The sequence below is a fragment of the Gigantopelta aegis genome, chromosome 13 (assembly GCF_016097555.1).
Source record: "Gigantopelta aegis isolate Gae_Host chromosome 13, Gae_host_genome, whole genome shotgun sequence".
Taxonomy (NCBI): Eukaryota; Metazoa; Mollusca; class Gastropoda; order Neomphalida; family Peltospiridae; genus Gigantopelta; species Gigantopelta aegis.
Window position 1 is genome coordinate 34,240,397 of NC_054711.1, and position 60,948 is coordinate 34,301,344.

Consider the following 60,948-nt stretch of genomic DNA (forward strand, 5'->3'; position numbering starts at 1 on the left):
TCTTCAAAAGAAGATACGATAGCTGATACTGACCTACATGACTTATTTTTAAGTCAAGATATAAATAAACTTAACAGACAACAAGCAGACACTTTAGAGGGTTTATTGACATATGAAGAATTTTCAAATGCTTTAAAACGTACAAAGAACAATAAAAGTCCAGGGTCTGACGGTTTCTCTGCCGAATTTTTATCTTTTTTGTGTGTGAAAAATATTGGTTATTTTGTTCTTAGATCTGTGAATTATGCTTTTATTAATGGTGAATTATCTATAACACAGAAACTTGGAATAATTACCTGCATACCCAAAGGCGATAAACCCAAACGTTTTCTAACTAACTGGCGTCCCATTTCACTCTTAAATATTGTTTATAAATTAGCATCAGCCTGCATATCAGAAAGACTAAAAGGGGTACTCCATAGTGAAGATCAAACTGGGTTTATGTCAAATAGATACATCGGTGACAATATAAGGATCCTGTATGATATTTTGTATTGTACTGAATCCCAAAATATTCCAGGAATGCTTCTAAGAGTAGATTTTGAAAAGGCATTTGATACAATCTCTTGGTCATTTTTACATAAAACTCTTGATTTCTTTGGATTTGGAGAAGATATTAAACGATGGATTTTTGTGTTCTATAAAAATATTAAATCCAGTGTTATAGTCAACGGAAATGTATCATCTTTTAACATTTACAGAGGATGCTGGCAAGGAGACCCATTATCTCCGTATATATTCCTCCTCTGTGTAGAAATTCTTGCAGAGCTTATTCGTAAAAATAAGAATATTAAACAGCAAAGAATATCTTATTTCACAATACGCTGAAGATACAGAATTTATACTTAATGGTAGCAGAACATCTTTTGAAGAAACTATAGCAACTTTAAATAGATTTGCGGATTTATCAGGACTAAAAATAAATTATGATAAATCTGAAGTTATTTGGATTGGTTCCCAAAAGAATAGTTCAGTAAGATATTTACAACATTTAAATCTAAAATGGAATCCTCCAACTTTTTAAAGCACTTGGAATTATCTTTAGTACTGATATTTCTGAAATAACTAAACTTAATTACAACTCTAAACTGTTTGAAATTAAACAGATTATAAATAGATGGATGAGAAGATTTGTAACACCACTTGGCAGAATAGCTATAATAAAAGCCTTATTAATATCTAAACTCAACTATTTACTCTTAACTTTACCAAACCCCACTAAGTCGTTTCAGGGTGAATTAAACAAAATATTATTCAGGTTTGTATGGAACCAAAAACCAGATAGGGTAAAAAGAATAACTGTATGTAAACCTGTTAAAGAAGGAGGCCTCGGTATGATAGATATATTTAATTATATTAAGGCTTTAAAGATTACCTGGATTCGAAAATTGGAAACGAAAGATTCAAAATGGAAACCTATTTTATTTGCTTGTTTTCCTCAATTTCGTAATATTTCTGTAATTGGTAACGACTTCCCCTCAAAATGTTTCAAAAATGTAAATAACCTGTTTTGGAAGGACTGTATTAAGGCTTTTTACGACTTCTCGACAGCAATAAAAGTAACATCCTTTGAAGATTTCTTATCTGAACCAATTTTTTTATAATTCCCAAATAAAAATTGATAGGAAAACCTTTTTGAAAAAGAAATGACTTGAGAAAGGCATTTATCAGATTTGCGATCTTGTTAATGAGCGAGGAGATTTTTTGACTTTAAATGAATTTAATGATATATACGAGTTAGATGTTTCTTTTCTAGAATACCATGGCGTTGTTAATTCCGTTAAGTCATATTTTAGGAAAACAAATATTAAAAAAGTTGAAACAAATATCTCCTTGGACGATTCTCCGGTTCAACGAACACTTTGCTCTATTAGAAAAGGCTCAAAATTATATTATTATACATTAACGTTGTCGTAAGTTCCAAATATTGCCATACTAAAATGGCAACTTCACTTCACTTCCAACCTAAACTGGTCTGTTATCTATTTAAAGCCATTTATAACCACTCAAGAAATAAAATTAAGATGGTTCCAATATAGAATTTTACATAGGATACTGACTACCAACACGTTTGCTTATAAACTAAAACTTATTGACAGTGAAATGTGTACTCTTTTGTCATGAAATGCGAGAATCTATAGAACATCTATTTTGGGAATGTAAAGTTGTTCAGCTTTTTTGGAAAAAAATTTTGAATTGGTTATTAAAATCTTATAATCATATATTTAACCTAAATTTATCATTTGAACTTGTTATATTTGGATGTAAAAGTAATACTAAAACAGATAATATTTTTGATTTATTATTATTGTTAGCTAAGTATTTTATATATAAATGCAAAGTGCAAAATGTACAGTTAAACATTACTCATTTCCAAAACGAAGTTAAACAAAGATACCTGAATGAGAAACATATTCACTACAGTAAAAACTGCTTTAATAAATTCGTTACCAAGTGGGCAATGCACCATTCTCTATTTGATATATAATCTTAAAATTATATTTGTTCATTCATTTGTTTTCATCAGCCCGAACAGGTCACGTAAAATTGATGTAAAGTAAAACACCTTCATATCTGTATGCCTATTGTATATCCTACTTCTTTTTACAGACCACTGAAATGTTGTTATAAATAATGATAAATATGTACATAATCAAAACACGTGCGTGTGTGTGTATGTGTGTGCATATTTGTTCGCCCCCCCCCCCCCCCCCTCTCTCTCTCTCTCTCTCTCTCTCTCATTTTCACATATCATTATATACTTTCATTTACTCTAGATACTTGTTAAAATCCAGGTCCTTATGAATATATTATTTTAATTAAATCTGCCTATAAAGTAGTAACTACATTATGTGTGTATAAATTATATATAAAATTACTGTAACACCCCATGTCTTCTCCCTTTGCATGGGTTGATATTTGTCAACAAGGAAATGGTCAAGAAAAAATAAACAGTTATTAATATGGAAAAAAAACAAAAAAAACAACAACTGGGCACGGGATGAACGTGCCTGAATCTACACCCTTCTGTCCCACGCCCTGTGATTGGCCTTGCTATAAACTGGGCACGGGATGAACGTGCCTGAATCTACACCCTTCTGTCCCACGCCCAGTCATTGGCCTTGCTATAAACTGGGCACGGGATGAACGTGCCTGAATCTACACCCTTCTGTCCCACGCCCTGTGATTGGCCTTGCTATAAACTGGGCACGGGATGAACGTGCCTGAATCTACACCCTTCTGTCCCACGCCCTGTGATTGGCCTTGCTATAAACTGGGCACGGGATGAACGTGCCTGAATCTACACCCTTCTGTCCCACGCCCTGTGATTGGCCTTGCCATAAACTGGGCACGGGATGAACGTGCCTGAACCTTCACCCTTCTTTCCCACGCCCTGTGATTGGCCTTGCCATAAACTGGGCACGGGATGAACGTGCCTGAATCTACACCCTTCTGTCCCACGCCCTGTGATTGGCCTTGCCATAAACTGGGCACGGGATGAACGTGCCTGAATCTACACCCTTCTGTCCCACGCCCTGTGATTGGCCTTGCCATAAACTGGGCACGGGATGAACGTGCCTGAACCTTCACCCTTCTTTCCCACGCCCTGTGATTGGCCTTGCCATAAACTGGGCACGGGATGAACGTGCCTGAATCTACACCCTTCTGTCCCACGCCCTGTGATTGGCCTTGCCATAAACTGGGCACGGGATGAACGTGCCTGAATCTACACCCTTCTGTCCCACGCCCTGTGATTGGCCTTGCCATAAACTGGGCACGGAATGAACGTGCCTGAACCTACAGTTGATACAGGAACTTTAATAAAGTTACTCAGACTCGTTGTATAATATGTGGTTATTATTTCCGACCGGGACCGGTAACAGGCGGAGGGTGTTAATGATAAAGTAGCAAGGGATCTTTTATATGCACCTTCCCATTTGCAAGGCAGTATATATCACGTCCTTTGATGTACCAGTCTGCTATTTCCCGTTCCAGTCAGTTCACCACGACTGGTATATCAAAGCCCGTGCTATGTGTTATCCTGTCTGTGACATGATGCATATAAAAGATCCCTTGCAACTAATTGAAAAAATAAATGTAGCGGGTTTCCTTTCTAAGAATATGTCATAATTACTAAATGTTTGACATCCAATGGCGATGTGGTGACGTAACAGACACTTAATAGTCAGTACGAGCGGCTACTCGCTGCCACCACATTGCTACTAGTACTGTTACCATTAGCAACGTGCGTTTTGTAATTATACACTTTCTACATATTATATGCTGTGATAGCAGTCTGTGATTTTCAAGACATTAATATCTTAACAAGGCCAGGTTTTGGGAAACGGGTTGCTAAAAGACTTGGAGAATACATAACGAGCTACGAGGCAATACCGTTTATGGTGGCGCATTTGTGCCATGTCGTGTGTTCGCTTTGTTGCGCTTATAATAGAGGGCGACAAAGTTGGAACGACAACGCGACAAAGCGAAAATGCGACAAAATAAAAGCGAAAACGCGACAAAAATAACTACGTAAATGCGACAAAATGTTGTCTCACATTGTCGTTTTGATGTGTTGTGACACGCACAAGTTATTTGGAATCCAAATGGCATTTCGTGTTCAATCACCACATATTAAACTATTACCACTTCACCGTCGTTGTGGTGATCAACTTTTATTAAACAACTAACTTACAGCACAGACAACGTTTATTCATGCGTTGTTGGCAGCTCTTACATTGATTACAATATTTACATACTAATAATTAGACATGGTGGGATGGGGAGACTAAGACCATTTTATTGCATTTATTAATCACTGTGGTTTTGTAATGTGCGAGGCATTGTATCTTAATACGCATGTATATATGGTATATGCTCAAATGCCATTAGGACTAATGCAATAAACGTATCCCCAAGATAAACAAGTATTTGATCTACGAGTGTACCATTCTCTGTCGCTTTGGTGATTGTCGGGCACTTGTCGTATTGTCGTATGGGACAGACGACCCTATGACCTGATCGAAAACTTTTGTTTCGGGCTTTTCGATAGATAGAATCACATAACAAAGAAGTCTGACCTGGATATGTAAATTAGGTGTATCCAGTTTCGATACAGTCTATTGTATCGTAGGTTTTGATAATAGGCCTATATTGTCCAATATAATATATTTTTGGTAGAAGAATACAACTATTTATTTCAATTCATCCATTTGCGTTAACACATATCATTTGTGTCCACGTCCAAATATATCCTCCAGTCCCCCACCAAGTGACATCCCTAATCATCGGCTATAATATTGGATTGGGAAAAAAGAAGAAGAAAGAAATGTTTTATTTAACGACGCACTCAACACATTTTATTTACGGTTATATGGCGTCAGACATATGGTTAAGGACCACACAGATTTCGAGAGGAAACCCGGTGTCGCCACTTCATGGGCTACTCTTTCCGATTAACAGCAAGGGATCTTTTAATTGCGCTTCCCACAGGCAGGATAGTACAAACCATGGCCTTTGTTGAACCAGTTATGGATCACTGGTCGGTGCAAGTGGTTTACACCTACTCATTGAGCCTTGCGGAGCACTCACTCAGGGTTTGGAGTTGGTATCTGGATTAAAAATCACATGCCTCGACTGGGATCCGAACCCAGTATCTACCAGCCTGTTGGCCGATGGCCTAACCACGACGCCACCGAGGCCGGTGGATTGGGAATGAATAATAGTATTTGCACAAATAATTAATGTCACGTATCACTACAAAACAGGACCCATATTCACAAAACATCGTAAATCGTAAATCTACGGCAGACGTAAGTGCTGGTCGTAGACGTAAATTTACACCTTTTTGTGAATATGGGTCCAGAGAACGTTTTTCTTTGGTACAACTCAACCTAAAACTAGCAGCCATGTGGTAATTGTTTTTGCCACCCCAGGTATCAACAAGCAGCACATATCATTGGTGTAATAATTCGTCAGGTAACAAAAGCCAAATAACCGGATATATTATAGTATTTGCACAAACGATATATATATTCACGAATCACATAGTAACATTTACTTCCTATGGTACATATCGACCTCTGATCTGGAAACAATGTGATTTGGTACAATAATACCGGTACCTGTAGATCTCTGGACATTGTATTTTTCACAGAATATAATTATTCTGACAGACATTGTCCAGAAATGCATTGAATAAATTAATGGTGGTGTGCAAGCTTAAGGAAATTAAATTCAGGATGAAGGCACTTACTTCTATTGTTTTAAAATACGGATACATGTGGAATATAACTGGAATAGATGTTAGATTTAATATTTAAACTTGATAATTACTGATCAGAATTGTTGTAATTTGGATGAATGAAAGAAGACTAAGGTTGATTGTAGTAAACAAGTCGATTTTACATTCGTCGGGGGCAGTAGGTGTTTGTGTGTGTGTGTGTGTGTGTGTGTGTGTGTGTGTGTGTGTGTGTGACAGTTCCCTCTCTATTCGAGGGGAGGTAAAACCCCACGACTTTCATATATTTCGTGTAAACATTCTGTTACAATATAAGATATACTGGCTACTAGCATACTATCAATTGTGAATTAACATGAATACATAATAGCGTGTGGGTAATTTTTTGGCATGCTTCCACCAGAGAACTGTTCAAGCACGCCTGTCGTGGGTACAACCTCGGACTTCGCCAGAGAGTTCTGCCCATGACAGGGAAGGGTGTGTGTGTGTGTGTGTGTGTGTGTGTGTGTGTGTGTGTGTGTGGTGATTTCGAGCTATGGCTTTAAGTTTTGTTTAGTATAAATGGGGAAAAGAAAAGAAAAAAAAAAAAAACTAAATAATAGTTGTTAATAACTTAGATGGGCAAGCCGAAAAGGATAAAAGTAAATTGTGCCATTTTGTGTGGGTGTCCAAATACAAAATGAAAGCTTGGATAACCAATAAAGATTCGAAACCAATTCTAAAAGTGTTATCCAACAAGGAATGCAGCCAGGTCAACCTGTCTTAATTCCTAACTTGCCAACTTACGTTTACCGGCCCATTTAACCCGTCTTCAGTGCTTCATTCCTATCTCTTAACAGTCTCTCCCCCCCCCCCCCCCCCCCCCCCCGCGGCAGGCAGCGGATCACGGCAAAAATTTAAGTCTCTTTATATTTAAAATAATAATAATAATAATTTACTGTTTTCTAAAAATAATAATAATAATAACTTATTAATTAATTAGTTAATTAAAACAATCAAAATTAATTATTAATCATTAATTCGATTTAAATTTTAAAAAAACAACAAACAAAAACAAACAAACAAACAAAACCCCCTCAAATAATAATACTAACAGCAACACTAAAAACAATATAAACACCAATAATCAATGACAAATAAATTAATTAATTTAATAAAAACTAAAAAAACCTAAATAACCTTAATAAACTTTATTTAACTTATTAAAAAAAAGAATTAAAAAAAAAGAAAAAAGATAATTAAATTAAAGAACTAAAACAAAAAAGCGTAGGGGAAGGATAGAACCAGATCGCAGATGGAAACCTTTACCACACCAGTTTGCTCTGCCCCCCCCCCCCCACCCCACCCCACCGCGTCCCTCCGAACATGGCACAAATCATGACGATTTGAGGCACCGAGGGGGGGGGGGGGGGATGCCACCACGGTTCAATAAATTATAGTTAAAATTCATTTAATGGTTAGCTAAAACAAAGGTAAATCAACCCATAATATACACAATGTATGTACATGTATATATATATATATATATATATATATATATATATATATATATACTGAACAAAAAAAGAAACTTCCGATTTGTACATATAGTATTTGTTGTGTTAAAGAATTCATTGTGTAATGAAATTATATAGGTAGTATTAGCCTTGAGCTGTATTGTCAGGATTCATGAATTTTATCGATTATGGTTCGACATGTCTCGTGTAGTATTCGGTCAATTTGTTTTACTTGTCTTACTGACATTGTTGTCAAATGAACGAAAACTCTTCAAAATTTGTAAAAAAATTAACGTTTTTTACATTGTAGCATTTTTAGTATGCCAAGAATACCCAATAATTTACGCGAACGGGCGATTGACATGCTTGATGCTGGCATGTCGACAGAAGACGTTGCAAGGCATGTTGGGAGTTCTAATCGAGCGATACGAAATCTTCGCGTAAGATTTCGAACGACAGGAAGCACCAACGACTTGCCACGTCGTGGACGTCCGCGTGTTACAACGCGTGGTCAAGACCGCTATATCATGAACACGCATTTGCGCAATCGATTCCAAACTGCCACTGCTACTGCTGCTAACACACCTGGGCTTCACAATAACCGAATCAGTGGGCAAACTGTTCGTAATCGTCTGCGGGAAAACGGTTTACAGGCACGACGTCCTTACTTCGGATTCTTTTTAACGCAACGTCATCGTCTAAATCGTCTTAATTAAGCACGTGTACACATTCGTTGGATACGGCGACGCTGGAATACCGTTCTTTTTTTGGATGAATCCAGATTTTCTTTACAACGTGGTGATGGCAGGGTGCACGTCTACAGTAGGAGAAATGAACGCTATGCTGACTGTTGTCTTCTTGAACGAGATCGTTTCGGGGGTGGGGGTTGTGTCATGGTCATTGCCCATGGTTATCGTTCACCACTAGTCGTCATTGATAGCAATTTAAATGCTCAAGGTTACCGCGATGACATTCTCGCTCATCAAGTCATTCCTATGTTCCATAACAACGCCAACATCTCGATTTTTCAGCATGATAATGCCACCTCTCATACAGCTAGAGACACTGTAAATTTTCTTAGGACAAATAACATTGATTTCATTGATGACTGGCCTGCTAAAAGTCCTGATCTCAACCCCATCGAGCATATCTGGGATAGTCTGGACAGACGATTGAGGCGTCGTTCCAACCCACCCGCTAACGTCAACGAACTTCGTCAAGCGCTCATTAAAGGGACACACCCTAGTTACGGCTAGTTGTTAACCATTACGGAATTGTTTTTCGCTATTAAACAATTTTTTCACAAATAAAATTGCACTTTACTTACCGTTTATTATTTAGAATATACATTTCCATTCACCTGAAGTGTTTTTTGGTAATCCTAGTAATCCTGGTGTTTGTAATACCACAAAATGCATTTTTCGTATTTCTGAAAAACTAACGCACGTTTGAGAAAAAAACCGTTGAGCAGACAAGGTCTAATCTATTTTTAGACGGGATATTTCCATTTCAATGTCACAGACGTTGGTATACCACGTGTTTTCTCGTGCACGGTTCGCGCAATCAACATCCGATTTGTGTTGTTCATTTGTGAGATTTTGCTTCACAGTTCGTGAACATTTTCAGTAACAATAAAGTTCAGACAAATAAGTATCTCAATACAAAACGTTACAAACCCTTAAAACCAATAATTTTGCTAAGTCCTACGATATCTGGAGAGGGGATACAACCAGGACAGAACAGTTGGAACATGTCCAGGAGAGGTGAAAAGAACGCACCCAAAGTCTGTGAAATTTGTCGTGACGTAGGCATTGTTGTGCTTCGAGCGACATCTACCGGTGACATCAGAATACAAACTTTCAAAATTATTTAAAGCAATTGGGACATGGGGATTTCCATGGTATTTATCGATATAAAACCTGCTTTTTCACTCTATTTGATAAAAACGTGATCTAAGTGTGTTACAGGTTTGTAGATTAACCAAATTATAATTTATTTTCGCTGGATGGAACTAGGGTGTGCGGAATGGAACAATATTCCACAGGCAGAAATCAACACTTTAGTCAATTCTATGCGCCTGCGATGCACTGCAGTGGTCAATTAAAAATGTGGTCATACCCGTTATTAAGTGGATGGGTTTTTTTTTAACCCCTACCACACTTGGTCAAAATTTCTCCCAGTTTCTGTTAACCTATGGCCATGATTTTTGCACCAAACGATGCATCATGGAACACTCTTTAAACGCATATATAACAATTATCCCCCGGTTTGTTTTCATCAAGTTATGTTCAAGCAAAGTTAGCGGAAATTTCTTATTTTGTTCAGTATATATATATATATATATATATATATATATATATATATATATATATATATATATATATATATATATATATATATATATGATATTTGCAATGAGTAGAGCTGAAACAGAAAATAGAAAAATATAATGAGATAAAACGCCCACCCATCTCAGCGTTAAAATATACAAATCTCAATAACACATTGCTAACACAAGACATTCTTTGGTCGCCTGAAAAATAAAAATATAGTTAGAAAAGGGAAAGGTTATCTTAAAAAAAAGATGAGGAAACAACAGCAACAGCCCCCCCCCCCCCCAAAAAAACCCAAATCCCCCCCCCCCCCAAAAAAAAAGAAGAAAGAAAAACAAGCAAAAAACCATCCCAAAAACCCCCAACAACAAAACAAACAAACAAACAAACCAAACAACAACAACAAAACAAACAAACAAACGAACACCGATTAATGGGTTGGTCTGAAAACAATACGATGAACTGGAAGGATGGAATACTGAACCAAGCCGTCGACTTGGGGTAAACTTCTTCGTGGATAATTTCGTAAACGACTCCGAACAGCAGACCCCTCCCAAGAGCTATGCTATAGAGGGGAGCCGAGATCCTCACTCCTGTCGCTTCCACGTACTGCAGCACTGGTTCAAAAACCCTGCCCCTGACGTCCTTGCCAGGATTGAGAACTGACCCAGGTTCAAACTGTAAACCTAAACATGTAATGCCAAAGCCGCTGGTCAAAAATAACCCCAAAAATAAAAAACATAATAGCAGGTCAGGTCAAGTCAGAGTGTTTAACGTGCACATTCAGAACAAGCTGTTATAGCGCACGCCTATCTTGGGCACAGGTGCCGGCCTCGGCCAGCTCTTCTGCCCAGGACAGGAAAGGGTGGGGATGGGTGGAAAGGGGGACCACCTACACTGGCAGGTGCAAGGGAGCACCAGCAGCCCGACCGGGTCAGTATCAGGCGGAGGGTGGTTATGGGTGCTATGGAATTTGGAATGCCCCGTAGAATTAAAGCCAAATGGAAAGGGTGCGCAGCTTGTATTACGGAAATTAGGCGCAATTTTGAACGGTCCGCCGAAAAATACATAATATCAGGCCTCAAACCACAATTAATTACACTATGTTTTCTCATATAGCCCCAGAGGCTGTAGCACTTTTATTAATTTCACCAGGCCATTGGCATTTCACAAGAAACCTTACCTGCCTGGGGCCAATGAACACTCAAAAGGACGACCCCTGTCGTCCACCTCATTTTTACGTTATATCAATGTAAACAAACACACGTGGGCTAAGGGACCGAATCACACCCATTTCTGTGCATTTTACACAAATGTTGCACGACTTCAAGGTGCTGTGGGGGACATTATGCAGTATCCAGTGTAAACCAAGTACACATATTCACTAACTGCATCCTCTTCCCTGTCAAACCCAGTGTAACAATTCAGCATACAAAGCAGCTACCCAGCTATTAATCACATAACAAGAAAACTATATTTTCTCACGTTCGTTTCCGTATTTTGGGCAACCAAATGGGTGGATAACTTTAGTCTGATGCCTATCAGACCAAAATTGTTTTCACCATGACACTCAAACTGACATATGGCATTTAAATACATATGTCAAGTTGAATACAGGCAATAAAAAGAATATTCAATACCAAATATGGCTGTTGGAGCCGGTGAAATAGGGGACTGCAGGGTGGATAACTCTAGTCTGATTCCATAACAACGTATATTGACTGCCTTATATTAAGATTCGGTGATTGACAATTAAATTGTAGTGGCTCAGTCCAAAACACAACAGCCAATCCAAATCAAGGTGGTTGAAACTACGAGGACACTTCAGCATTGTATAGGAACGACGACACGTCCTCAAAACGCCTCTAAACTTCCGCATTCTCAGTTATTACGCCGTTGCGAACAGATGTGTGTGACTGCACTCTGCAATTACACCCCCCCCCCCACACACACACCTGGGGGGGGGGGATTAATTACGACATACGGATCTCTACTGGAGTACAAAGTCAGGTACACCGAGTCACGGGCGACCGTGACCTTGGTGTATGGGGACAGGATACAGAAGAAGGGAAGATGGAGGAAGAGGAGACGTGCGCCAGGGGCGGTTCAGGGGGGCCAACACCGGTGGCTAAACTGCCGGCAGCGGCCCCTTCTGCTTCACCGCCCAACGCCGCCACCACAAGGACGAAGAAGAGGACCGAAGAGGCAGCTGCCCCAACGGATCCTGCTTCAACGACCACGACGGAACCGGACGACCTGGACACAGCTATCTGTGACACATCGTATCGGCGACCCACTCCACCGGCCCATACTTCAGCGTTTCCGGCTGTGTCGCCGATTTTACAGGCGACACCCGTTGAGACGCCGGCCCGGAAAGCTGCCGTACCCAAAAGGAAGGCGACCGCTCCACCGAGCGGGCAACAAGCCAGGCCAAGCCAACCGTCGCTGTCGTCAAAACCCCGACATGAGACAAGCTGAACAATGGTCACAGCCGACCGGCCGACTACAACAGCGCTACGTTCAGCCTGTGAAGACCAACCTGGAGGATGTACGCCGTCTCATCAGTACACCGAAGCACGAGGCCTTCCAGCAGTTACAAGCGAGCCGTGCAGAGGGGGAGTTCGCCTTCCACAAGACCAACCTGGAGGATGTTCGCCGTCTCATCAGTACACCGAAGCACGAGGCCTTCCAGCAGTTACCAGCGAGCCGTGCAGAGGGGGAGTTCGCCTTCCACAAGATCAAGCTGCGAGAGTGCGAGCGCGAATAATTTTTACATGCTCATATACCACTAGAGTTTCGAGCATGTCCGTCCCGGGGCCTGTCTCTGGATAGCCAGGGGCTTGTCCCGGAACAGAAAACAATTAAGCGGACAATTTTGAAATTTACATCCAAAAATTAAATAGTGGGCCTTTAAAATTTTGATGCGCATTGTAATTAATAAAGAAAATTCTACTCATTAAATTTCGTCGCTAGATTAGATCGGGTGGTCAAAAAGAAATTAGATAAAATCGGTGGCCTGACTCGGGATGGAGGGGGGGGGGGGGGGGGGGGGGGGGGGTGTAGAGTTGAAAATTAGCAGAATTTTGAAAATAGCAATTGGTACAAAAGTTAATAGAATCTAAAAAAAAGAAAAGAAAAAAGTTACAAGCCAAAAATAAAAAGAACTGACTGCTCGGTCGAATATTTATATAATTTGGAGCATTTTAGAAGGACAGTCCAAAAATAAATAAGAGAAAGAAGAGAGGATCGGACTATTTAATAATATTTCGACAATTTCGATAATTTCGACATAAACTTTGAACGAAGGTCTAAAAGTTTAAAGTCCGATCTATATGTCTACGTGAGTGGCCTGGTTAAGGCCGTTATGGTGCACAGCTTGTAGGGACGAGATGGGTTGCATCCCGTCAAGAAAACCCCTAGATTGACAGTCAATAGACGTTGAAGGTGTAGTGCTGTGCTGAAATACAGATCTTGAGAAGCCGGATCCGTCTGAACGAGAGAGAGAATCAGACTAGGGTATAGTCCAGTCGTCATGGGTTGGTATAGTGGTGCGGACGGGCCCGACTCCGGAGGATACGAGATGGTATCACAATAAAACAAAGTAAAGTCTAGAAAGTAGTAGGGGCCGACCCCGCTTCCTATTTCTTCTTAGAGTGGGGCGGTCAATCTTCCAGTGCTGCTAGGACAGGCTCGGACATGTAGAGACTAAACGCGAACAACCGTGGCGTTCTGCAGAATGGCCGTCATACGAGTCGCGGAAAAAAAAGCAAGTCAACATAGACAGACGGAGAAATGACGTGGATGCAAGGAATCTCGCTAAAAAAGAATCCAACCTGGTGGTGCAGACTGTCGAAACGAGAAGCGTTCCAGCGTTCAATCAGTTCCAATGGCCGCATACATCCAAGTAGAAAACTTGACTTCGCTGACAAAAACAAGGAAGTGATGGATTCCCAAGTCGAGCCGCGAAAGCACGTGCAGTGTGCACAAGCGAAACAAACACGTCTTACCGCGTGGAGCTCCAGACTGGGAATGAAGCTGCGAGAGAGACAGGACGCGATCGTCATCAGCGTCCGCCGGGCGGGACGTTATCATCAAGGACTGCTACTGAAGGAGATGGACAACCCGACCTTACACCGCATCATGAAGACAGTCACGGGGAAGGACTACCGTCCTCTCACCAGCCTGCTAGCGGCCGACCCGTACCGGCAATTCCTCCCGCAGCTTGACACGACAAACCTCATCGGGACCCCCTAGACGACATCCTCCCTACCAACCTCCTTTGCCTCTGTGAGTATGGACTTAGTCAGACTATAAAAATTTTGGCCGCCATTTCAAAAACTTTGTTTATTTTCTTGTAAGTAGTCTGTCATCCTTTACCTTTGGCACTGCGTCTAAATTGCTCTAGTCACCTTCAACTTTTTTCCAAATTCCGCCCACCTCAAAATTACCCTCCCCTTCCTGTCCCGGAATTAGTCACTGGCGAAGTCAAAGGCTAAGTCCGGGGTGGACGTGCCTGAACCTTCATTAGATATGGGCACGTTAATGCAGTTCCCATTCCCATTCTAAACTGCCCTTAAACTGCCTCTAAAGGAGGAACGGATGGAGTTAATTTATGGACCAGTCCATAACCTTCACGATAGAGTCCAATATACATACAAATTAAACCCAGTCAGACCCAAGTAGACTTGCCCCGACTGTTGCAAACATACCTGTTAGTGGTACTAGCAGATACAAAACTTGAGTGAGATGTGCTTATACTGCATGTGCAGTCTGAGAACCTGGACTTAGAAATACTACAACGTAGCAGGACAATACAGGGTTGTAGAGAGATATCTGAACTAAGAGAACACGTTATATTTGTTCGAGGGGTGGTGTGTGTGTGTGTGGTCGGGGGGGGGGGGGGTTGGTGCGTAGACACAATAAAATAATTATACATATAGTAACATAAAGTGTAATTACTGTGGACCTAAAGTGTGTGTTGGGGGGGGGGGGGGGGGGGTCACAAGCCCCCTGCCTTTCCCTGTCCGATTGTTTAGCTACGCAGTAACATGTACACAACACGGTCTTTAATGTACCAGTCGTGGCGTACTGGCTGGAACCGGAAGAGAATCCGAGTCGATTGATTTCAATTCATCCTAGGACATATGTGCGATATACTCCAAATTTCAAATAGAGTTAATAGTTTACAATAAAAGTGATACGAGGAGAGTATAATCACAATCAGATACTACTGGAAAAAATAGATAAATAAATATATAAATAATAATAACTTGGGGTAAAAAAATGGAAAGTTATATATACATATATATATGGTCAAATCCATTGTTACGGGTGTTACATTTTGAGGGGGTAAATGTTTTAAAGTGAAGTTGCAGAGAATATTATTTGTATCACTCTCCCCATTATTTGAGTTTTATACAGTTAACATGTTTCTCTCCCAACTTCCATAAAATATTTAAGATTTAAAATTCTATGTACTAATTAAAAGACCTACCAACTTCCGTTACGGGTGTTACACTAAATGGACAAATCGTTTTTCAAGAAGTACATTTTATCAAAATCCTGTGATGTGTATGGGTAATTTTAATAAAACTTGTATCATATGGGTAGGTGGCCTTAGGTAATTACTGGAATAGAACCTGGTTTCATTGCTTGCTAGATATTAAGTCAATGATGCACAATGATAACAGTGATAACTGTTACGGGTGTTACGTTACGGGAGTTACATTTTTGTCCGCCATATTAAAAGCAACATGCCATCTATTTCAGCTCTCATATTTCGAATACTGTCAAGTTTAAACCTAATAAAAAAAAGTTTTATTCAATCAAAGAAAAAGAAAAATTTAAAATAATGTATAAACTTTATTGAAACATATTTATATACATACATAAACAAAACAACGATGATAGGTTTATTAATATAATCACCAACAAAACTGACTTGTTTATACTGAGAGTAGAGGACATTATTTTATTCACCATGGAATTTATGAGCTTTCTGAAGTATAGCCGTAGACGTTTGTCGGCAAACAGTGGTTGACTTATCTCAATTCAATTCAATTCTTTATTCCGTTTTTAGGCCATAGCCCATTTACAGACAACAAAAGGTGACATTTGAAGGACCCGTTGTTCAACAATTCATATAGCAAACTAAATATTATTTAATTGCAATTAGTTTGTATATAGATTTTAGGAAGAATAACAATATTTGTATTTTCTAACAATTATTTTTGGTGTACATTATCTCATATAAGTCTACAAATTAACTTATATCCCACTATTATAGTTTTGATTCATATAATTTATTCTCATATTTATTATTTTCCTTTATTACCATACCCCACCCTCACCCACATACACACTCTTTATCAACGTGTAGTTGGCTTATGATTGTTGAACAACTGGACCTTTGTGCAGGTGACATTATTCCAAAGTACCACTATATGAACATCATAGTTATAATCTTCTATACATTTACTTTACACACCAGATCTGTAACTTACACCACTTCTTTCTGTTCTTAACTGTAATGCATTAGCTAAATAAATACCTAAATATTTGAGTGTATTTTCATTTCTTGTAGACATCAATTCATTAAAAGTATACAAGGATCTATTTGTCAAAAACTTTCTAGGTATATACATTTCTCTTAAAGTTTCATATAATGGACAATTTATAATAAAATGGAATTCGTTTTCTACTTCTCTTTTATTACATAATTTACAAATCCTATCCCTTTTATTTAAACCTATATTTCTACCCTCGTCCACCGCTAAACCCACTCCTCCCATTCTAATCAGTGCTATATCCTTTTTATACATGTCAAGTGCAGAAGATGTAAGATATAATTCAGGTTCTAGATTTAATTTATATTTACAATATATATCATACCTACTACTAGAATTAATTTTCGTAATCCAATGTTGTGTTTGAATATCTTTTACTCTTTGTTTGAATGTGGCTAAAAATAATGACTTATCCCCAACATCTTGAGATATCCACACATATCCAAAACCTAAAGAAAACATAATTTTCTTGATAGCAGTAGCCCACGTATATCTTCCTGCATTATCTAAAGAATATAACATGTAAGCTTTACGAGGATATCTGAAAACTGGCATTTGCAACAATTTTATCCAATACTGTATATACCTAATGAGACTGTTATGGTATATCAAATATCTTCCACATTTCCATAGTGCCATGACATTTGGTACATATTTACTTACATTTAAAAATCGTTTACAAGTCATATATTGTACTATTTCTATACTTTCGAACTGTTGAAAACCCAATAGTTCAGACCTATACAATAAAATAGGTAATGCCTGTGTATCAAATATTTTAAAATAAATATGAAATGGGAATATTTTGTAGTTTGACATTGTTCTCAAAACCTCTATTAATGCCCTTTTACCTTTGACTGCTAAATGACTAGTTACTTGTGCTAAACCTGTTTGACTATTGAAACATATCCCAAGATAGATATATTGTGGAACCACATTTAGTATTTCCTTTCCATAATACCATTTTTTAGTAGAGCAAAGTCCCCCCCCCCCCTCTTCGAAATACTGCTACTTTTGTTTTCTGTAAATTTACAATCAGCTTCCATTTTTAACAATAATTATACAGTATATCTAGTTGCTTTTGTAACCCCCCTCGTGTATCTGAAAGTAAAACAACATCATCTGCAAACAACAACATCATAATTTCTGTAAGATCTGGTGTCATCTGGATACCTCTTTCACAATACTTGACCATCTCACCACTAAGTTCATTTATATACAAAGAAAACAGTATCGGGCTTAAAACACACCCCTGCCTAAGGCCGACAGGGCACTAAAAAAAATCTGTTAGTCCATCATTTGTTCTGATACATGACATAAAGGTTTTATAAATAGCTTGTAGGAGAAACAATAACTTTTTTCTATCTATGCAATGAAATGCTGAAGCTTTGGTTATTTTATTATGATCATTGGCCCAGTCTGTTATCCTTTTACTGATAATAGAGATACATATTTTACTAAGTACAGGTAATAAAGTAATTCCACGGTAATTACCTGGATTATCTTTTGATCCATTCTTATAAATTGCACTATCATTCCTTTTGTCCACATATCTTTGAATACACCACTATCAAAAATTGTATTAAATAGTTTTATCATATATTCATAAAAATAATCTTTACCAAAAATAAACATTTCCCCAATCAGATTATCAAACCCTGCTGCTTTGCCCATTTTCAATGAATTAATAGAAGATTCAATCTCACATCTTGTTATTGAGGCAGTATAACCTGTCATAATGTCATCTAAATTTTGTCCTCTGCTATTAATAGAATGAACTTTATCATCATTATAAACCATGTCATTATCATCATCAATTTCTTTGAATAATGTTGTAAACTGTGTAAACCATTTATCTTGTGATGTTGGAATGTTTATATCTTGTTTCGATCGCATGCGTCTTAAATGGGACCAGAATACTTTATTCTTTTGTTTACCAGCTGTTGACAATTTATCGATTTCATCATTTACATAAATATCTTGCTTTACCTTTACAAGTGCTTTATATCTATTCATTGCTGTTCTGTATTTACCATAACTATACCTTGTTCTAAATTATCTATATTTTCTAAGTGCATATCTTGCCTGTCTTTTGTATTGGCGACATTCACCATCAAACCATTTATTATGATTCTTCCGATATGTGCCCTTTCTATATAATAAAGACTGTCCAACGGAAATCAGCATGTCGTTAAACATCTGTACCGATACATGTACATCAACATCTACCATTGATATAGCATTAATTAACAAACTAGAATTTGTAGAGTTAGCAATATTTGCAGTATACTCATTCTTCTTATCATCCCAAATAAATGTTTCTATATATGTACAACTACTATCAGAAATTTGTGCATTTCCTGTATGTATAGTTAGACTTATTGGTAAATGTTTTGATTCAGTTCTATTTTCTACTACAAAATCCTTCACAGTTTGAAATAACATAGGTGATGCAACACAATAATCAACAACACTTGCTCCATTGTCACATTTATCTGTGGCTGTATAAGAGTGAATGCTCTGTATCGTGGGGATGGCATTGACTGACTGTCTCGTACAGGGGATCTTTTGAAACATTGATCCATGTCATTTTTTGTTACTTCCTCAACTTCAATATTGATATTGCACATTTCTGCAGCCTTAACAAATGAACTTGCATCCTGTACACTCACTTTGCGGGTTCGAACACAACATTCAACAGTACGCTTAACAATACCACCAATCCCATCAACGGGACCTTTACCATGGAAAGAAGCAAACAAATTCCATTCCACTGTTGCCTTGATTGTCGTCAGAAATCTAAATATGAATTTGTTTTTGAACTGTGATGCTGCTCCATCACTCAATATTTGGATGGTCGTTACATCAAGGTTTGCTTTCAAAACTTTGTGAATGAGAAGTGTAATATATGGAACAACAGTTTCTTAAAAATGTGTGAGATTATCGCTGGCAAACACACACGATGTTATACCACCAACAGTCCACACAGCGGATGTGAATAATGAAACTTGTCTCTGATGCCAGTGAGCAGACTGGATTTCGTCAGCATACACACAAGTATAATTCTCTGAGAAATCAACTTGAATTACTGTATGTGATGGATCAGTTACATGTTTTACTTTCTCAAAGAATGACGCCCGTTCCCTCTTTACATGGGAATGAATGAGAAAGTTTTGTAATTTTGACTTCAACAATAACATAGCTTCACCTACAGTACCCTGCTGAAGTTGTTTCTCAAACTTTGCATGAACGTTGATCCACTGATACCATGAAGCTTCATGATCTCGGGTTATTCTGGTGACCTTCGATTCAAATGCCTCAATAAATAGTTTCTCATCACAACGTGTTTCACAGTCATTATTCATGCATGTCTTTGATGTTGCACAAACACATTGAAATCCTGTGACTATGGATGAAACACATTTGAGGCCTTCTTGGACAGACAATCAAGAGTCATGATGATATTCTCGTCATATAAACAAAGCCACTGGGTGTGTTTTTGGCATGTCGGCTGCTGGAAGCATGTGAATAGTACGGAGTTCAAAAAAATTTGTACGCCCAATATTGACTGCAGGGTTATCTTCTTTGAAACATGAATACGCTCCGCCGATTGACATTGTCAGGTGGCGTTTCTGGGGTTTTTTCTTGTTTGATTTATCAATGATAACATCCCTTTTACCCGGGGCTTGTCGTGAGATATCATCTTTCTCGAAAAATCTGCAGACAAGACTGATGGTTTCATCTGGCAATTTTGAACATCTGTGGCTGGATGTAGGTTTTGGAATCAAAAGTTTCAGTTGTAGCCAACTGGCCGACAACATATAACCTTTCATAATTATTATATTGTACTCTACTTATATTTTCATGCTTAGAATTATAAAATTTGTATAACCAATTCATTTCGGATCATGCTAATGTTTTGTAGTAGATCAGTATGGATTTTTGCACACAGTAATTTCATATATATCAGGGGTTTTTTCTTCCAAACGCCATTGTTGATAGTAAGCTACAATAATGCAAACAACTATATACATTTATACATAGTTATGAATTGAAAATTTATTTTTATGATTTTACTTAAGTAAAAAGTTAAAATGACATAATGTGAAACACCCGTAACGTTTCAAATATGTAACACCCGTAACGCTGGAAAATCAATTCAGTTTGACAGATAATTCCTGAACTCATTTCATATTAATAGTAATTAAGAAAATAAAGAAGAAATAAAATATTGGGTTTCTACCATCAAAACTAAATAATATAACACAACTTTTCTTCTTTTTCCGTTACGGGTGTTACATTGGTCGGGCTACATATTTATGGTCAAATTAATAAAATGTTCTCATGATAAAGTAGCAACAATAACCATTCTTTAATGGTATAAAATAAAAATGTCAGGCTTTATTAGAATCTCATGGATAAGGTTTGAAGTTTGGCTCTTTTTCACGTGTTTAGAACTCAGTTTGTGGAATGGTTTTGAAGTGTTGTATACCAAACATGTAAATAAAACTCAGCAATATTATATTATTAGGTTTACATCCCCCATAGATACTTCCTTCCAATGCCAGAAAAAGTTTGATTATATATGAAGATTTAAAAATGGCCCTATGGGGATAGCTACATGGATTTGACCATATATATATATATATATATTACATACCCATTAAATCTTACTATATAAATACAGTACTGAATACAAAAATGAAATACACTTTTCTGTATTCAACTCAACTGCCGGAACTATGCCGTATTCAACGCTACTATTTATAGCACATGGTTAGCGATATGTAAACAAAGTTGGTGCTTGGTTTGAATTGCCTATTAAAGCAGTTAACCGTTATGCATGTTTAAAATGCTATTTTGTGCAACATTTGAAATGAAAACAGACAAAAACGGTGACGAATCTTTACAATTTCATGAGCGCGATACCAAAATTAGAGACGGGAACACTACTAACCAACGACCTTTTAATGCACAATTAAGGTCGACGACAGTCACTTTTTGGACCCTTGTTTTGGCTTCGTACACAATAAATAAAACATATCCAACGGTAATTTTGTGATATGATATATTTGACAAAAGGTACTTTTTATTTCTTTCATCTTTCAAAACTTAAAATTAATATTTTGTCCAGAATTAGGAAAATAGTTCCTCATTAAAATTGCAATACACATTCTGAAATGCCTTATGAAATCTTTCACCTTTCTAAATTTATACTTTCCCTCTGTTTGATGTTCTGTAACTAAAGGGAAAATGACCTAACAAAACGTTTTATTTGACGCGACCATCTCGTCTTTGCCAGTGGCATGTTCAAGAGGCCGGACGTCCGTGAACACTTTGACTGGTATCAGCGTGTTCTATCACATCACATTCGTCTGACGTTAGATGCAAGAATCAGTCTAGCGAGCGATCGTGATCGCCGGCTTTCATGGAGATGCCTCTACACACCAACTGATAATATAGTCATTTCATTTTATACAACTTTTGTGTCTTCGTCTGGCCTGTACATTGATAGTGTTGTTATTATTATTTGTTGTTATCTCTGTTATGTTTGCTGACACCAAATTGTTTGGTATTGGGCGATAAATTGAACTGAAATTGAAATGAATTGACCAATCTTTCGAGAGCGGGCGATAATACCGATGCGATACCGATATTCTTGTCGTAAGTCGTCTGCTGGGCACTGAACGTTCCCGTCTGCCTGAATGACGTCAGAGCGCCCAGGACACTGGTGCATGAAGTCATTCTCATCGACGGTACCGACTGTGACGTCTGAAGTGTCTTCACTGGCATGACGTCATTATTAAGTGACCAGTCGGAAAAACGCACAGCTCTAGATGTTTTCCGAGAGGTTGTGGTGTGAGTTGATTCACCATTGTCCTCGTTTCTCGAACAAACTGTAGCGGAAGTCGGAAGACATGACGTGACATATTGTGCCGATGTCATTGTTACTCTTTGAGAGTTGCTTGACGGCAAAGGTGAGGCGACCAGTTCATTGGGCAGTGACGTCCTGCGACGGACTGACGGGAATGTCGTAAAACTTGACGATGAACGCTGAACTATCGATGCTTTCTTTTTGGCACCGTGGCTATCTAGGCACAAAACTGCGTTCATTCCACTACATGATGTCACACTGTAAGCTGGGTTTGTCAGAAATGTCGGTGAGCAGGTGGGCTTTGTCAGTGATGACAAGAACCGGAAAATTGAGACTGTTAACGGGGTGGTAGAAAACGCAGTATTTTCGCGTCCAGACGCCACATTTGTAGATGACTCCACAGGAGAGGCAGTTTTTATAGCACTGTAAAAATAAAAGTATTTGAGAGGTAAAAATGAGTGTTGGTAATATAAATAGTGGAACGAGTGTGTTTACGTGCGTATATGCATGCGTTTATTTGTGCGTGCGCAATCGGCGTTAGACACGATATTCTAAACATTGTATCCAGCCAAGATACGTTTCACGGTTATACTTGTGGATGTGTTAGGCCGTTACACTTATTTCTTTCTTGCCTAGCCTACATTAACAATTTCATTAACCACTGATCTGGACATTCCATGGGCGGATCCAGGAAATATTTTTAGGGGGGGACCAAAAAAGAAGGGCACATTGACTCGTCAAAAGGGCACCTTACTACAAGTTTTGATATTTACAATTAATATGAATTCCTACAGTTCTACGTCATAATATACTAGCAATAATGAAGTAAATTGGCGTCACTCGCGTTAGAACCTCAATGGGGCCCCATTGAGACTCAATAACACAGACACATATCTGCAAGCTTGCGCATGTACACGAAAATCTTGATTTCATTTATCTACAATATAATTATTGTTTACTTAAAAAAAAAAAAATTCTACAAACAAAAAGGGCACTTGGACATTTTGAGGGCACTTGAACAATTTTTTTGGGGGACGCGTCCCCCTGGTCCCCCCCCCCCCCCCCCCCCCCCCCCCCCCCCCCCCCCCCCCCCCCCCCTTGGATCCGCCCATGCATTCAGCTCAAGATAAGATGGTTCCGTGTAATAGTGAAAAATCATTTGCAACGTCTGAAATTTCACACGATTCTTGTTTAGCGGGTGCGGGTATTCTTTGGTCTTAGGCCTACTAAAGTTTCACGCACGGCCACCACGGGTCCAACTTTTGACATCGCCAGCTGCTGAATCCAGGGTGGAGGGTTCTTGTTTAGAGTATCAGTCACCACATAACTAACGCATTTCTAGCCGTACTTTGATCTATGTAACTATCTTTGCATGGACATGGAATATATATATATATATGCACATACAGTCAGACCTCGTTACACCGGCAATTTCGATATAACGACAAAGTGACCCAGGGACGAACATGATCGTTCTAACGAGGTCTGATTGTTGATGTATATATATAAAATGAAGTTTGAGCGATTACAAACATTAGCAAGACTAAAAACACATTGGATATACAGACTGATATCAACATGAAAATAAATTTATTGTGAAGTTTTAGTAGTAATAAAGGCTGTGTTAGATGGAACCATCTTAACAATTGCAACAAACCCAGAGTAGTCTCTTTTAAAAAGATCGTATTAGTTAGAAACATCTTATAAATGGAGCCAGTGCACCACGACTGGTATATCAAAGGCCGTGGTATGCACTATCTTGTCTGTGGGATGGTACATATAAAAGATCCCTTTCTACTAATAGAAGAATGTAGCGGGTTTCCTCTCTGAGACTATATGTCAACATTACCGAATGTTTGACATCCAATAGCCGATGATTAATAAATTAATGTGCTCTAGTGGTGTCGTTAAACAAAACAAACTTTAACAGTTACTTATAAATGGCAACAAACCCAAAGCAATCTCTTTTAAAAAGGCTGTGTTAGATGGAAACATCTTACAATAGCGGCAAACTTCGGGAAGTCTCAAAACGGGTCTGTTAGTAGCAACACATATGGCGACAAACTCAGGACAGTCGCTAAAATGTTATTGACCACGAGTTTAAAGTTAAAGTTTGTTTTGTATAACAACACCACTAGAGCACATTGATGTATTAATATTCGGCTACTGGATGTCAAACATTTGGTAATTTTGATATAGTCTTAGAAAGGAAACCCGCAACATTTTGGCATTAGTAGCAAAAGATCTTTTATAAGCACCATTCCACAGACAGGATAGCACATACCACGGGCTTTAATATACCAGTCATAGTGCACTGGTTGGAACGAGAAATAGTCCGATGGGCCCACCGACGGGGATCGATCCTAATCTGACCACGCATCAAGCGAGCGCTTTACCACTGGGCTATGTCCCGCCCCTTATCGACAAGGATGACCAACGACAACTTACTTTTCTTCAGCAAAATTAATAATGGTTAAAGGACCATCGTTCGCTACTGTCGTGTGCAGGGTCGAAAGTCGTGCCAACGCCGCCTCCAAGTCCCCTGACCCCGGTGTACCTGGTTTCCCCATGTCCAAACTGAAACAGCAATGGACAGCAAAACAGAAGAGATAAAAAAAAAAACCCACAATGAAATGATGTAATTCCCATCGTAAAAATGGACATCATCGTGTCCAGAAGCTGATGCATAATTGTTTCAAGGAAGAGTTACAACTTATAACTGGCCCAGGTAGTAGTAAAAGAGGGGTGGGGAAACCTGTGTGTGTTGTTTCAAGGAAGAGTTACAACTTAAAACTGGCCCTGGTAGTAGTAAAAGAGGGGTGGGGAAACCTGTGTGTGTTGTTTCAAGGAAGAGTTACAACTTAAAACTGGCCCTGGTAGTAGTAAAAGAGGGGTGGGGAAACCTGTGTATGTTGTTCACCCTCTTCCCATCTGCACAAGCCCTTTCATTTCATTTCATTTCATTTCAACTTATTTTCGTGCTTATATCCAATTAAGGTTCAACGCGCTGTCCTGGGCACACACACATCAGTTATCTGGGCTGTCTGTCCAGGACAGTGTGCTAGTTGTTAGTGAGAGAGTAGAGGGTGTAGTGGTCTTACACCTACCCATTGAGTCGTTAAAACTCGTTCAGGGTGGGAGCCGGTACCGTGCTTCGAACCCAGTACCTTCCAGCCTGATGTCCGATGGCTTAACCAGGACACCACCGAGGTCGGTTTGCCTTTTCAATTAAATGAGTTACCCCTCACTAATTCTGCTACCACGTGATTCGTCTGTCTGGTTCGATACGGACCCCCCCCCCCCCCCCCCCCCCGCCACCACCAGAAAAGCATACCCTCACCCTCTCCTCGAGACTGACCTACATAAGTTACTTACCCTGATTCTGCCACCAAGCCTGTGGGTTCGACTAAAGACACCGCCCCCACTGCAGCCAGTCCTGCCACCAGCAACCCCACTCTGTTGAGAATGGAGGTACCGCTGAACAGTGACGTCAGTTTGGGTAGGTTTTCAAGGTCGGCTTGTTGGGCGGTTTGACTGGAAGTCGCAGCCAGACTCTGTGTCACACTCGCTGCACGGCGCCTTAACGCTTCCGGTCGTCTTTGACGAGGAGGGCGAGAACACGATTTGGTTCTGTTGGGAAGAAATAAAAAATAAAAATATCTGATCAAAATTTCAAACTGCCATCAACAAGTATAATTTTAACCAGCACGTCCTATAATTTGACTGAAACAAAAACCTATATGCATTTCCTTTTTCCCAGACTGACTGAACAAACACGGATATCAGCATTAGCCTAATTGTGGATCAGCATTTCCCTAATGCTAGGGTCAGACGATCAATGGTCACGAGGAAGATGGCCAACTCGCCGATCTCCTGACTTCTACGACTGTCCAGTTGCTAGTCTGAACAATCTTACAAGTCGATTCTCGTCGCATACGACTCCTACGACCGTTTATGTGTTAATCTGAGCGCACCTTTCTTATGTTGGCCAACTCACCATGACAACTGATAGTCTGATGCTAGCATAAGTTTGACTGACAAGGGTTGACTCAGCATTATACTGAATGTCCTCTAACATTATTCTGTGTATATATTATCTTCGTTGCAAAAACAAATTTAGTGTACTTAGTGTTGACAAACTCAGTTTCGACAATCAAAGGGACGCCAAGTGTTATCTCTAAAATACACACAATTTCCTAAACTGACGCCACCGAGCTTTAGTTTGATTATTCTTGGGGTTACGTATCACACTGAATTTATATGTTTGTGACCAAGATAAGCGCTACAAGAGGAAGGCTCCGAAGTCCGACACCCTTACACAAAACCGACTGACTTTTGAAGTACTCTTTGTAACCACGTGCGCATAAACGTTCTAAAGCTAGGAGTCACTCGTCGTCGAGTTTCTCAGACTATGATAAGCTTGTTCCATGTCTAACTTTAAAAGGTCAACTTAGTAATGATTTAAAAACCAACCAATGGCAGACGCTCAGCTGGCTTCAAAATTAATTTACTTACGAAATGATGCATTTTAGTGCATTTCTGAGAATTGTTAAATTATAAAATATTTTAACGTTTGTTTCCGAATGATATAGCTGTCCACGTGTTGATATAATTGTACCTACTCTAGACTCAAAGCTTTAACAAAGTATCACCCATTCAAACAGCATGTAGTTTAAAAAGTCTGGAAATTTTACTGTGTCTTGAGTCTGGGCTTTTGAAGTTTTATCAACACGGGCGTTAGTTGACATAATCTGACTGAAATTACATCTTAATGACCTAGGGGTAGAGATCTGAGTAATGCTAACGTCATCCCGTGTCCAGAGGACGTCCCATGTTGCCTTTAAGAAACCCCGTGTGATCATTCCTATATGTGGGTGGGTGTGGGGCGTTTAGATATTATGCCCATACCAATACACCACAGTCATATTGTAGCAAAAAATGGACACTTGTAGCAATTAATTTTAAGTAACAAATTTTAACGCAAAGCTTTATCCATAGAAATGGTTTAAGCAACTCACCCCCCCCCCCCCCCCCACACACACACACACACACACACACACACACACACACACACACACACACCTCGTGAAACAACCATATACCACATTCCTTTACCGATTTCTGACTGGTGCCAAGTTTGGCGGAAGATCTGCATGTTTCGGTACAGTCCGTGTGATCTCAGAGAAGATCGAATCGTCACTGTCGCCCAGACTGTTGTCCAACTTATTCGGAGCGCTACACGATGCTCTTCGTTGATCTTCGTGTGCCTTTGTGAGCTGTTCTTGGAGCTCGTCGCATCTGTCCCGAACGTTACGAAGCTATAAGATTAGAACATATAAATACTAAGACAAAAACGTTTAGAAATGTGGTACTATTACATTGCTCTTTAAAAGTAAGCCACATTCAATGACGTGACGGTTAAGCAATATCATTTTTTATTGACCATCTCCTGTTATTGATGCATCAAGTAAATCCAGTATTTTGTTTCTCTTTGAAATCTGAATGACAAAACCGTATTCCATGATCAAAATGGTATCTTTTCATTTCATTTCAACTGATTGTCGTGCTTATATCACATTAAGGTTCAAGCACGCTGCCCTAGGCACACACCTCAGCTATCTGGGCTGTCTATCCAGGACAGTGTGTTAATTGTTAAATGTTAGTGGTTAGTGAGAGAGAGAAGACGGTGTAGTGGCCCTACACCTACCCATTGAGTCGTTAAAATGATCACTGAAATCAAACATTATTTGTATTTTATTGTTTAGATTATCCATATCCATAGTGTTTCTGGTTATCCTGGTGTTTCTAATACCCCCCCCCCCCCCCCCCCAGTATTAATTTTTCATATTTTTATAGACGCACGTGCGTCCGAGAAGTAGCGGTTATTAACTTGAGTGTATTTTTAAGGATATTTCCCGATTTCGACATCACAGACTCGTCTTTCACTGTATTGTAACTTTATCCAAATGAGTTACAGGTTTGTACATTGACTAAACTTAGTGTTCATTTTTACGGGTTAAAACTAGGGTCTGCGCCTTTAAAAGCTGTTATTGAAACACTTGAAGGAGAAATAATTGTCCAGTACATACGTTTAATAAATGTATAATAATGCTGTCACATCTATTGTGATAATACTATTTATTACCCCAGCGGTCACTCATAACAGGGAAAATAAAAATCATAATTTCTCACTGACAAATTATGATGCATTGGTCTAACGAACAATACTATTGGACAATTTGACGCTTACAAACCAATGACTTTGTCGGTACTAAATATGACGTCATCACGATTTGACAAACACACAAAATGACGTCATGTAGTTTAAAGAGTTTGCCTTTACGGGTCTCTGTTTTTGGTGTTAAATTAATAACAAAATATCATTTTAATGCAATTCATTATAAATTTGGAAGCAGAATAAAGAGAACTTGTGTTTTTTAAAATTATCTATGAACGTGATTAAATTACAACGTTATAGTAATTCTCAGAACAGTGCGTAAAGTGGTTTACATCGTTCCTATACAGGTTGGCCTTCGTGCATGTGCGTCGAAATTAAAGGCTTTTAGAGAAAAATAGCTGAGGTAATAAATAGAATAACAAACTCGGTACCAGTTATTATCAAATTTATGTCCCTCGTGAAATAATTTTCATTTGTCACTCGCTAAAGCTCGTGACAACTGAAAATTATTTCACTCGGGACATAAATTTAATAATAACTGGTAACTCGTTTATTATCCTCTATATCATTGTATGTCGTAAATACAATGCATTCAGATGGTGATAGCTTATGGTGGGGTGGGCTTCTTCAAGAAATGATATCATCGACTGATAGTTGATAGTTGACAGTTCATAGTTGAAATCCATTAATTCATTTTAATTTGACTTTTCTGCATTTTAGCGCAGTACAGTCGAACCTATATATATAACGGTCACTCAAGGGACCTGGAAGAAGTGGCCGTTATCGACGGTGAGTCAGACTGTTATATACAGGTATATGTACTACTCAAAAGAATTTAAGGGTCAAAAATGTATAACCAAATAAGTTTCAGAGTGTATTAGATTGATGATGTAAACTACACCAAAAATTTAATTTATTGTTCCATATTTACAAAAAACCACAAATAAACGTCACTGTATACAAGAAAGTCACATGACATGCTGTCAAAGTTGAAGGTTGTCAAACATGGATTTTACACATTAGAACATTCGTTTTATAGTGTGTGAATCCACCCCTGGCGCGAATACACTCGACACATCGTTGCCTCATGCTGTTGATCAGACGTCTGAAGAACTCTTGGGGAATGGCCTGCCACTCTGCCATAAGAAGTTGACCCAGATCATGAAGGTTGTCCGGAGGGGCATGGTTATCCCGAACTCTCCTGCCTAATTCGTCCCAGGCGTGCTCTATTGGGGCCAAGTCAGGCGAATATGCTGGCCAATCCATCCTGGCGATACCTTGTTGTCTGAGAAAGTCCGTTACCACCCTGGCGCGGTGGGGTCTGGCATTGTCATCCTGCAGAACTGCCCCGCCGCCAATCTGCTGAAGGCCTGGGAGAACCAACGGCCGGATAATCTCATTCAGATAGCGGATTCCATTCAGATTGCCATCCACCACATAGAGGGGGGTCCTGTGGTGGATAGAGATGCCGCCCCATACCATGACGCTTCCACCACCGAACCGGTGACGTTGTCTAACGTTAACGTCAGCGAAGCGCTCCCCAGGACGTCTGTAGACCCGAACCCGACCGTCGTTCAACTGGAGACTAAACCTGGACTCATCAGTGAACATCACTCGACCCCACTGAACACGTTGCCACCGCAGATGAAGTGTGCACCAGTGACGTCTGGCCGTTCTGTGACGTGGTAGGAGTGGTGGTCGAACAGCCTGGCGACGGCAGCGTAGATTATTGGCTCTCAGACGATTGCGTATGGTTTGATCAGACACTCAGTTCCAGTCGCAGTCCGCAGATTGTCACGTAATCGGCGTGCAGTGGTTGTGCGTTGACGTAGAGCCATATTGGTGATGTAGCGGTCCTCTCTATTTGTAGTGCTTCGGGGTCTTCCCGAACGTGGACGATTTCGAACAGAATTCGTTGCTTGGTACCGTTGCCACAGTCGGCCAACGAAACTCTGACTGACACCAAGTCTCAGAGCAACATTTCTTGGCGTATTGCCATCCTGAAGCCAAGCAATAGCCCTTCCTTGATCTTCGATAGTCAGTTGACGTCGTACCATTGTCGAATTTGGAGTGTGCACCGTACACGAACGCAAGCTCCAATTATACGGAAATTCAGCATTGGGAACATGGAATACACATGCAAAGCGTGCAAATGAAGCGCTTTGTGAAAAAGCAAGTTATGGGCACATAGCAGACCTTTCGCTTTCGCCCTAATTTACGTGCAAATGTAAGCATGTTTTCGCCATTAGAACTAGTCGATAGTGTCATTGACAGTGGATTTTAATTCATTTATGGGTTGCTTAGACCCACTTTCGTCAAAATGGAACAATACCATGCGTGACATTATGGTCTAGCTAATATAATTGACATTCAGAAAATAATGTCGAAAATATCGTCTGACCCTTAAATTCTTTTGAGTAGTATATATATTTTCTTGGGAGATTTTGGGGAGGGAGGTTTGTTCTCTTTTATGTGGATAGGTTATTTAAATTTTATTATTTTGTGTATTGTTATTAACCTCTTCATCCATTTTCTTGTCCGTGGAATTCCTCAGACCCTGAATGGTTTCCGTCAATTCGAGATTTTCATAAGTCAGCTGCAAGGAAAAAAGTCAAGTTTGTTTTGTTTAAGGACACAACTAGAGCACATTGATGTATTAATCACCGGCTAATGTTTATAGTAGCTTAAATAGAATTTGTTTTTACATGTACAAACTTATTGAAGGCAAAATTCATACTCCTACTGAAACACTGCAAAGGATCTTTTATGTATATTTTCACAAAGGCAGGACAGTGCATACCATGGCCTTTGGTGTAACAGTCTTAAGGCACTGGCAGGAATAGGAAACCCCAATTCAATTTGTATATGGCCGATTTAATCGTAGGACCAATTGCACGTTAGGTGACCACTCTACAGACGAAAAATATTCTGCACCAAAAATAATCACCGGATGCCGGGGTAACCAGGGTTTTATATCAGGGCCCACCCACAATGGGGAGAGGGCAACCATACTGTTTATTAGTCCTAGGCTACAGTGGTGGGGAGAAGTTTGATTGGGGACATGTCCTATCTCTCCTATGTCCAATCGTTTTAATTTTACTGGCATGTTGTATAACATAATTATCTACAAGGCCTATGTTTACCGAAACCAAATTAAAAGTCATGGTTTATTGATACTTACAATCAAATACTGATTTATCGAGACTACTGACTATCATTAACCAAGAGAAATTTTGGCCCAAACATTCTAGTTTATTGAGAGTTACATGGCAAATAATGGTTTATCAAAATGTACAATATGACATATAATGTTTTATCGAGATATACGTGTCGAACAAAAAATACTGATTTATCGAGACTTACATGTCGTATTATAATCTTGAGGTCTTTAACGGAGTCCACGAGTTCTTTGGTGTTATTTTCACATTTGTTGTGTTCCTCTGAAAGTTTTCTCAAATCGTCTTTGCTGAGAGCAAATTCGTCTAAAACAGAGTAAGTTACAGTGACACAGTATGTAAATTAAGCCAGCGACATTCAAGAACGACATTTATATGGCAAGTGGCCTCTTTAAACAGGCTACATTGAAGAGACTATTTTTATGGCAGAGTAGTATGTCCAGGGCAGAATGCATGAGCCTTAATTGGATAGAAACTTGAAACTAATTTAAATATAATGGAAATGAATATTTCTACGACACCTCAGCACATTTAAAATGTATTTGATATTTGACCTATGGTTATTTCGTTACTTGAGAGAGAGAACGAGGGGGGGGGGGGGGAGGGGGGGGAGAGAGAGAGAGAGAGAGAGAGAGAGAGAGAGAGAGAGAGAGAGAGAGAGTTGGCGTGCGGAACCAACTGCTGCCACAGAAAATCAAATACACGTAGTTCCACAAGACCGGACAGTACAAACTAAATGTAAGGACCAAAGCAAAACAGTTTGTCACCATATTAACTCATCACACCTTGTAATTGTTGTATTTGTTGTTCGTAATTATCTTCTTGTTTCGTCATGTCTTCTTTTTCAGCTTGCAGCATGTCATTCTAAAAAAAATAAAGCACTTTTAGAGTGAATCTTAGTCATATAATAATTTATTCGCCGTAAACATAAAGTTCATAGGCACACAAACATTTGTTTTTAAAATAAATTTTATTGCCCCATAAACCATTCGATAATGTCAGGATTGGGGGCCCTGAAATCATTACTCACAGTATAAGTGTTATACATACACATATAGCACCTTTATAACATTACATATACATGTACATATATACATATTTATTACACACCAGTGTAAAATATTACTCATGTCATAACAATCACTCAATATCTAACAAGTGTAATATTGGTGTGACGTAGATCACTTGCTGACCCATTTCGTAGAAAAATAACGTGTAGTACATATGTAGGTCTCGACATCTGCTTTGTGGCTTGTGTGCAGTTGGTTTGTAATAAATAAAATACTATACTCGCTTGTCTGTCATACCACTTTTACTCGCTCGTCATATACCAAAACTGTTCACCCATTTCATAAAAATGGTATGACCGGCAAGCTCGTTTAGTATTCTATATGCATGTATTAAAAATACTATTACTAATAAAATAATAATAATACTAATAATAATACTAATAATACTAATAATAATAATAAAGAATAAACCCAATATACATATACCGGTACCTCTACATTACAGGTTTCATATTGACAGATAAAAAGTAAAAGAGGGTGATAGAATAAAGAAAAAAAAACCCATCACATAATTATACATACACATAATACATTATCCATAGTTTATTATACAATTATACATACACATATTAAAGATTAACCATAATCCACCATATATTCATCACATAATAATACATTGCAGTACATTGTGGATAGTGATACGTAGATGTATTATAAATATAAATGATCTTTTCTCTGAATTGTTGCTGCTAATAAATAGTTACACAATGTTGTTAACTGCTTTACATTATTAATGGACAGTAATTGTGTTAACTTAAGTGAAGATGGTCGGGTATAATATATATATATATATACTAGCGGAAAAAAGTAACAGTGTAACTTGAAACATCAGATAAAATTAACACGGCTCAATATTTTAGCCTGATGTTTTGCACAGTTGACCAGTGAACGCACCGCCACACAATCGCGGGGTCAATTCCGTATTGGCACGTGCCGTTTCGCTTCTTGGACATGGGTCTGTTTTTCAAGGTTTTTCCGCCCAACATTTTACTGCTCCAGCTTTTGTCGACTTTGCTACTGTCGGGTCATTGTTTGGCAACCGGTGGAACAGAAAAGCAGGTTTTTTCGGTTGAAAGTGGTCGTAGAGCAATGCCCAGGCTAAATGTAAATGACCGCCTTCGCGCAATTGGTATGATCCAGGCTGAAATGCTCCATTGCGCTGTTGCTACGCAATTTGGTGTCAACATAAACACTATTCAGGCTTTGTCGAGACGTTTTCAACAATTTGGTAATGTCAGAGACCGACCACGTGCAGGTCGTCCACGCGTGACGTATCATACCCGACTCGTGCACCTCAGGAATCACTTCCAAACGGAAAGTCTGACAGCGCGGACCATTCCTGGATTGCGTGCCATCAGCCCCAGAACTGTACGGAATCGATTACGTGAACAGCGTATTTGTTCGCGACGTCCGGCTGTCCGTTCAGTTTTGCTAAGACGCCATCGTGTAGCACGTCAGGCTTGGTGTAGAAGACACTTGCGCTTTAATCGCCGACACTGGGCGGGTATTCTGTTTACAGACGAGTCCAGGTTTCACTTAGACAGCAGCGACGGCCGTTCAAGAGTCTATCGTCGTGTTAGAGAACGTTTTAGTGACGCCTGTATTGTGGAGCGACGTGCTTTTGGCGGAGGCAGTGTCATGGTTTGGGGTGGTATCACGTCAACTGGACGAACACCTATTGTGGTCATCGATGGCAATTTGAACGCCGTAGGCTACCGTGACGACATTATCCAGGCTCACGTCATCCCATTTGTGCAAAGACAGCAACGTCACATCACGCTTCAGCAAAGACAACGCTAGACCTCACGTCGCCCGGGTGGTAAGGGATTTCTAGCTCAGCAGAATACCGATGGTGTTGCAGTGGCCTGCAGTCTCACCCGATCTTGCACCAATCGAGCATGTCTGGTTTGAGATGCAACGTCGTGTACGTGCGCTGCCTAACCAGCCGGTGACGTTGGCAGCGCTGGGTCAGTTAGTCCAGATCTGGAACGGCATTCCCCAGGCATTCTTCAACAATTTGGTAGGCTCTATGAGGCGACGGTACCAGGCCTGCATCGACGCAAACCATGGCCATACGCGCTATTAACTTTGTGAACTGATTTTTTACCCCCGTGTCTTTCATCCCCAATACCAATGAAACGACGGATGCTGTGACATTTTAAATGAATTGAAGTTTTGCAGATTTGCCTATTACCATGCTATCTGAAATCGTTTTATGTCTTGAAATTATGTTTTTATCAACATGATAACCATACACAGTTTACTTTTTTTCCGCTAGTATATGCCTGTTTAATATATCATGTCTCGGAGTACTATAAAATAGACCAACAGTGAAACTCATCTTCAACTGCCTGCATGTCGCACAAATTACAGTCTTTCTGATCTTTCAATATTATTATATCTGCCTATTTCTACAGCAAAGCTGTGTGCAGATAGTATATATTTATATAATATGTGTTTATACCTCGAAGCAATAGATTTTTGTAAATAATCAGTTGTAGTTGCAAACATAAATTATCAACAAGATGTTTGTATATTATACAACATTTTGAGGATGTGTCAAGAATAGCATACATGGATTGGGTGAATTGGTCTTTTATTCTTTGTTTAATTTCATTTAATACGGTCTTTTATCACACAATTACGGGTTGGGGGGGGGGGGGGGGGGATACCGCAGGGTGTTATGATTGCTACTTAAGCCAAAACGAGCTTGATTTACCAAAATGTTAAAATTTAAAAGCAGGTTTAAGTGATGTGCAAGTTAATGTAAACAGGGTGTAATAGCCAATGAGAAGGGTCGGCAGCTAAATTGTGATTGTAATGCGACTAATTTGTTATCAAAAAGGAAAGGAATATTTATTTAAGAACTCATCAGCACATTTTCAAATACAGCTATAATATATAGTTATTGCGATACGTGGTCTAGATCGATACAGAAACTATTTGCTATCAGGTTATCCCTTCCTAAATAGTAGCAACGATTTTTTTAAATATACCTTGTCCCTAAGCAGGGCTTCTAGAATTTTTATAAAATCCACTAGCCATAGGATCAGTGATTAAATTTTTTTACTAGCCACGATTAAAAATTCACTAGCACTACTTTACTTTAAGTTAATACAATTTTACTAAATAATAGTAATAATCAGATATGTCACCTAAAGAGGGAGGCAGAGCTTAAAAACACTCACATTTTGGGGGTTGGGGTGGGGGCAGAATATTCACATTTACAAAATAGACTTAACTGCAACATTTGACAAAACAAAATTCACTAGCCGTCGGGCATGGCAATAATAGTTATTTACTAGCCCAACATTGAATACCACTAGCCATGGGAGTGGGGCTACCATAATCTAGAAGCCCTGTCCTAAGATAGTATATACCACGGTCTTTGATATACTAGCCATATGGCATTGGCTGAGACGGGGGAAAAACTCCAAGGTGTGTGATAAAAATAAAATCGTATTTCACATAAGCTAGTACTTCACATTTTGTGGGGCTGGACATAGACCAGTGGTAAAGCTTTCGCTTGGTGCGCGGTTGGTCTAGGATCGATCCCCGTCGGTGGACCCATTGGGCTATTTCTCGTTCCAGCCAGTGCTCCACAACTGGTGTAACAAAGGCCGTGGTATGTACTATCTTGTGTGTGGGGTAGTGCATATAAAAGATCCCTTGCTGCTAATGGAAAAGGGTAGCCCATGAAGCGGCGACAGCGGGTTTCCTCTCTCAATATCTGTGTGGTCCTTAACCATATGTCTGACACCATATAACCGTAAATACAATGTGCTGAGTGCGTCGTTAAATAAAACATTTCCTTCCTTCAATCATATTTTGTTAACAATTACTATAGCAGTATAACAGGCCTTTATAGTCCTACTACTTACTAGTACAAAAATATATTAATCTATTTATGAAAAACTCATTTTGTTTTTACTGAAATTACTGAAGGAATGAAGGCAGGAAGAAAGGAAAGAAGGAATGTTTCATTTAACAACATACTTAGCACATTTCATTACGGTTATATGGCGTTGGACATAGATAATGTGCAGACGCGTGCGCGGGGGTGGGGGGGGGGGACCTAGGGGGTCGAACCCCCCCCCCCCCCCCCTGCTCAAGGCGAAAAATAAATGTCATATCCCGATTTTTTACATTCCTGTGAATGGATATGGAAGTACTGAGATGTTATCGGGCTTCGCCAGACACCTCGACCACCCCCCTGCAAAATATCCTGCGCACGCCCCTGATGTGAGAAGAAACTCGCGGCCGCCATGCAATGGGCTACTCTTTCCGATTAGAAGCAAGGGATATTTCATTTGCATCATCCCACAGACAGGGTAGCACATACCACGGTCGTTTTACAGCAGTTGCGGAGCAGTGGTTGGAACGAGAAATAGTCAAATGGGGATCTATTCTAGATCGACCGCGCATCAGGCAAGCGATTTTGCACTGGGTTACGTCCCACCCCAGAACTGCCTGAAGATAAAAATATACCCCTGATGTGTTATAATTCGGAATGTAACTTGGGCACTAAATAACTCCTTGCGTTCGTTGTTGTGTGCATTGACCAAGAGTGACTTGTCTCGTGACGACTGACCTTTTTATCAATGAGTCAGCGAAACAGTTTGTTTCTTTTCTATACAAAAATTTGATTTATATCGCTATTGCTGTGTTCATTTATTAAAGGCATAAGGCACGTGTCCCTCTATAATGTAAAAATTATGCTGACTTTGCAACATGATATTAATCATGCAAAAAATGACTATAAGTATTATAAATATATTGTTTCACTCTGATTCTGAAAGGCAAAACTGTATGTCTGCACATGACGGAGTCAAAGGTATACTTCATTCACCACTGCTTGTGTGTCGTCAATGAGGACAGCCAATGTTTGGTGTGAGATGCGCATGATTTTCGTGCTTATATCCAATTACGGTTCAAGCACACTGTCTTGGGCACACCTCATATATCTGGGCTGTCTGTCCAGGGTAGTGGGTTAGTGTTTAGTTGTTAGTGGTTAGTGGTTAGTGAGAGAGAGAAGAGGGTGTAGTGGTCTTACACCTAACCATTAGGTATTCATTGAAAGTCGCTCTGGGTGGAAGCCGGTACCGGGCTGTGAACCCAGTACCTACCAGCCTTTTGTCCGATGGCTTAACCACGACACCACCGAGGCCCATTGTGGTTGAGTAGTGTGGGAACTACTGTACTTAGTTGCACGATGACATATTAATTCACCGATCGTTCTGATTGAGGAAGTAGTACCAATGCTATGACGTCACCATATCCCGCGGTTCTGCTTTTTAAAGCGATTTGTGACGGCAGATCAAATTCTCGCTACAAGTTGAGAGATAACGAATTGATTATTGGATGGTTTAACAACACCTTAGTACAAACCAAACATCGGCTATCGGGTGTCGAACAAAGATATACCAGTAGTTTAAAAGCTCATTTATGCTTATTTGAACACTTGAGTGTATTCTCTAGCCAGTGGCGTTGGCAGGGAGGGGGGCACGAGGACCACGCCCGCTCCCCAATTAAACCTTTTTAAAATCATACATACATACAGTGTGGGTCCCCCCCCCCTCCCGCAATATGGGTTGTGTGCCCATTCCCCCCCCCCCCAAAAAAAAAAAACCCCACCCACCCCGCCAGTGTATCTAGCACAATTCGGTTTTATATAATTTTAGAACAAGGCTAAAGCGCACATAGTAGTATTATTAATAGTCCGGCAGCGTACCCTAAACCCAAATTGAGGGTATTATATAATTCCGAAATTTCTGACGACCAGACATTAAGCGGTCGCCAAGTACTGTGTTTATAATCCACAAAGTGTTTCTAAACTTGAAGGCCAAGATATTTAGTTTGATTATTTTGGAGTTTAGGCCACTTATCATATTAGACTTATAAGATGAAAAACACGACAGCAACAGGCAGAAAACAGACAGTCAAAAACATAATCAGCCAGTTTGGGATAAGGGTGTCGGGTTTCTTCGTGTAGGCTTTGTAGCCACTAACGACTTGAAATTTTAAACTTTAGTACTATACATCCAGGCAGTCAAACGACATCATATGAGGGATTATGGTACAATGGGTACTTTACACGGAGTCCGAGTATTTTGACTGTAAGAGAGCTAGACGGACATTTGGAAAGTGATACGCTGTAATGAGAGCGTATAAGCTTCCAAATGTCCGTCTAGCTCTCTTACAGTCAGAAAGGAAATGTTTTATTTAACGACACACTCTACACATTATATTTACGGTTATATGGCGTCGGACATACAAGATTATCAAATAATCTACAGCAATAAGATATTTATAAGTTAGTATTGTAAAACGTATCTAGTGATATTGGTTTCTGTCTATGGCGTATAGGTTCACGGTCTTGAGTTAATCTGTGTTTATTAAAGTGATCAAACGAAAGGTGCATGACATCAGATTTAGAATAACGTGCGCATTTTAGTCATGATACGTAACAACCGCTTTGTTGTCGAAAATTGACACTTTGTTACATAGCCTTTTTCTCACAAAATATATTTTGTCCAATAAATATCCATGTCATAAAATCATTTGATATTTACCATTAGTAACTTGGCTAATAATGTTTTGCTGTCAATGGGTCATTGTTTAACAGCCAACAAGACTTGTATACTTGAGCGTAACGTTTTGATGAGATTTAGTTGAAGTGCGTGACGTCATATTAATGGTGAGACGACTAAATATTGAATTAAAATGTTATTTTAGAAGTGTTATTTGATATTAGTTGTTTTTGTTTTTTTAATATATTAAATATCAACCTCGTCTAGGTTAATCGGTATTTGTCTTGGCAGATCCTAAAAAAAACCACCAATCGTAACGAATCCTCTATATGTTAACTTTTTGTATTCGAAATTCGTGTCATCTTGCATTCAATTGTGTACAACTTATTAGAAATACAACTCAAATATAGAAATGCCGGGCCAAATCAACAGCTGGTTGGCATCTCATATTTTGAGAGCTGGGGTTGGTGGATAGTACAAATCAACAGCTGGTTGGCATCTCATATTTTGAGAGCTGGGGTTGGTGGATAGTACAAATCAACAGCTGGTTGGCATCTCATATTTTCAGAGCTGGGGTTGGTGGACAGCTCCGCCCGTTTTCCCAGATTTTAGCCCTAAGATCACCTTAAGTGCATAGCTACCTTATGCAGTTAAGGTGATCTTAGCGCTAAGATCGCTTCGCGGAACGGGGCCCTGGTGATGGTTGAATTTCTTCCGTTTAAAGCGTCGGAATCTCAAGGTTGTTGTCCGCCGTGACCTCGAATGTGGCCGAGTCACCTCGTTTTGCTAATCTTGGTGCGGCCAGCACGCGGTGATTTAGATAAATGACTTGACAAAAATCCCTTCTGTAACGTTAGCGAGTTAGTAGTGTTTTTGATGATGCCGCTTTACCCACTTTCCCACCATTATATAAACATGTACAGATTAATGCCTCACAGAAGGGGCGGATGCGGAGCGGAGCGGATGATTTTGTCATGCTCATATACCACGAAGGTTTCGAGCATAACCACTGATTAAACAATGTGCTGAGGTGTCGTTAAACACACATTCCTTACCTTTCTTAATAGCCACTGATTAAACAATGTGCTGGGGTGTCATGAAACACACATTCCTTTCCTTTCCTAATAGAAAACATATATTCTTTTCCTTTGCTGAGGTGTCATAAAAAATAAAATAGCGAGAGAATACTACGAGTGACCCTTAAATACCATTTATCTTACTGTAAGTTGTTTTAAAACGTATCTAACGAGTGAATACGAGTTTAAACAACGAGTTGTAAGATAAATGGTATCTAACGGACACGAATGTAGTATTCAGTTTCTTACATATCCTTAAAAAGCTGGCTTAAAATAAATTTAAATGTCTTTTCCAACTAAAACCTATTTACAAGCCCGTGCTTTTGTTTTTTCACTGGATATATGGCATTGGCGATCTGGTCATCACCTAGTAGCAGCCAATCATATGTCTTTAAAATGTTGTCATACATATGTGTGTTAACAGTATGTTATCAAAACTAAAAAATGAAATTATCAACAATCGGTATGTCAGACAAAATAAATAAATAACTTAATTAAAAACAAAAATCCCTTTCCCTTTGTAATTTGTTGTTTGAGTTTTCTAAATCCTTACCGCCGCTTTGTAAGCCTCGTTTTCATCTTCTAGTTGTAGAATTCTTTCACGTAGTTCGCACCTGGATAGGTTTTCAGTATTCGTATCCGGATTGCTTAAGAAAGAAAAAAAATTAGAGAGTAACAAAATATTCATACACATAGGTTTGCAGTGCATACTTGGCCTAAAATAACGCAGCGGAGTGGGTACCGGCTGTTCGTGATTATTGCCTCGTACCTGTTTGCACAATACCGGCCTCGGTGGTGTGGTTAAGCCATCGGACATATGGCTGATAGGTACTGGGTTCGCAGCCTGGTACCGGCTCCCACCAAGAGCGAGTTTTAACGACTTAATGGGTAGGTGTAAGACCACTACACCGACTTCTCTCTCACTAACCAATAACAACTAATTAGTAACTTACTGTCCAGCGCCCCGTTTTACGAAGCGATCTTAGCCCTAAGATTAACTTAAGTGCAAGACTATCTTATGCAGTTAGGGTGATCTTGGCGCTAAGATCGCTTCGTGGAACGGGGCCCTGGACAAACAGCCCAGATAGCTGAGGTATGTGCTCTTATTTGGATTATAAGCATGAAAGTAAGTTGAAATGAATGAAGAATGGTGGGTAGTAAAAATAGGGCACTCACACGACTGGAGTCTAAAACTAAGATTCATTATTTGTTCACTGCGACTGCGGACTCATTAATACGTTTGGGATGTAGTCGAGGAAATCTATGCCCAACTATATGGTATACCCATCACAATATGCAACAGTCATAGCGGTCTTAGTCTCGACCTTAGCGGTAGTTCGGGTTGTTTTGACTACTGATTTGTTGCTCAAGCTACCAGACGTCTAAACCCAGTAGTCCGTCGGGCTACTAGATTTTTCTTCAGTCTTAGACTAATGCAATTAACAGTCTGTTCAGAATTGAGTCAGGAATAACATATTAAAATGTAGATATATAAATTAGTGGAACAGGTAATACTTTAGTTTTTTTAAAGTTATGTAGTCTTAGCACTGACGTCATCAATATTAGATTAGTCCATATTTTTTAGTTTTAATAAACGTAATTCCCAGGGCATTTTGTGCCTAAAGTGGCAACTCATTTGATCTTACATGATAATATAATTTGAGGATGCTGATTTAAAATAAAAAAGGTTACCAGCTGATATTTTCATTAATTATCCAGGAAAATACAAGATGACCGCCACACTATAAAAATGTTTTTTGTTTTACTAAAACATGAAATATAATGTCTAGACTAATTAAAGTGCATTCATAATATTAATAGTTATTCCTAAGAATTGATATATGTTACCTTTGAAGTGTTTTAGTTAGTTATATATAAAATAAATTCAAAATGTCTGCCAATATAACAAACAAACTGTGACGAAATTCTACAACACATTATTATTTCAGTTTCTAGCTGTCTAAATGACATTATTATTTATAAACAACATAAATCTCTGTTTCTTTCGATGAAAATAACCTTTACCCTATTTCTATAAAATATTACATAGAAATTCAAGATGGCCACCATTAATCTACTGCAATAGGAAATGCAATATCTCGGCTTCTAACTGGGATACATTCCTATGTTTTTTATAAGACGAGATTGATATATGATTGGTTTGCAATATTTTAAGCAGTCAAATTTACATAAAATTAGCATAAAAGCAGAAATGACCAATACATTGAAAACTCAAGATTAACAGATGCATTAGTCTTTTCTACTAAAAATTTGGTAAGAATAATACATTGAAAATATAATTACATATAATATTAAAGTTAATAATTTGAACTGAAGTTGGGGGTGACTCCTCATAATGTCAGAGTCATAAAGTTATAATAAACATTTTCGAGAACTTTTTGTTTACTAAATAAAGTGCAGAATAACATTCCAATGCAACAAACAACAGTGATAAAATTAATGACGTACCAAAGACATTTAGAGATTTCTTTAAAGCACTGTGTATGTATTAATTTCTTTAAAGCACCGTGTATGTATTAATTTCTTTAAAGCACTGTGTATGTATTAATTTGTTACATTACCAGAAGAAATGGTATGTCTTTTACTATTATTCAAATTTGATATTTTCGTTGACCCACATTGAAACGTTACAGTATTAGTTTATGTATTTTATTTATAAGTTGACCCACATTGAAACGTTACAGTATTAGTTTATGTATTTGTTTCCTTGTAATACACCATCCTCATTGTTATTTTATGAGTCAGCTAAAACAATAGTTGAAGTCACACATTTCATAACTCTTTATACATCTATTACAAACATTAAAAAATATTGAATGTTTTTGTCACTAGATGTGGCATTATTTATGAAAATATGGGGAGTTTTAATTCATCATAGGTCAATATGTCAATGGAAAAATGTCATCTCACTGCAAGTGTAAATAAAAACAAATCTGATGCAGGAAGTTTCGTTATCATAGTCAACTAAAGCAAGAGCCACACATTTAAAAGCATAATATAAAAAAACCCTGATTAGTATTAAAATATAAGTGGTATGAAATTTGGAAACTATGACTATGGACTAGAATCTAACATAGTGGATATTGTTTTAGACCTTCTAGATTGAAAAAAAACCTTTCAAAATAAAAAAAGGCATTTAGTGACGGGTGGAGGGGAGACAACTTCTCTCTGTCCCCATCTCCGGTCGTGATATGTATTTGCTGGGAAGCCAAGCCAAGCCAACATGTATTTACATGCTCATATACCACTAGAGTTTCGAGCATGTCTGTCCCGGGTCAGGTCTCTGGATAGACAGTGGCCTGACCCGGGACTGTTGGGAAGCAATCAATTTTATTTTTTAATGTTGACGAAGTGTGTCTGTCCGTTCTTTTTATTCATGGCCGCTACCTCATGATACTGATGAAAGCGGGGGTGGGTGGGGTAGCGTGAAGAAAGAAAGAACAACAGGAAATAACATTTCGTGTTTATGTGGTCACGAACAGATGGTTGTTTTTCATGTTTCTATGGTAATGTGCAGATGGGAGTTTTTCATGTTACTATTGTTATACGTACATATGGGAGTTTTTCATGTTACTATTGTTATACGTACACGTGGGAGTTTTTCATGTTACTATTGTTATACGTACACGTGGGAGTTTTTCATGTTACTATTGCTATACGTACAGATGGAAGTTTTTCTCGTCCAGTTCAACACACAGATCTTTGAGAAGTCGACCTTTTCTCGTCAAGTCATATTGGAGTTGTTTGATCTAGAGAAAATATAACATCAGTATAATACTTACAGCAGTGGTATTTGGTTTCATCTAGAGAAAATATTACATCAGTGCAATACTTGCAATCGTGATATTGTCTCTTTAAATATGTAACTGATCTGGTGAAAATATTACATCAGTGCAATACTTACAATCGTGATATTGTCTCTTTAAATATGTAACTGATCTGGTGAAAATATTACATCAGATTAAAACTTACAATCGTGATATTGTCTCTTTAAGTATATAACTGATCTGGTGAAAATAATACATCAGTGTAATACTAGCAATCGTGATATTGTATATTTAAGTATTTAAATACACCACCCCTAAAGAAATAATAAGACACTCAAAAACTGTCTAATCTCCGATACTGCCTTTAATGACGTCAAACGCATGCAATTTATTAGTTTTGACACAAGCCTGTAAACGTTTTGTAAGCACAGGGCCATATTTTAAGTGAGTATCATAACTTAACCACTGTAGGATTACTCGGTTACAGCGTGCGTGGACTTTTACGGGTTTTTCTTTTTACAGTTCAGCATTTCCCTTATTTTTCGCAAACACTTCAAATAATATTTGTCGCATTTATAAGGTGACTTGCACATTTAATTATTCAAAACCACTCAAATATTAAAGTTAACTAAAAGCTATATAATTATATATGAGTGTTTAATTTTATGCAAAACCTCGGTGGTGTCATGGTTAAGCCGTCGGGCATACAGCTGGTATGTACTGGGTTCGCAGCCCGTAACCGTCTCCCATCCAGCGAGTTTTAACGACTCAGTGGGTAAGTGTAAGACAACTACATCCTCTTCTCTCTCACTAACCAACTAACAACTAACCCACTGTCCTGGACAGACCGCGCAGATTGCTGAGGTGTGTGTGTGTGTGTGTGTGTGTGTGTGTGTGTGTGTGTGTGCCCAGAACAGCGTGTTTGAACCTTAATTGGATATAAGCACGAAAAGAAGTTGAAATGAATTAATGAATTTATGCAAAGGAATGATTAAGGGAGCTTAAAGTACTATTTCATACAAATGTCACTGCATTTGAACGATTTATATTCATAAGTTACGGCGTTAATATAATGCGTTTTGCACCTATCGTTACGGTATTTTAATTCGTCAGGTGTGATGATGGATCGGTCGTGTGTAGAATCTGGCAGGTATTAAAACATCAAAAGATCAGAAATAATATGTACTCTGTGTAATGCTAAAGTTATAGAAGATGAATCTCACTATATAACAGTGTCCACAATACAAAGATTTACGTAATAAGTATATAAAACATGTATTATTATAAGCGGCCAAGTGTTTATCGTTTTGTAGATATCAACGACTGGTAACAATAAGGACTTGAAAAACCTATTAAAAAAAACCTAGGAAATATTTAGTGCCAGCGAATTAAATTAGAAATCGGTTCATGCAGGAGGATAGTTAATGCAATAAATGTAACTTATATCACTTTATTTGTCCATGATTATATATAAACCACACCCACCATTGCATAGCTATGTTGTATTATTTATGTTATGTGTTCAGTTGTAAATCTCAAGCCAAGAAATACAGAACTTGAACTTTAACTTGTCGTTCGAAGACGAATCAACGTGGGGCGGGACGTAACCCAGTGGTAAAGCGCTCGCTTGATGCGCAGTCAGTTTGGGATTCCCGTCGGTGGGCCCATTGGGCTATTTCTCGTTACAACCAGTGCACCGCGACTGATATATCAAAGACCGTGGTATGTGCTATCCTGTCTGTGGGATGGTGCGTATAAAATATCCCTTGTTGCTAATTGAAAAATGTAGCTGGTTTCCTCTAAGACTACATGTCAACATGACCAAATGTTTGACATCCAATAGCCGATTATTAATAAATCAATGTGCTCTAGTTGTGTCGTTAAAAAAACAAAACTTTTTAACTATAAGAATCCACGTCGATTGTTATCGCTAATGAGACAAACATCAGACGCGTGTGCAGGAATTTTAGCAGGAAAGGGTCTAGACAAGCAACCGTAGTTTATGGGGGGGGGGGGGGGGGGGGGGGGGGTCACCCACGGAAAATATATTGAAACAATATATTGAAAAGAAAACAAACAAACATAAAACAAAAACAAACACGTGTCAGTATTTTATAAACGGCAAGTGGCCACTATGCGAAAGTATGAATAATTCATGTGTGTTTGTCTGTCTGTCTGTCTGTCTGTCTGTTTGTTTGGTTTTGTTTGTTTGTGTTAGTGCTTGTTTGGTGTTTTGTTTTTGTTTTTTGTAACTTCTTTTTGTTGTTGCTTTTGTTTTTGTTAATGTGGTTGTTGTTTTCTTTTTCTTTTGTTGGTTTGGTAGTGTTTTGGTGTGTGTGTGTTGTTGTTGTTGTTGTAGTTTTGTGTGTTTGGTGTTTTGTTTTTGTTTTCTGTTGTTGTTGTTTGTTTGGGTTGTTTTTGGTGTTTTATTGTTATTCTTGTTGTTTTTATTTTAGTTGTTTAGTTTTCTTTTAATATTTCCTAAGCAAAGTTATATGTATTCATTGAATGAAACAGAAAGAAAACATTCTGTGATGTCAAATGTTTCATGTTAGTAGACGTTCAAATCCAAATATTATTTTGAACTTTGCTCATTTTAAAGTGTATGGCATATGCTTGTTTCTATACTTATTGTTAACAGAGGTTTAACCAGCAGAATCGTGACGTAAATTTTAGACAAAACATTTGTATATAGTACATGATGTCTGCGTGAAAAATGAGGACAAAGTATCTGACATAACCACGTGATATACGAAACATATCTACCGGTGGGCCAATGACGTCACTTACCGTTTCGGTATTTTCCAAGTAAAGTTTTTCGTGACTGGCACACTGATCCCTCAACGACTGGTTCTCTTCATAAAGTTGCAGCAATATGGCCGTGCTGTCCCGAACTATTTCGTCTTTCTGTGATAACCCAAAATATGAATTTGGCTGTGACAGACCCATGTTTTTAAACACTAAGGTATATGTTTCACTATTAGAGCCATATATGATTATTGAAATCAAACATTACTTATATATTTTATTGTTTAGATTATCCACGTCCATACATCCGAAGTGTTTCTGGTCATCCTGGTGTTTCTAATACCATGAAATGCATTTTCATATTTTCAAAAACGCACCTACTTCTGAGAGGTAATGGCTATGTAGACGAACTCAGTTATATTTTTAAAGAGTATTTCCCTGTTTTAAAGTCACGGACACGTGTTTCAATCTGTTGTAACTCTATCCAAATGTGTTACGGGTTTTACAGCACATTAACCAAACTTGGTGTCCATTTTCACGGGTTGAAACTAAGATCTTCGACTTTAATAGTTTTAAAGTATACTAGTAAATATTAAAGTCGCCATCATTCCTACAATTAAACGACAAAGAGTTTACAAACAAAACTGAAGTACACTGTATATATACAAACAAAATATACACAGGTCGAAATATAACTGCAACATCGGGAGAGGGAGGTTTATATTAATTTCGTTTCCAACTGGGAGTGATGTCGTGGTTAAGCCATCGGACGTAAGGCTGGTAGGTACAGGGTTCGCAGCCCGATACCGGCTCCCACCCAGAGTGAGTTTTAACGACTCAATGGGTTGGTGTAAAACCACTACACACTCTTCTCTTTCACTAACCAATAACAACTAACCCACTGTCCTGGACAGACAGCCCAGATAGATGAGGTGTGTGCCCAGTACAGCGTGCTTAAACCTTAATTGGATATAAACACGAACATGACACGAACTGGGAGTAACACATTTTCAGAGTTCAGAGTTGAGGGCAACCGTCCCGCTTCTAACGCCTATGATATAGGCCCCTACTACTAATATATTTTTTGAAAAGGAACTCTTCAATCCACACGCACATCGAAAACCGTCTCTGTGTGGACTGACCTGTTTAAAACAGACAACTGTTTATATAAGATACTCGTATATTTAAACGTAAATATACTCTTTTTTTTCTCTTTTCTTTTATTGTCCCAGAAGAATACGTAGTGTTAGGGTTGGGGCCCTAAATGACTACTACAATACATAGCATATATATATATTAGTAGTAACATATACAGGTAATTACATAGACCTATTTAGTATGAAGAAATATTATTTAAACTCCTCTAGGGCACTGACCTAAATTGAAAAGAAAGATAGAGAAAAAAGAAAAGAATAAAAAGAAAAGAAAAAAGAAATAAGAAACGAAAGAAGGAACAGAGTTACTTCGTGCATAATTGCGCATATATGACAGTATATTCACAGAGATACCCACATACATAAATGCATACACATATTATACATGTACATATATTCACAGATGTACCCACATCTACCAGAAAATATATACGGAAGAAATGAAATTAAAAGTATTATATTTGTTCTAAAATGTAGTCTGAATTTTGTTTTCAAACAAGCTGTTTCCATGTCGAGATTATCTTTAAGTCTCAATAAAATAGTTTTTGCCACGTTGCCCATTAATTATTAAATACATCGTATATACAAGTTTTTAAAAGAATATATCTTTCAATTTCAAATTTATGTTGCATTATGCCATGCACAGCGTTAATACTTAAACATTTCTTTTGTATTTTCATACTGTATATATAATATTTTATATTAATTATTAGCCAGTTTATAAAATCGCTTTTATTATTATTTATCAAACCAAACATTATAATAATTTTATGAAAATGAATTATAGTTCCTGTTCAAGTAAATATCCAATCTGTTACTGCTTCCCATAAAGTGTGTACCTTATCGCAATCGAAAAATAAATGTTGTATTGTTTCAGGAAAATTATTACAGAAGTTACATATATCAGAATCAGTGTAGTTAATCTTGTATAGAAAAGTATTAGTAGCTAATATGTTTTGCAGTAATCTATACTGAAACCATCGAAGGCTAGAATCTTTCACACATCGAATGGTAAAGCATAATATTTTTCCCAGTCAGTTTGTTCAAATAAAAAGCCTTCATTACTATATTTTATCTGTCCTTTTGGCTTTACATACTGAAAGTTTAAAATGTCATACATATCTCTGCACCCTTTTTTACTTTTTAATAATAGTTGCAGTTTTAAAGGGTATATAGGATTTTTCACTGTGTTAAAATGATCGTCTTTTAACTGATCTAATTTATATATAAATGATTTGACAGCATTTATTAATGATGCATAGTTGATAACATTTGTAGTTATATGGTATTTTTCAACAAACTGGTCATATATTAAAAACATTCCATTTTCGTCTAATAAATCGTTTATAAAAATAATGTTTTTACCAATATAGGTTTTATACAAAAATGGTTTATGATCTATTAACATTTTACTGTTAAGCCATATATTTTTTCCAAGTATGTCTTCTACATTATTCGGATTTTGTTTTTGTTGTATTTCTGCCCAATTTTCCAGAGTATCTTACCAAAACATATTTTCATGTGCAATGTTTTACGAACAATAAAATTATCCCCATATAAGATTAGATCCTTTGTGGATATACCTGTAACTGATTTAAATAGGCTTATCCATTTTAGGTTTTCTTGAAACAATCTTCGAACCCATACACATTTTAAAGCTATAAGAAAATTATCTATATTTATTATTTTTATACCACCATTTTTGTAGTCTTGTGTTATTAATGTTTTATCTTTTCTGGTTTATTCTCCCAAATAAATTTAAAAAATAATGTATTCAGATGTTTTATAACTTTTTCGTTTGGGTTTGGTAATACCATTAAAAGGTGTGTTAACTTCGGTATTACTAAGGCTTTTAGAACCGTGACTCACCCTAAAACAGTTAATTTTCTCACTGACCATATTTTTATTAACTTTTGCATTTCTAATATTTTAGGGTCAAATATGCTTAATAAATAACCTATTTTTTATTTAAGTTATTTATAAAATATATTACTTATTATTTAATGTATATCATCCATGGAAAAGCGCATATAAAAGATCCCTACCATTCTATAAGTCTAGATTATTTGGCGATAACGGGTTTCATCTCTTACTAACAACAGCATGTGCTAATATAACCGTGTGTTAAACTCTAAATGTGCTGATGATTTTTCGCTAAACAAAAATTCATTTAATTTTTCTTTTTTACTTGTTTTCTTTTCTTTTTTTTCTTTTATTATATATTTTTAAAATTTATTTTAATTTTATTTTTATTCATTCATTCATTCATTCATTCATTAATCCATTAATCCATTCATTATTATTATTATTCATAATTATTATTTTGTTAGATACGATGACGTGACCTCAACGTTGTACAAGCTAATGCTTGACAATAACAAAGTGTTTATAGCGTCTACAAACAATACACACTGATATTACATTTTCAATGTCAACAATACGTTTGGCCGTGTGCTACTGAACTTTATCTTTCGCCATCTGGAATGCCCCAAATCACAAATCGATGACCCGAATGAGTTTCCGACGTTGTTCGGGTGGTTCCGTACATTGACAAACCAGCTCTCTTAGAAATGTGGTTATTTTTAATGGGTTAAGTGCAATACTAACATTGCACGAGTTTTATCTTAGGGTGGGGGACTCCAGGTTGCCTCTAAGCATCCTTTTAACTAGTCTTTAAATTATGGTGCATGTACCAAAACGTTTAACATCTTGAACTATGAGCAAGTTGAATGTAAGTGAAATGTATTGCATAACAATTACATATTATATTACATACATAGGCGTACGGGCTCCCATTTTTTGTATGGGGGCAGGCTGTTTTTTGTCCGAATTAAACAAAACTGCCCGAATTTGGATATCAACGTGTTTTTGTTTTTTTATTAGCATTGCTGCCAAACAGCTATATAGTGTTGCAAACGAATCACAAGGCATTTTTACATGGACTACAATCAATTTTGCGGGCAAAAAGGCCACAGTACTGTTCAGCGCATTTTGCCCGAATATCGCAATCATTTATACTCGAATCTGAGGGGCATTGCTCCTCCCACCCCGGTCCCTGTCTCATTCGCTTGTGAACTCTAAATCCATCTCAAATCTCTGTTTATAATATCTGACATGAATACAACATAAAACAATTATTTTAATAAATTATCTTTTCTTAATGCTGACAGTAAATCTGTGGTTCTCTTTAAGCAAAGGTTTGTAAAGCACAGGTAAACTATGACATTTCTTTTCATTAGAAGAGCTTTATAATAGGTATACAAACGTCCTCCTACCAGTTACAAAATATCATTTCCACATCATTTTCCACTCACCGATAATCTTCTGAGGGCGAGAATTGACGTCAGAATATCAGAATCATCCACGTGGTCATTGTGAGCTGCAATATTAATAAAACTCGTGTTACACACTCGCATCACACAGAGGTATCACACAAACGTATCACACAATCATATCATACACTCGCATCTCACACTCGCATCTCACAACCGCATCTCACAGTCATATCACACACTCTCGTCTCACACTCGCATCTCAGTCATATCACACACTCTCGTGTCACCTTCGCATCTCACAGTCATATCACACACTCGCGTCTCACATTCGTATCTCACAGTTGCATGACACACTCATCTCACAGTCATATCACACAGATGTATCAGTCATATCACAGTGATATAACACAGACGTATCAGTCATATCACAATGATATAACACAGATGTATCAGTCATATCACAATGATATAAAACAGATGTATCAGTCATATCACAATGATATAACACAGATGTATCAGTCATATCACAATGATATAACACGGATGTATCAGTCATATCACACAAGCAGATCCCATGTAGGCTACGTTTTACACTCGTATTACATTCGCATTTAAACTGAACTTTATTTACACTCTAATCGTAATTCAACGGCATATGACGTATATTGTAAAACATATAAGCAAATAAATAAATGACAAGATGGTACATTCGTCATAATAATAATGTACATCTGATATTCATATATGTTAAAAAAAAGTGTATATCTATGGGTTCATATTTGCATTTGAAAAAATACATTGTATATACAAATAAAATAAAATCGTAAAAACATAGATTTCAGACTTATGAATATTCATAATTTGTGTTTTTATAGATTGCTAACTTTATGAGAATAACAGTTTTTGTTTACAGTCAAATAGCATTCTAAATTTGTAAACATTTGGTCTAGACTGGCAACACTGTGGCATAAAGTCTTTTTCTTTCATCTTTACAAAAAGAACATCACGTTATATAATGAAATCCATCACCAATTTCGTTTATTTTTACATACAGAGAGCATGTTCTATTTGTCAAAGGTGTTTTTTCCACCTGCCTTTTTCAATAGGAAGATAATGATTCGAGAGTCGAAAGTGTAATAATGGTAACAAATGCTGTTTTTCTTCTATAGATTGGTTAAATATGTATCGAATACAATATTTGATTTAAACAGTCTGTTATTGTTATGTAATTGTTCCATGTTTGGCGAAACAAAATAAATTCTGCTCTCTGGTCAAGGCGTGCGTCGATTTTGACCCTCGCGCGTAAAATGTTTTTCTAAATTTCCCGCAATATAACACCGACTTTTGTAGGAGTAACCTGTGGTTGTACAGAACCCCCCGTGCTACTGTTTTAGAAAATATTTTGGATACCAAGGTAAAGGAGGGTGCACCGTGTGTGTGTGTGTGTGTGTGTGTGTGTGTGTGTGTGTGTCCACCTTTTCTGTGCAATCCATACTTTAAAAAACAAACAGAGAAAAAAACAGAAAGAAAAAAAGAAGCCGCATCAATTCTAGAACTTTAGTCTGACCAGAAACCAACGTTTTTGAGGGGGTGGGGGGTGGGGTGGGGTGTGTGTGTGTGTGTGGGGGGGGGGGGGGCTTTGTAAGAACTTATCCTATAATGTTACAAAAATTATTCTTTTTAATATTTTATTGTCCCCAGCTCATTTTGACGATGCCAGGGTTGAGGTGCCCTGATTCATAGCCTCACAGAAAATGAATTAAATTATACACGCTAAATACTGGGAGTACATACACATTGTGGCAGTATGCTGATTATAGTAATAGTAATACTTATACAAATAATGCAGATGATGATATATTTAATATTAATGCATATGTACATGTAGATAGTAATATTAATAACACATTATAAATGGCTAGTTAATAGAAATATATTTAAATAGGCTGGTTGATGTAATGGGGACATAAAATAAATATATAAGTTTAGAAAGAAGGATTGTTAAAAAGAAAAGCTATAGTAGTAATTATAGTGATAAGTAATGATGTCAAAATTCACGCCAAGCGCTCGCTTGGTAATTGTTTCTATTTTCTTCCATCAAATTACTTTCTTGACTGAATAGTCGTTTCCATGGTGCCCAAATTGTATTATACTCTTCATATTTACAGTTTTTAAAAAGAATATATTTTTCTATTTCGTATTTATTTTGTAAAAGGTTTTGAGCAGCTATTATATTTATTTCTTTTTTTTTCGATTTTTGTCTTGTATATATAATATTTAATATTTATTAACAGCCAGTTTATAAATATGTCTTTTATATCGCCTATTTGTCCAAATAAAATAATTGTTTTATTTAATTTTATTCGAATTCCTTTTTTGTTTAAAATCCAATTTACAACAGCATGCCACAGATCAGTCACTTTATTACAATAGTAAAATAAATGTGTTAATGTTTCTGGTGAACTGCCACAGAACGTACATTCATTGGTATCTATGTATTTAATTTTATGTAAAAAAGTATTAGTTGTTAGTATCTGGTGTATAATTATGTATTGAAACCATATCAAAGTTGTATCCTTGAGACTTATACATGTAAAAGGCACTTTATAATAGTTTCCCCATTCTTTTGAATCAAAAGCAAAACCTTGGTTTCTACATCTTATTTGTGATGTTGGTGTAATAATTTCGTGATTTAATCATTTATACATGTCTTTAATACCTGTTTGACTTTTAAGAATAATATTAAATTTTACCGGAAATACAGGATTAGTTAACAATGTAAAGTGGCCATTTCTAACATTGTCTGCTTTATTTATAAATGTCTTAATGCTGTTTATAAGCGATGAATATTCTAAAAAGTGTGAGTTTACGTTATATATTTTCTTTAATTTCTCAAATGTAAAGAAATTTCCATCTTCATCAAGAAGATCGTTTATAAATATTATTCCCTTTTCTAAAAAATTTTTATAACAGAATGGTTTTGCATTTATTCTTATATTGCTGTTGTACCAAATATTTGAGCTTAAAATGTCTTCTATTTTTTCCAAAATTTGTTTTTGTTGAATTAACTCCCAACTGTATAAGACATCTTTCCAAAACATGTGTTTTAATTTCTTTCTTTTTATATTCAAATAATAATCTCCATTTATTACAACGTCTCTATTGGATAAGTTAGTAGTAGATTCAAACAGTTTAATCTATTTTGGGTTACCTAAAAATTCTTAGTTTTAATAGCTTTACATCTGGTAACTAGTTACTCTGTGCAGTCCATGTGTTACTATATCCAGCGTCATCAAAAACACATTTTATAAACTTGAACCATTTATGATCACATATTCCATTATTATAATCATTCAGTAATATTTCATATATCAATAATGATAACTCTGTGTTTTTTCCAGCTATTAATTTTAACCAAAAAGTGATCATTCTCAACTTAACATCAAGGGAGACTAGGTAACGCCCCAGTTCTCCATATAACATATTCACAGACGTTGACTTTTTAACTGACAACAGAAACATTATGAATTTATTTTGTAACATTTCTAAATAAGAAACATTTTCAAAACACCAAATCTCGCAACCATATAACGAAATAGGTTGTGCCATACAATCAAACAATTTCAAGAGAACGTGTATAGAAAGGTCATAACGCCTTGTTCATTTTAAAATAAAATGCAGTTTTTTCGGCTTGTGAAAACAAAGATTTTCTTTTATTTGTAGACTTATTAGACATATGTACTTGTAGATCTCAACATTCTAAAAATTATGTTTCCTAAATTAAATAGTTTTTCGTAGTCCTTCTTGCTGCCGCCAAAAATTAAAACCTTTGTCTTCTTGCAACTGACAGTTAATTTCCATGTACTACAATACATATCAAAATAGCTACTAAATGTTGAATATCATCGTAACTGTCTCACTCAATCGTATCACTAATTCATGTCACACAGATGTATCACACTCGTATCACACACCGCACTACCATACACGCGTATCACACACTCGTATCACACACTTGTATCACTAACTCATATTACACTCGTATCACACACTCACATTACACTCGTATCACACACTCGTATCACTAACTCATATTACACTCGTATCACACTCATATCATTAAACAGATTACACATGTGTGTAACACATTCGTATTAAACAGCGGGAAATGTAACTGGTCATAAATGGAAGAAACAATTCTAAAGATTAAAAAAAACAAAAAAACGGAAAGAAAGATGTGAGAAATTCGAATAAAAAGTGAAGCACTTCTGACAGGATTTGAACCTCAGGAACGTCATACTTACCAAAAGGTCTAACATATATAAACGCCATACTCACATGCATGTTACCCTAATAAAAGGGATATTTACATATTCGCCATTTGTATATAAACGTCAAATTTACATAACGTCATACTTAAACAAAGGCCATACTTATGTAAACGGTATAATTACATAAACATCATACTAACATTGATTGACGCCATACTTAAACGTCATCACATAAACGTCATACTTACATATACGCCATACTTAGAAAAACAAATTTACATAAACGTTATTCTTACATATGTGCCATACGTAGATAAACAAATGTACATAAACGTCATATCTACCTAAACGTCATATTTACATATGCGCCATACTCAGATAAACAAATGTACATAAACGCCACATCTACATAAACGTCATACTTACATTCTGTCTCTGACTCTGAAACGTCGAATGACGTTGAGGCGACACTGTCCGCGACACCAGAGAGCGCGTTCGATTCCTCGTAGTCGGAGTACTCCATGTAGGAATTACAGCGCTTCCGTACTGGGCGAGCCTGGGTCGGGTCGCCAACAATCGAATACCGCCTATCCTCCCGCATCCCTGAATATTCTTCACAGGAGTCCAGACTGTCGAGAAACCGAGACGACATGACGTCGTCGTCCACGTCACTCCTGTCGAGAAACCGAGACGACATGACGTCGTTGTCCACGTCACTCCTGTCGACAGGGAGAAGGGTAACGTCGTGGTCGTGGTCGCTATTGGTGACAAAGTTGTCATTTTTGGTGATGTAGCTGTTGTCTTGAAGATCAGAAAATTCATCACGTGACACACCAAGAGCTGAGAGTTGTCTGGAGGAGTCACGCCGCTCCCTCTGGGAATATCTGTCGATGAATGCGGTGTCGTTGTCGTCGTCGTGGTGCTGGTTATTTCTGACGAGGCTGTTGGATTGGGTGATGAAGCTTTCGTCTTGCAAATTAACAAAATCATCACAAGATAAACTCAGACCTGGCATCTCCGTGAACGAGTTGCGTCGCCGCACCTGGGGGTAGCTGTCAGTGAATGTGGTGCTGTTGCCATTGCTGCTGCTATTGTTGTTGACGTCGTCACTTGAATCTGCTTGGTAGATGGACCACGTGGAGTTGGTTGGAGTGATGGCCAACTCGGGAGTTGTGTTTCCGGGGACAAGAAGATTTTCAGACATACTGGATGAACTGTTCTCAGACTCCTTGATGTCGCACCATAATTTATTTGTACCTGAACAGGAAGTGTTCCGCGTCAGGCATATTAAAGACCGTGGTATGTGCTGTCGTTTGTGTGAAAAGTGCACAAGAGGCTAGTCGGCGTGAATATCCTGTGTGACAATGGTTGAGTTTTATCTTTCACTCTCAGTAAATATTGTGACTACGATATGTAAGACCTAACCAACCTAATTTACAATGCAATGAGATTCCACTAAAAAACCAAGACCTTGTTAATTCTTGGCTTTGTTTTAGTGAAAAAATTGTTTTTTCAGTCGTCAATGCAGGTGTGAACTGCAATGTAAAATTTATTTAGTTTTAGCTGACCGAAAATGCCAAATCAAAACCACAAACCTGTTAGCTTCTGCAAAATCATATCTCAATACAAGAGAGAATGTCATGGCCAAAATTGTATGTCAGTATAGCACAGAGTCCACTGTTCTTAGAACATGAAATAAAAAAACCACACAACAATACACGACTATAATGCCAGTGGTCGTATCACCACTGGGTACAATGCATAGATCCGGTAGGCTAAATATTCATGTGTTATTTACTTTCGCTGAATAAAGATGTGAACAATAATACCATCCAAGACGAATCTATGGAAAGCGTTGGTCTTGGTGAGTCAACTATAAAAGACTTACAAAGTGTTTACTTTAGAAGACACTGACCACTGTTGAAACAAAGTCAATACTTAGAAACTGTCACAAAATACATTGACGACACATCATCCACGATTATTAACCAAATACTCTTGAGCATAATAACCTTCGTGTTTCTTCTCATTTCCACTGCTGAGGCTCGGTTTAATCTACCTCGCGAAAGATCGTCTGTCACACGCAAATGTCGTCTGCTTAGCCACAATAACGTCACGTCTTTAAAAAGTCGCTCTACGGGTAGCGGGCTAACGTTATAACACTAGTCTTAATCCATTGAATTCGGAGATCTTCCCAGTAAGAATGAAAGAGGGTGTCGCTCTCGGCTTATATTTAAAGTTCAGCAGGTGTCAGATGCCGGGGTTAAGTTTTTTATTTCACGAATGGTAAACGGCAGGTAGTGGATATATCAACCTGTAACAGTCATTGTGATACATGGTTCTGAACGCTTCGTAATCACAATCAGCTGACCTGTTTTTTTTCCACGCCAGGAAGCATATATATGACCATGTGAAAAAACTGGTTTGCCTTACTCTGCATTAAGTATCGCGATTAACATAATTTATGTTGGACACAATTTAACATAATAATCGGAGTTTAAAATGTACTGGCGAGTTGTTAAATGAATACGTCTTTTTTCGTTTCTCTTAGTTTCCTTAGTTTCTTTCTTCTTCTTTTTTTTCTTTCTTTCTTATGTGTGTGTGTGTGTGTGTGTGTGTGTGTGTGTGTGTGTGTGTGTGTGTGTGTTTTGGCACACATCTCAAGCTATCTGGACTGATAAGCCTAGTTTTGTTGCGTTTTATTTGTTTTGTGTTTTTAATTTTGTTTGTTTGGTGGGGGGGAGGGATGCTTATTATTATTTATTTATTTATTTATTTATTTTGTTTGTTTGTTTTTATGCTACTGGCAGAAAAGTGAAATGATTTTTACACCACAGCTTGACACCTACCCGCGGTATAAGTTGTAAGCACTTCCTTCACGTCCTTACCATGGTTTGACACCTACCCGCGGTATAAGTTGTAAGCACTTCCTTCACGTCCTTACCATGGTTTGACACCTACCCGCGGTATAAGTTGTAAGCACTTCCTTCACGTCCTTACCAAGGCTTGACACCTACCCGCGGTATAAGTTGTAAGCACTTCCTTCACGTCCTTACCATGGTTTGACACCTACCCGCGGTATAAGTTGTAAGCACTTCCTTCACGTCCTTACCATGGTTTGACACCTACCCGCGGTATAAGTTGTAAGCACTTCCTTCACGTCCTTACCAAGGCTTGACACCTACCCGCGATATAAGTTGTAAGCACTTCCTTCACGTCCTTCCCAAGGCTTGACACCTACCCGCGGTATAAGTTGTAAGCACTTCCTTCACGTCCTTACCATGGTTTGACACCTACCCGCGGTATAAGTTGTAAGCACTTCCTTCACGTCCTTACCATGGTTTGACACCTACCCGCGGTATAAGTTGTAAGCACTTCCTTCACGTCCTTCCCAAGGCTTGACACCTACCCGCGGTATAAGTTGTAAGCACTTCCTTCACGTCCTTACCATGGTTTGACACCTACCCGCGGTATAAGTTGTAAGCACTTCCTTACCATGGTTTAACACCTACCCGCGGTATACGTTGTAAGCACTTCCTTCACGTCCTTACCATGGTTTGACACCTACCCGCGGTATAAGTTGTAAGCACTTCCTTCACGTCCTTACCATGGTTTGACACCTACCCGCGGTATAAGTTGTAAGCACTTCCTTACCATGGTTTAACACCTACCCGCGGTATACGTTGTAAGCACTTCCTTCACGTCCTTACCATGGTTTGACACCTACCCGCGGTATAAGTTGTAAGCACTTCCTTCACGTCCTTACCATGGTTTGACACCTACCCGCGGTATAAGTTGTAAGCACTTCCTTCTCGTCCTTACCATGGTTTGACACAAAGAAGATCGACCCGTTCACGGTTCATGGTGTCTTTTTTTTTTTTTTTTACAGTAAACACGACACGGTGAGATACCCTGTAGTGTGTGTACGTGGTCAGACACACGTACACGGGTGTTAGGCATCTATAAACAGGTCTGTTTACCAGTATATCGCGAGAGCAAACACATTTTTTTAACAGATAACACGAGTTACAGTGCTGTAAATTATGTTAAATGACATTAATACATATTATATGGGGATGTTTTTTGAGTTAAGTAAATATCAGTTTAAAAATATTAGTGAGTAGGCTATATATTTTTTTTGCGGTTAAGATTAACACTGTGCAGTAATTCGATTTATAGGTCATTGATGATATGAAATAATTATATTTTCGATGAAGTATTAGCACCAGAGGCGGATCTAGGGGGCCCCAGGCCCGCCCCCCCCCCCCTAAAAGTTTTGCGACAGCTATAATTTTATTATATATTAATTTTTCATTTTCTTTACGATCCCCTCCAACCTCTCCCAAAGTTCCATTGGCATTCCGCCCCACGTCATTGGGGCCCCCTAAATGGATTTTCTGGATCCGCCACTGAGCACCCCTTAAGACATAACAGTGTACAGGAATTTAGTAGGGGTGGAGGTCTACAATGACGAACGAAGTTTATAAGGGGTCAAGTCCTGTACAACGAAAAAATATATTTAACAAAAGAAGAAAATTTGCTTGCGCAGGATGGGGGGTTTGTTAACACCCAAAACCCTGCCCCTGCATACACGCCTGGTGTATTTGTTGTGTATTTTTGAAAAGAAAGAAGTCAATGATTACTGAACCATGAAATATATCTCGCCCTCAAAATATGAGCAATATTTATAATATATAAAATATGCACGGCTTCTTGCTTGAAATATTGTATGCACATCCGGGTTCCTTTGTTTCCTTTTGGGGTCAAAGTACCTTTCGTGAATGTTGGTCATATTGCTCGTTTAGTTGTTTACAGTTTAAAGGATTTGGGGTGGGGTTTTTAACGACACCACTAAAGCACATTGATTTATTAATCATCGGCTATTGGATGTGAAATATTTGGTATCTTTAACATAGCCTATAGTCTTAGAGGGGGAAAAGGGATCTTTTATATCTCGCAGGCAGGAAATTGATATACCAGTTGTGGTGCGCAGCACTCAGTGGAACGAGAAATAGCCCAATGGACCTATTGATGTGGATCGATCCAGGCACGACAGAGCGGGGGGGGGGGGGGGGGGGGGGTGCTGAATAAAACTATTATTGATAGTAAATCTTAAGGCAGAGATGAATTTTACTTGTAGAATGCAGAAAATTGCATTTTAGGACATCTAG

General features: G+C 38.0%; 1 protein-coding gene across 1 annotated transcript; it reads right to left on the reverse strand.

Annotated features, from left to right (window-relative positions):
- Positions 1-15,919: 15,919 nt before the first annotated feature.
- Positions 15,920-58,278, reverse strand: LOC121387467. Its single transcript, XM_041518591.1, has 12 exons — positions 56,204-58,278; positions 51,546-51,610; positions 47,120-47,236; positions 44,226-44,311; positions 41,095-41,188; positions 32,651-32,729; positions 32,053-32,171; positions 31,208-31,285; positions 27,627-27,829; positions 25,887-26,141; positions 24,960-25,088; positions 15,920-22,934 (listed from the first exon to the last, which is right to left on the reverse strand). Exons 1-12 carry the CDS (start codon positions 56,979-56,981, stop codon positions 22,163-22,165), a joined length of 2,775 nt encoding a protein of 924 aa, XP_041374525.1. The 5' UTR covers positions 56,982-58,278; the 3' UTR covers positions 15,920-22,162.
- Positions 58,279-60,948: the final 2,670 nt, after the last annotated feature.

Bases quoted from the DNA above. Each gene is read 5' to 3' on its own strand.
- LOC121387467 (XM_041518591.1), bottom strand. From the start codon at position 56,981: ATGTCTGAAAATCTTCTTGTCCCCGGAAACACAACTCCCGAGTTGGCC. The intron at 44,312-47,119 runs GTAAGTGACGTC...TATTTTCTCTAG, and splicing joins ACTTGGAAAATACCGAAACG to ATCAAACAACTCCAATATGA. The intron at 31,286-32,052 runs GTAAGTCTCGAT...TTTTCCTTGCAG, and splicing joins TCAAGATTATAATACGACAT to CTGACTTATGAAAATCTCGA.